The sequence below is a fragment of the Canis lupus genome, chromosome 29 (assembly GCF_011100685.1).
Source record: "Canis lupus familiaris isolate Mischka breed German Shepherd chromosome 29, alternate assembly UU_Cfam_GSD_1.0, whole genome shotgun sequence".
Classification (NCBI taxonomy): domain Eukaryota; kingdom Metazoa; phylum Chordata; class Mammalia; order Carnivora; family Canidae; genus Canis; species Canis lupus.
Window position 1 is genome coordinate 28,929,570 of NC_049250.1, and position 72,089 is coordinate 29,001,658.

The window sequence follows — 72,089 nt, forward strand, 5'->3', positions numbered from 1 at the left end:
AAAGAAGGGACATATACAGGGAAGTGGAAGCTTAGTTTGTCCCTGAAAAGTCTAGGCTGTTAGAAACTGCAGGTGGAGCAGAAAGATCTGGGGTGGAATTCTATCACTGCCAATTTTTTTGAGCTTGACTGTGTCAGTTAACGTCTGAGCAATGTGTCTCTGATTTGATCTGTGCTGAATTGAAAAAAGCGGTAAAAAATATGCAAGTGCTTTGCAAAGCTATTGAGACAATTAAAGGAGATAATGTATGCAAAAGTGTATTTATAAAGTGTGAGGCTCAATACATAAATTTAATATATTAATAATTAAGGGCTTATTTACATCATTGGGGACACACAGTGCAGTGTCTTCCACTTGGTCATTACCCCACAATACTTATTAAATTTATTTGGGGAGGCAGGACATATATTGGTGATAAAGTGATGTTTTGGCAGCTGTCTTCATGAAAAAAAGCCAAGGTTCCCTAGGTATTGCAAAATTAAGATAGTTATCATACTTTACATGGGCACAGAATACTTGATATCATGGAATTTTAGAACTGATAGGGTGCCGTGTGTCCCTTGACTCGAGTTTCTATTGGTGGCTGGTGTGTTCTCATGTATTCTTTCCTAGAGCACCAATTCACTGATTCAGTATGACTAATGAATTCAATTACTCAGCCAGGAAATATTATTTGAGAACTGAACCATGTTTCAGGGATGCTATTAAAAGCTATTGATACAGTAGCAAGGAAAGGTGTTCATGCTCCCTGTCCTTATGGAGGTGACAGCATAATATGTGAGGCAGGTGACTGTTAGGCAATCACACAAACCATTGTAACCATGACAATTGGTTGTAGGGAAAATTTGTAATTCCATAGGGACCTATCATTTCTATGTTTGATTTAGTCAGAAAGTTCAGGAAAGATGTCTGCAGTACCCAGAAGATAAAAATGGGAGAGAATATTCCAGGCAAAAAGAAAGCCTCCCGCAAAAGCCCTGAGACAACATGGAGCATGGTGAGTACACAAAAGAAAGCCGGAGTTGCTGAATCCAAAATTAAAGGCATATGGGGACGATGCAGTTGGAGAGGCTAAGGGAAGCTGAAAACCTCAAAAGACTTGAATGCCAGGTTAAGGAGTTTGCCATGTTTCCAAAAAAGTAGTAGGAAACTAATTAGGGTTGGAAACAGGTGTGTCTTGACCAGATCTGTGTTAGAGGGAGAAAAAAACATCACTCACATTGTGTTTTGAAGAGTAGACCAGAGATGAGCTGAGGTTAGTGCATTTGTTTTCTATTGCTGCCAAAGCAGATGATCACAAATTAAGCAATTTTAAACAGAGGGTTTTCGTGGGTCAGAGGTCTTGGGCACAGCATGGCTTAGCTGGGTTCCCTGTGGATGATCTCAGGAGGTAGAAAACAACATGTTGGCCGGGTCTGAGGTTCTCATCTCAAGCTCATGGGCTATTGGCAGAACTCATTTCCTTCTCCTGCTTTCCATGGAGCCCCTCCCATCTTCCTCCAGCCAGTAACACTCTCCTGTTTCCAATCTCTGCAACTTCCCCGTCTGCTGCCTCTCTCTCTTCCTCTTCTTCTACCTTCTGTCGGCAGACAGTTCTACTCCGGAGGGTTCAGGTAATGACTTTGGGCTCACCTTGATCATCCAGGATCATCTATTTTAAAATCAAATTTATGAATAGTCTTTATTACATTGGCAAAAGCTCTTTTGCCAATGTAATGTAAGTTATTCATAGGTGTGACATCAGGGGCAAAGGTCACGGAGCCAAAATTCTGTCTACTGCTGCACTTGATATGGGGCTACGAATTAGAGAGTTACTCTAATGGTTCAAGTGGGAGAGGTCGGGTCCCTGGACAAGAGTAGTGTTGGTAGAGATGGGAAAAAATTGTACGTGTTAGAGGAAGCTTGGGGAAGGAGGGACAGAAAGGTATAAGGGCACGCTCCCAGATTTCTTGCCTGCACAATTGGGTAAATGGGAAGTTCACTACCTCACAATGCAACTTGTTCCATTTTGGGACTGTTTCCGGCATGATTCTTCTTTCCTAAACCTTTTACTGACAATTTCTGGCCTCTCTCTATCCTGCATTTCTGCATTTCTTCATCTTGCACAGAGACAGCACTCCTGCAGATGCTCCTGGCCGCCTACCATTATTGAAAACATACACCAGAGAAGATCTGTTTCTTTAGTAATTTGTTTCTGCTTGTAAAGAGCCTTTATGTTTGGATTATAGAAATCCATTAATACCACTATTCAAATCTAAGAGAAGAAAAGCCCTAAACCTCAGAACTAACCACTGTTTATAAGTTAGTGTTTGTTCATCCTGATTTTTTCCAATGTATATAAATATTTTTTTTATAGAAAAGGAATAAAAATATGTTCTTCTACAACTGGATTATTTTTCCTAGTGATATGTCTTGGCAATCCTTACATGTCACCATATGTGGTTTTTTCTGGTTCTTTTTAAGAGTGGTATAGTATCTTTTTAAATAGATATGCCATAATTTACATAACCTGTCTCCTATTAGTGGCCTGTTTTCAATCATTGCTGTTATAAGCAATGTTTTCATCAATATCTAGGTGCAGATGTCTTTGACTACTTTTATGATACATCTCTGGGGGATAACTTTTCTAGAATTAGAACTGCGAGATCAAAAATTCATATATTAAAATTTTTAGTTGTTATAGTGTTGTTTAGTTGTTAAGTGTCCTTCAACCAAACTGTGGCAGCATGTTTCTTTCACCTAGCCTGGTGGAGGGAGTTCATTTAGAACTAGAGGAAACTCTCTTTTTTTTTTTTTTTTTTTTTTGATTTTTTAAATTTATTTATTCAGGAGAGACACAGAGAAAGACGCAGAGACACAGGCAGAGGGAGAAGCAGGCTCCATCCAGGAAGCCTGATGTGGGACTCAATCCCGGGACTCCAGGGTCACTCCCTGGGCCAAAGGCAGGCACTAAACCACTGAGCCACCAGGGCTGCCCCAGAGGAAACTCTCTTAATGAAAATCTGAGATAAAGGGCACCTGGGTGGCTCAGTGGTTGAGTGTCTGCCTTTGGTTCAGGTCATGATCCTGGGGTTTTAGGATTGAGTCCCACATCCAGCTCCCCGCCGGAAGCCTGCTTCTCCTTCTGCCTATGTCTCTGCCTCTCTCTGTCTCTCATGAATAAATAAATAAAAATCTTTAAAAAAAAGAAAATTTGAGATAAGACCAAATTAATCTCTTCAAGATGTCTAGGAAATGCAGATTTAATGAAGTTAACACTGTGTTAGGTTCTGGGAATAGTGTCATGGTACTGGGGACTCAAAGAATGGGTATTGAGTCTTTTCCTCAAGGATCCCTTAGGCTAGATAGTAAGCACAAGGCTCCTGGAAAGCATTAAAGAAGCATGAGAGGAACTTGGGAGGTGATGCATTGGGGAGAATTTGAGCAGAGTCATTTTGGTGAGCAGGATTTTGGAGGGAAACATTTTTGTGCCCCTCACAAAATAGCCCTGTGGATGTGCTGAATGTAGATGTTGTAACTCGAGGAATAGGGCACACAGAATGAGGCTGGAAAAGCAAGTGATCTCAGTCTGTTTCAGTTAGGAATGCTTTTTATTATAAGTGACAAGAAGGGAACAACTGTGGCTTAAACAAATATAGGTTTATTTTTTTTCTCAAAGTCAAAATGTAGGAGGCTGAGGAATGGGTTCGGTGACTAAATGGTGTTGGTACCATTTGTCCCATGGTGCCAAAATAGGCTGCCTCAGTTTCTGATCTCACATCTACATTCAGGCCACAAGGAGGAAGGAAAGGGTGGCACCAGCACAGCTGTCCTCTGCCTCAGGAAAGCCAAAGCTTCTTCAGAAGCCCCCGTAACAGATTTCTGTTGCTGTTTTACTGGCTACCACTCACAAGAGAAGCTGAAGTTATGGAGAACAGAATGTCATAATTTGCTTAAGACAACTATGAACACTGCTGAGAAATGGGTACAGAGATTTCCAAGCAGAACTTCAGGCCTAGAAGAAGAGAGAGATTGATGTCAGGAGACAACAGAAGCTGTCCTTGTAGGTTAGATTCTGAAGGGCCTGTGCACTTTGCAGGAATGTGAACTTCATGGTATGCCAAAGGCAACCAACCTTCCAACTTTCCATATGGATTATAAAGGTTTCTAGTAGTGACTGTTCTTGCCCAAACAATTCAAAGAGTCTGAACTTGGTAGAAAATTATTTCAGAGTGACAGCTACTGATCAAATGAACAACTCCCTTTATTTACTTTACAATATGAAAGGACAAGATTGTGCTATCTCTTTCATCGGCCAAGCTTTCCTGACTTCAAACAGAATATTGTAAACAAAAACACTTCACAGGATGTGGAGATGAAAACAAGTTATGAAACCAGTTTACATGGCACAGTTTAGGGAGAATCATAAGACATAAACACCCCTTTTGGGTTAAAAAATCCATATTTACAGACAGATGTATAATTGCTATCATGTTATTATGAATTTTGAAACATCTTTAATGAGCTGGTCAAATAGTCAACTCAAACGTGCCATCATTTTTACAGTTCCACAGTTTTTCTTAAATATAAAACAGTTTCTCTTCTCATCAAACCAGAGTAGCTGTGAACTATTACTAAATGGTCCACATTAGGTTATGTATAAATTCATATTTTTTCACTATGATTGTTGATATGTTTATTTTTAGTAGAGGAAAAAAATGGGAACACAGAGAATGAGACTAGGAAATCCACTATGAATCCCGCAGAAGTTAAATATTAAAAGTAACCTGTTAAAAGCTTAAAGAGAATGCTTGGAAACTATTGAATTGGCCTTATGGATTATACTTACCATTCTCTTGTTAAACACTAAGAGTATTTGGGGATAAGAGAAGAGAATTATTTTCTTAAATAAATTATTGCCCATTTTAGCTAAACACTATTATAAAGCTATAACTTCTTACATGAAAATATTAGTAGGGATCCCTGGGTGGCGCAGCGGTTTGGCGCCTGCCTTTGGCCCAGGGCGCGATTCTGGAGACCCCGGATCGAATCCCACGTCGGGCTCCCGGTGCATGGAGCCTGCTTCTCCCTCTGCCTGTGTCTCTGCCTCTCTCTCTCTCTCTGTGACTATCATAAATAAATAAAAATTAAAAAAAAAAAAAGAAAATATTAGTAGAAAGATTACAAGTCTCACTGTATTCTCCATAGACACTCTTCAGGGTTGTGCCCACAGCGTATGAATAAATGGTTGTAGTATTCTTTAATTAGAAGATTTTGATCATATGAACTGTTATTCCGCTATTGCTATCCAATAAAAGACAAATGTTTCACACTTTCTTTTTTTTTTAAGATTTTATTTATTTATTTATTTATTCATTAATTTATTTATTTATTCATGAGAGCCACACAGAGAGAGGCAGAGACCCAGGCAGAAGGAGAAGCAGGCTCCACGCAGGGACCCCGATGCGGGACTCGATCCCGGGACACGGGGACCATGCCCTGAGCTGAAGGCAGATGCTCAACCGCTGAGCCACCCAGGCATCCTAGTGTTTCAAACTTTCAACAATACGTACTTGACCTGAGTTACTAGGTCAGTCCCACACTATGTTACTATATAAACACAACTAAGAGACCCAAAGCGGAAAATTAAAAAAAAAAAAAAAACCCAGATCAAAACAAAACAAAAAGCCACAGGCAAAGACTCAGCAGTGACAAAAAAAGATCAATATTTATCCCCCCCCATAGGTGAAAAAGACATTGGTGATTGAGAGATTTCAGAGTAGGAAGCACAATCCCCTCTCCCAGAAGGATATTGGAGATGATCTGGAAAAATTTGTTCTGTTTGTCATAGAAAGCATTCCCTTCCCTTCCTCTTCACGTATACTTCCCTTCTGCCCTGCAGGTGCTGGCCTGTCCGTGGGGCTCTGGAGAATACCCCTAACGTGGGTCAGGGCTGCTCATTCTTCTCCCTTCATGACTGTGTCAGTCCAGGTTCTCTGGGGGACTGAGGGTGAGTGTGCAAGAGGCTTCTCTGGGGCATTGTCTGTGGGGAGCACAGAGAGAGGGAGCACAGGAGACAGGGGGAGCCTTCAGACTGCCCCACAGACCTGACACCTGTGAGAGGGGAGGGGAGGAAAGATGAGCACACAGAATGCACCCAGGGTTGAGACAGTCTCAGCCAGGCTAATGGGAAATACCCAAGGCAAAGTTTCCCACTGAAGAGGCAGCCTGCTGGTCAGAAAGGGTGGCGTTGGGGTATGTACCATTGGGGTGAACCCAAGGAGTGACTGCTGGAGGGTGTCAATCATCTCGACTCCCCATGAGGTTTCATTGTCTTGAAGGGAAACCTTGGGAGGGCACTCCCGTGGCATCATCTTTTTTATTCTGGATCAGCTCATGTTGCTCCCCGATCTGAAGGTCTGCAATAGCTCCCTGGTGGCTACAGAATAACGTCCAACATGCATTGGAGGTTTCTGCAACCTTGACATAGGATTCATCTACGCTGTCTACTTTATGTTAAGGGTATCTCCTCCGGATTCTTGTTCTCCAGCCAGACAACTTAACACCACTCCCCAGACCCCTATGTAGTGTGAAGTCTCTGAGCTTTCGCTCCAGCTGGTCCTGCACCTCACACTCTCCTTCTCAGCCTCTTAACATACGACTCGCATTTCCATGTCCATGTAGATTCCTTCTCCTCTGAGGCATCTCTCTTGTGCCGTCAATTCAGGATGCAGCACCCGCCTTTTGTGCTAAACAGCACATTGTGCTGATGTGTGTTTGGCATGGATTTCATTTAACTTTGTCTTATGTGCTTTCTTCAAAGAGGTAGAGGACAGGGACTTGATCTCTAGGACCGTTCCTGGGACTTATGCATAGGAGGGATAATTTGACAAATGTTTCTTGAGAAGAAATTAACCCAAGTGCAGGAAAAGACATTTGTTTGTGAGAAGAGAGGATGGGGGAAGAAAGGCAGCATTATCTAAACAATCCCAAATACATTTCATTCAGCACATACGCTCGCTAGATTCTCTTTGTTTCTCATGGAGAGGTGAAAGATCTCCTTTCCAGGAACCCGAAGCCCATAGTATCTAGAGAAGTTGAGAAATAAAGAGCAAGGAAGCAGATGGAGCTTCCTTAAATGCAGCCCTTAGAGGACCCAGCTCGAAAGAAGAGAAGCAAATCTGTGTTTTCCTGTATAAGTCTTCCCTTTCTTACTTACATGTATCCATGTGGTCTAAGAGTCTCCCACCTAGTTCTTATGTGAAGACCAGTGAGGTTTTTTATGCCTTCTCGTGTTTATCTTTGGGATCCTATCACCCAGCAGAGGACCTGGCAGAGATTTTGTGCAGAATAAGCGACCACAGTGAGCTGCATAAGTGTGGTGTGCAGTAAGCGAGGAAGCAGACACTCTTACAGAAGCAGAGATCTAATCAGCAGAGGGTGGTTGCCAAGAAATCACACAGAGAGAATTATAGAGACTAAAACAGTAGCAGGAGGTGAAAGGACAGATGGCAGCATGAAGAAAAAGAAACAGAGGGGAGACACTTGGTTTTGCAACGGTCAGTTGGATTGGACTATTTCTGGCCCCAATAGAAATAAAAATATTAATTGGATTCAAGTTAATAAGTCTTTGTTATGTGCTCATTTTTGCGAAAGGCCATCCTTATTTCTGCAGTATAGAGCCAAAAAAAGTAGGATATAATTAATTTCTGGGTGCAAAGTAATTATAGTCTTGTTGGGAACACATATACAAACACATATTAAATAGCTTAGTTATGACACGATAGAAAACACATTTGTGTTTTCTTGACTCTTCTACATTCAAGTTACCCGTAAGTCCGGAGTGCTTAACCTGTAAAATGCATCCTAAATCTGTCAGCTTTTCTCCATCTTCACCAGACCATCTTAGTCTAAAACTCATTGTGCCCTCTAACCTGCAACAACCTCCTGTCTGGTCTCCCATGCTCTAATCTGGGTCTCCCTCATGGTCCATTCACTGCCCAGTAGACAAAGATATCTTCCAAAAACTATAAACTATACCCTATCTTCTCTTGCCTAAAACCTTCCCATGGCTCTTGGATGCGCTCTGAGTAAAAGCGGAGGTCCTCACATGATCTAGCACTAGCACTCAGCATCTCTACCAAGCTTCCCCTAGCTTGCTACCTTACATGCATACCACCCTTCTTTCTGTTCCTGGAAACTGTCATACTTGGTCCCTTTTTAAGACATTGGCATCTGTTATTCATTCTACCTGGGACCTTTTGCATTCCATCTCTGCAGGGCTGGCTCCTTTTCATTCAGGTCTCAGCTCAGATGTCATCTCAGTGAAGCCCTCCCTGATCCCTTAATCTAAGCTATCAATCCCTGCCCCCTTCAGGCACTTTCTAATATCACCCTCTTATAGATCTTCATAACACTTAGCAACATCCAAAATAATCTTCTATTTTGTTTGTGTTTATTGCCTGTCCTTCCCCCAGAGGATGTAAGCTTTTCAAGAGCAGAGATTTGGGTTGCTTTTTTTCTTTTTCCATTTCTTTATCTCCATTACCCTAACATGATGCCTTGCACATAGTCAATTCTCATTAAGGAGTTGTTTAATAAATGGATGAAAAGTATGAACTAATGAAAGACAAAGAAAGATGATTGTAGCTCAGAGTAGTTGGGAGGAAGAAGTACTCAGGGCAGTACTCAGAGTAGTTCTTGGAGGAAGAAAGATTATTTTAGCTGTGAAGAGCGGTGGGGGACATGCACATGTTTGTCAAAGGAAGGACTCCAGCCTGGCTGGAGCAGAAGGTACACAGACGCAAAGATGGGGCAGGTATCACATCAGGGCAGTGGAATTCAGAGGCAATCAGAAGGCAAAGGAAAGTCATCACATGGCCAAATAATGTCTATGCATTTTGCCTCAGGTGGCAAGGCATTGGAATTCCACAGGGTATATGAGGGCTAAGACGTTTATCATTTTATTTCCAGTTGCAACAATACGGAACAAATTACAGTCCCTAAATCATGAACATAATGAAAAAGATTTAGTAAGCCCCATATATTTCATATTTATACTAGTGATGGTGATTTTATTTTATTTTTTGGCTCCTCTGTTTCTCATGAAATGGTTCACTATTTTGATAGAGCCACTCCCTGAATTATTCAATCCAGGAATAGTTTTCATTTACTGGACATTTTATTTTCTCTCAGGAATGGCCCTTATAGAATATGCATTTCTTTTCCTGAATGAAATAATATATGGGAAAATACTTTGCAAGCCATCAGGCACCACCGAAATAGAAGGTGGAATGATTATTACTGCTAAAGGTCTTAAGGGACATAAACCACTGAGAGCATCAAGTCTCACTGTCCTGCTTTCCTTGCTTTTTATTGCAGGAGGATGGACTATTTCATTAAACCTGGAGATTATTTTCTGTTATAGTCAGGAGGCAAACATGGTTTCTGTATATCTTTTTGTTATTAGCTCTAAGAAAATTAACAAAACCCAGGTATTTTTCAGAGAAATCTTGGGTGAACAACCAACCCTATAGTATATTGTTGCTCAGAAGAAGAAAGAATTAAAATTCTGCTGATTTGGGTCAGCTGGGTTGCTCAGTGGTTGAGCATCTGCCTTTGGCTGAGGTTGTGATCCTGGGGTCCTGGGATTGCTTTCCGCATTGGGGTCCCCACAGACAGCCTTCTCTCTCTGCCTATGTCTCTGCCTCTCTCATGAATAAGTAAATAAAGTATTAAAAAAACAAAACAAAATTCTGATTTAAAAGAACAGTTATTCCTCACATTCCCACTTGACTCTTCTTTCAGTAGCACCACACGTCTACATGCAGAGTCAAGAAGAATGGCAATTTCTGTGAACACCTAGAGTTGCAAGGGCCTACTGCAGGGAATGGGAAATTTTAGGTTGTGTTTAAAAAAAAAAAAAAAAGGAATGCACTTGAAAGATGAAAATATTTTCCCAAATAGGACCATCTTGGTCTTTGTCCTCCATAAATGGCTCAATCAGTGTTCCTGAGCATATTTCTATGGTCACACTGATGCTTTCTGTGCAATGTTTTGTAAGGTGATCATTTTCTCATTTTATACATATCATAGGGGAAACGAGTTCTCTGAGATCCCAGGCTCCTGGGTCCTTCTCTAATAAAGAGCAAAAGTCAGCTTTCAGTTAGAAAGCAAAGGCCAGTCAGACATAACAAGGGACAGAGTGGTTTGGAGTTCTGACTTGGCTAGAACTCCAAGGAAATGAGCCTCAGTAGATGAGCAGAGGGTGGTGGGGCAGGTCTATCTGAAAAAAAATTTGGAAAATAGGGACCCAGAGAAAAGTTTTTCAGTGAAGAAGCAAGTCAAAAGAAACCACAGTTTTTTGGGTGGAGAAGTCAATGGACTTTAAGAGCAAATGCAAACTTCTAAGAGACCAAGAGTGACAAGGATCCCACCTGGTTTAAGAATTCCTCAGCATCTTAAAAGCCATGTATGAAAAGTCCACAGACAATATCATTCTCAATGGAGAAAAACTGAGAGCCTTTCCCCTAAGATCAGAAACAGGACAGGGATGTCCAGTCTCAGCACTGCTATTCAACATAGTACTGGAAGTCCTAGCCTCAGCAATCAGGCAACAAAAAGAATTAAAAGGCATTCAAATTGGCAAAGAAGAAGTCAAACTCTCCCTCTTCGTAGATGACATGATACCGTACATAGAAAACCCAAAAGACTCCACCCCAAGATTGCTAGAACTCATACAGCAATTTGGCAGTGTGGCAGGATACAAAATCAATGCCCAGAAATCAGTGGCATTTCTATACACTAACAATGAGACTGAAGAAAGAGAAATTAAGGAGTCAATCCTAGTTACAATTGCACCCAAAAGCATAAGATACCTAGGAATAAACATAACCAAAGAGGTAAAGGATCTATACCCTAAAACCTATGGAACACTTCTGAAAGAAATTAAGGAAGACGCAAAGAGATGGAAAAATATTCCATGCTCATGGATTGGCAGAATTAATATTGTGAAAATGTCTATGCTACCCAGGGCAATGTACATGTTCGATGCAGTCCCTATCAAAATACCATGGACTTTCTTCAGAGAGTTGGAATAAATAAGATTTGTGTGGAATCAGAAAAGACCCCGAATAGCCAGGGGAATATTGAAAAAGAAAGCCAGAGTCGGGGCATCACAAAGCCAGATTTCAAGTTGTACTACAAAGCTGTGATCATCAAGACAGCGTGGTACTGGCACAAAAACAGACACATAGATCAATGGAATGGAATAGAGAACCCAGAAATGGACCCTCAACTCTATGGTCAACTAATATTTGACAAAGCAGGAAAGACTATCCACTGGAAAAAGGACAGTCTCTTCAATAAATGGTGCTGAAAAATTGGACAGCCACGTGCAGAAGAATGAAACTAGATCATTCTCTTACACCAGACACAAAGATAAACTCAAAGCGGATGAAAGATCTAAATGTGAGACAAGAATCCATCAAAATCCTAGAGGAGAACACAGGCAACACCCTTTTTGAACTTGGCCACAGCAAACTTTTGCAAGATACATCTATGAAGGCAAGGGAAACAAAAGCAAAAATGAAAAATTATTATTGGGACTTAATCAAGATAAAAAGCTTCTGCGGGATCCCTGGGTGGCGCAGTGGTTTAGCGCCTGCCTTTGGCCCAGGGCGCGATCCTGGACATCCGGGATCGAATCCCACGTCGGGCTCCCGGTGCATGGAGCCTGCTTCTCCCTCTGCCTGTGTCTCTGCCTCTCTCTCTCTCTCACTGTGTGCCTATCATAAAAAAAAAAAAAAAAAAAAAAAAAAAAAAACCTTCTGCACAGCAAAAGAAACAGCCAACAAAACTAAAAGACAACCTACAGAATGGGAGAAGATACTTGCAAATGACGTATCAGATAAAGGGCTAGTTTCCAAGATCTATAAAGAACTTATTAAACTCAACACCCAAGAAACAAACAATCCAATCATGAAGTGGGCGAAAGACATGAAGAGAAATCTCACAGAGGAAGACATAGACATGGCCAACATGCATATGAGAAAATGCTCTGCATCACTTGCCATCAGGGAAATACAAATCAAAACCACAATGAGATACCACCTCACCCCAGTGAGAATGGGGAAAATTAACAGGACAGGAAACAACAAATGGTGGAGAGGATGTGGAGAAAGGGGAACCCTCTTGCACTGTTGGTGGGAATGTGAACTGGTGCAGCCACTCTGGAAAACTGTGTGGAGGTTCCTCAAAGAGTTAAAAATAGACCTGTCCTACGACCCAGCAATTGCACTGCTGGGGATTTACCCCAATGATACAGATGCAGTGAAACTCCGGGACACCTGCACCCCGATGTTTATAGCAGCAATGTCCACAACAGCCAAACCGTGGAAGGAGCCTCAGTGTCCATCAAAAGATGAATGGATAAAGAAGATGTGGTCTATGTATACAATGGAATATTCCTCAGCCATTAGAAATGACAAATACCCACCATTTGCTTCGATGTGGGTGGAACTGGAGGGTATTATGCTGAATGAAGTAAGTCAATCGGAGAAGGACAAACATTATATGGTTTCACTCATATGGGGAATATAAAAAATGGTGAAAGAGATTAAAAGGGAAAGGAGAGAAAATGAGTGGGAAAAATCAGAGAGGGAGACAGAACATGAGAGACTCTTAACTCTGAGAAATGAACAAGGAGTAGTGCAAGGGGAGGTGGGCGGGGTGTTGGGATGACTGGGTGACAGGCACTGAAGGGGGCACTTGACGGGATGAGTACTGGGTGATAGGCTATATGTTGGCAAATCGAACTCCAATAATATATATATATATATATATATATATATATATATATATATATATATAAGAATGGACTGGAATTATATATTTATATATATATATAAATATATATATTAAAAATATATATATTTTAAAAAAGAATGGACTGGAATTAAAATTGGTCTAATAGGGCAGATAAATTTGGACTTCAAATGCAAAATAATAGTAACAACAAAAACAGCAATATCTACTGAGCTTTCTTTTTTACTACAGTATGCATTGTCATGAATCATCCTGCATTATCTCACTAATCTTTCCTACCTCATGACATAACAACTAAGTTTATTCTTATATTAAAGCCGAGGAAATAAAGATTCAAGACATCTAAGGTGCTAAAATGATGAAGCCAGGACCGGAGCTTTGCCTGCCTGACTCCAACACTCATGATCTATAATAGTTCTCAAACACAATATGGTTTGGGATGTATACTCGATTTGAAATATAGAGAAGTATATACAAAGAAGTTAAAATTCACAGTACTTTTACCATGTAAAAACAATGTAATGCAATTCTTCAGATAATCACGATTCCCAAAAATAAGTACTGTTAACACTTTATATGGTTCCTATATATATGCAGATGTTTGTGTAGCGTATATATTTCTTCTCTTAATGTAGATCAGCTTAAAAACAATGCTCCGCAACTTTTTATGTTAAAAATGAATATAGCAATCCTTTAAGAAAGTGATACCCTCCCATATTTGTGCATCTTTTTTCCCTTGAGGAAAATAGCACTACAAAATATGTAGTATTCATGTGTTCACGTATGTATATATGTGTATACATATGATGTATGTGTATATGTATACCACAGTGTACACATAATATTTCCCCATTGATACTGCCAATAGACAGTGGTACCAATTTATATTTTTACCAGTGTATGATATAAGACCTCCCCTCTTCTCACATCTTTGTGAAAACTAGTTGTTACTAATTTAAAAAAATTATTTTTTAATTTTTAAAAATTTTATGATTCTAATGGTGGAGAAATATCTCATGTCTGCTTTTTAAAGTTTTTATTGAAGATGAACATTTTCACATATTTAATTATCTTAACATAAATGTTTCTTTTAAATATGTTAATGTAGATATATTTTTTTCTCTTAGTGACTTAACCGTTTTCTGTGTATCTTTAGTTTTACACGTGAGCATAATACGTAATCTAGGAAGTAGGGTTGGGTAGTACCAGGAAAGAATGAATTTCGGGGTTGGGACAGTGGTAAGAGGACATTGAGACAGTACTTGACTATTTTATATAGCTATCCTAAAAATATTTGATGGAAAGTAATAAAAGAATGTTTCAAAGCACTGTTTCTAATCTTTGATCATTTAACTCTCTTACTATGTTGGTTTTTTCCACTCTGAGATCTAATTTCTAATTTGTAAAATGGGGATAAAATTTATTTTCCTTTTTAAAAAATATTTTGAACATTGGAAAAGAAGACATGAAAACAGTTTGAAATCGGTACTCCATAGCATGATAATTATGTTTATTTTCTTCTGTTTTATCAATGACATCCTCTCAGGTCTGATCAACCCATTTCAAACCCACCCACACACTGTTTTTTTATCCCTCTTATAAAAACACTTGCTTTTAAAATAGTGAAAGTAACACATCTTTGCCATTTCCTTGGATTTCCATTCAATTGTCTTTCAGGCTTAAAGAAGGATGTCTCATTCTAAAGTCGAAATTGAGTTATCTGAGTTGTCCTTTAGTTAAAGATGAAAGTAGGAGAGTTTTACAAAGAAATGTAAGGCTCTGGAATTTTGTTTCTTTTGATTTAGAAAAATCTAAACCTCTTTCCTTTGGGGCATTACACAAAGCACATCTGTTAAACCAGGATTTTCCTGATAAAAACAGACATGGGCTCTCTTGACAATTTGACCTATTTGTATTCTGTTGGGCTGTTATACATATGTCTGGAGGGTCCACCACATAGTGGGCATTATAAATCGAAATAAAGAAGTCCACTTGGCTATATCAGAACCATTATCCATTAGATATGATCCCCCAAATCTTCATCTAATCAAATGCAGTTTTATTAGCAGCTATACATTTTTAATAGCCAGCTCACTCTATTCATTGTAATTCAAGGTTGTGTCTCTGCTGCCGTCGTAAATCACTTGTTATGCTCTCCTGCTTTATAATACCAGTGTAACCTTTTGCTCTATCTTGCTGTCAAAACATTCCAATCTGATTTGATGCAATTTTATTCCACATGCACCCTTTTTTTTAACCTACAGAATAGCAGAAATAATTGAGCACATTTGAGAAATTTTTTTCGCCAAATATCTACAATAATTAAAACTCTAAATGGAAAATTCTTGACAGTAGTGTTTATCATTAAGAACTTCTTTTCATAGGCATAGCAAACAAGATGTGGACTGTGTACAATAGCTAGTCAAAGATGGATGAATAATAGAAGCTTTATTTGCTGAGCATTCCAAAGGATCCCATTTATGAGACAGCTAAAACATGATTCATTGGATCCATTAGTGGTTCCCACAACCGTGGCAGACTGACAAGAAAGACCCACATTTCCAGGCTTTATGATATGGTAGTTCTTATATTGCCTAAAACAAAAATGGTTTCATACTACTTTCCATATAGATTGCAGACTTGCATTGATTTTTCTCTACTTACTTTGCAAAACATAGATCTTCTCCAGATGCTTGGATCACACATGCCAAATAGGTGCTCAATCCAATGGGTCTCTGGCATTCCGCATCAGTAGCTGTTAGGGAGATACACTGATGGGCATAAAAACTGAACGTGTAATAGAGATTTAGCTAATGGTATTGTCTTTTTTTCTCCTACCTCACACTTGAAACACAATATGATATATTTTTGGCTGAGACGTGTTTTCTTCTTGTTTTCTATTTTTATACACATACTATCAGAGAGGGACACAGGAAATCTATGACAGCCCAACCCAAACTGTTCTGAGATGAGACTAGAAATTAAGTTTCTAGCAGGAAACCACATATATTTTGAAATCCGGTATAATATGCAACAAAATCATGTCTTCCTTTGTCTATCCTATAACAGTAGTCATTATATTCTTTTTTTTAAAGATTTTATTTATTTATTTATTTGAGAGAAAGAGTGAGAGAGAGAGAGAGAGCACGAACAGGGGGAGGAGGAGAGGTAGGGAGGGGGGAGGAGGAGAAGGAGAAGCAAACCCCCTTGCTGAGCAGGGAGCCAGATGTGGGGCTTGATCCCAGGACCCTGGGATCACAACCTTGACCAAAGGCAGACACTTAACTAGCTGAGCCACCCAGGCACCCCACATTATATTCTTTAACTGGATAAATTTGCCCTTTGTTTCTTTTTTTGTTCATAGGGGTACCCGGGGTATCTTTAGAATGACAAGAACTGCTTGGCTGGTACTAAAGTATGTGCTGTCTTGATGTACTTTCCCACCATTCAAATTCTTTGAGAAAAACTTAATTTTCTTTTTAATATCCCTTCTATTAATACAGAGTCAGATTTCATTATTTTCCTTATCTACAGTTTCCTTAACCATATCAAAGATGCTACCCAGGAACCAATTCTTTACAAATAAAGAAGGGCTTAAAGCCTTTTATCGCTTCTCATATTGGAAAAAAAACAAAACAAAACAAAACAAAACACTAAGGGCACTGAAAAAGAAAGATGCTTTAGCTTTTGCTTATCTAGGAAAGCAGGGTAAGGTCGTTGAAGAGAAGGACCTTAAATGCATCACAGTATTTCTTTTTTTTTTTTTTTTTTTTTGCATCACAGTATTTCTGCAGGAAAATTGGACTTATCCCTGATGTGTGGCTGGGTGCCAAGGACGCAGATTAGAAATACAAAATACATGATTTCTGGATCCATCAGACAGAGTGAAGAGAAATGTTGCTTACTAGGGAGGCCAGAGAAGGCCTCTCGGAGGTGATATTTGAAGTGATCAAATATCAGCAAGAAGCTGTGTGGAGACAATCCAGGGAAAGAGGACTGCAAGGGCAGGGAAGAGCAGGTCCCAGGCCCTGAGAGCCAGACAGGCCAGTGTGTCCGGAATGAATTGAGAGAGCAAGAGATGAAGAGGGGGGAAGATATCAGCTCACACAGCACCTTGCAGGCCAAGACATGCAAATGTCTGCATTTGATTTCAAACTTGGTTGTAAATTAGTGGGAACACAGATACAGTGCTGCTTTCTATGACCATGAAAAATCTGGGGGAGCCAAGGGAGGAAATATGGATTTCGTCATGGTCTCAAATGGAAGGTACCCGAACATTTTAAGCAGGGAAGTGACATGATCTGACTCAGGTTTTAGAAAGTACATCTGCAGAGTTGTTTGTAGTCACCATGCAGGAGGTGTCCTGGCAGGAAGCTCAGGGAGGCCTGGCCCAGGAGTCTGTTACACAAGATGTGATTGCCCCGTGGGCTAAATTGTAGCAGTGATGTTGGCAAGAAGTGCTTGAAGCTGGGGTATGGCCTGCAGGTAGAATGGGCAGGACTGGCTGAAGGATTTTAGGAGGACATTGAACCACTGAGTTAGTGAGTGGACGCAGAGGGTGACTAACAGGTTGGTTTCCATTAAGCGGAAAACAGAACCAGAGCCTTATAGGAGATGAAGACAGATGCTGAGCTTCCCAATGTCTGTTGGTTGGAAGTTCGAGCCAATGAGCTGGTGAAGAGGACTGATCTGGAGGTCACACACCTACAGGAGACTGGAATTTGATCGTGTGGCTGGGATGGGCAGAGCAGAAGGAGGAGGCGAAACTAGAATGAGAAAGTAGTAGCCTGCCCTGGGGGGTGATAGAAAGTAGCACTGCAAAGAGTGATGGTGAGAAATGTTACAGGAGATTGGTGGCCCAGCAATCATGCCAGCACACATCCAAGACAGCTGCTCCATTTATCAAGGCAGAGAAAAATCTTTTAAACCTATTGGAGCATCATATAGACAGCCGGCCAACAGATTGCATTTCCCACATATTAGCTACTTTTTTAAAAAAGATTTTATTTATTTATTCATGAGAGACACACACACAGAGAGAGGCAGAGACACAGGCAGAGGAAGAAGCAGGTTCCCTGCAGGAAGCCCGATGCGGGACTCGATCCCCAGACCCCAGGATCACGCCCTGAGCCAAAGGCTCAAATGCTGAGCCACCCAGGTGCCTCTAGCTACTTGTTTTTATACTACAGATACAAAACTTTTTTTAAAGGCTTGGATGAAATAGATGAAGCAAGGGAAAAAAATGTCTGCATTTGATTTCAAACTTGGTTGTAAATTAGTGGGAACACAGATACAGTGCTGCCTTCTATGACCACGAAAAATCTGGGGGGGAGCAAACGGAAAGTGAGAGGATGTTATTGCATCTAACAGCTAATGAAAAACCTTTACCTTTGGCTTAGGAAAGACAAGAGGGTGTGGTTTTCTGGAAGTTCATTTAAATATAATAAATAAGTGGAGTGCAAACCAGACGCAGGAGATGCTGGGAAGCTACTTCTTTTCTCAGCATTAGTTTTTCCCTGGGAATAGATCGCTCTCTCAGTTCTTCTGGAAAGATGATCTTTCATAAGCCTTCCCAGGAAGATTATGGGAAGAAGTTATGTGTTGTGTTTAATATCATGAAAAATGAGTTGAGAGGTCATCAAAGCTATAATTAAGCTCATTCATTCATTCATTCATTTGACACATACAAATTACACTCAAATCCAAAAGTATGTGATAAATATTCAAACCTCTTTGAGGTCGGGAATCATACCTGATGTATCTTCATATCTCTTATAGTACCTGGCACCAGTTGGTGAATTAAATGAATTAGATGGCAAAAGGAGAGGTGATTGTGGTTGAAATATTTGGAGAAATCTCACGGTCAAAACAGAATTTTAACTTGGCCTTTAACAGAGGGAGAGTCTATCTAGAAATTAAAAGGAGGTAAGGAGTTATATTAAATAATAAATCTGGAAGGAAGATTTATCTCCTAATCCAAATGTGAGTAACTGACTTAAAACCACTCATTCATTCATTCATTCATTCATTCAACAATTCATTTAGTACCCTCTATGTTTTAGGCATTGTGCTATGTCCTATGCATGCACTATAATATATTCACGGTCTCTGCCTTAATGAAACTTAGAGTCTAGTGGGGGACACAGATGAGAAACAAATTAGTAACCGAATTGAAAAACAAAAATAAACAAACAAGGAAAAGAAACTCAACTTTTTCCTTGCGATGAAGACTTTTAAGATCTACTCTCCTTGCAACTTTCAAGTATGTATTGCAGTTGTAATAACTGTAGTCACCATATACATTACATCACTAGGACTGTTTACTTTCATAACTGGAAATTTGTACCTTTTGTTTAAAAAAATTTGTAACTATATGGGGTGACGAATGTTAACTAGACATTTTGTGGTTAGCGTTTCACAATGTATACAAATATTGAATCATTACACTGGACTCCTGAAGTTAACATGTTATGTGAAAAAAGAGAAGAAAATCTATATTTTTCTGATAGAAAATAATGAGGGATTGTTTGATTGGGGTGATCATCCATGTCCTTTCTGAGGAATGACATTGCCTTTGGGTGAGAAGCAGCCAGCCTTCCTAATGGCAAAGAATTTGGTGGGAGAAGGAGGGAGTTAACTGGTTGATGTTTTAGGCAGAGGGAACAATATGAAAAAGCTGGGAGATAGGAAATATCTTGGCTTCTTTAGAAACTGAAAGGAGGATTTTTAGCTCAATTTTTGAGCTTGGTTTTGAATAAAAATGGGATTTTGAAGTAGAGACCTCCCAGAACAAGAAGGAAATTAACAGCCTAAGAGGGGATGAAAGGTCACTGGTAATAGTCACTCATTTCATAAACATACATTGAGTCAATCTGGGCATTGAGGAGCTAGCAGTAAGAAGCTTTTAGTCTAGAAGGGGTTGGCGAATCAGAAAACAAGCAACTCAAGAAGCAATTTAATTTCAGATCATGATAAGGTGTCAGGAAGATGACACAATGTCATGGGAATGATAACGACTGCTTTAAATAGAGAAGCCAGAGAGGCTTTGGAGGGAAAGACACCAGCTGCCTCGCCTGGAGTGACAGCCTTTCAACAACAGCATGTGAGGAGGTCCTGAGATGTGTGGTTCTGCAAAGCTTTTCCCGGTGTCACGAAGGCCAGGAATATTCTCACAGCTTGCAGGTGCACCTCACTCCGTTGTGCTGAGGCGGCCTACCGCCCCAGGGGAGTGGAGGCTGTCCCGGCCTGCTGCACCTCCTGTCTCTCCTTGACCTTTGTTTCTCTTTCTGTCACCCTGTGCAACTTATGTTTCCCCTCCAGCCCCACTGGCAGCAAGCACCTTCTCCTTCTTGAAGCAGGTGCAGTGGAGTGCTGTGGGCTGCGAGCTGGGAGGAGCCCCATGCGGCCCAGAGCAAGAACCCTGCGTGACCGTGACCGCAGAGCCTGGATCAGGAAACAAGCATGTGTGAATGTAATCGTGGGCATCGCTCTCTGACAAACCCAAGATTCCGCTCGACAACGTGTCACTGAGTTCCTGCTGTGGGGGCTTGTGCTTTTATCTCCCTGACATATGTACGCACGTCTGGCTGAGAATGTGAGGTCTAAATGCGGAAGCAAATGCTTGGGTATCTATGCACAGGATAAGAGTGAGATAGAAAATTATGTTCTTAGAGACACACTGAGACTCCGTTAAGTTGAAGTCATAGATGAACTGATATGTTATCAAGATGCTATTTCATGAGAAGCTATAGAAAATAGACAAATCTATTTTCATTTTTTAAAATTATTTACTTGACAGAGAGAGAGAGAGAGAGAGAGAGAAAGGTTGAGCGCAAGCAGAGGGAGAAGCAGACTCCTATAGCGAGCAAGGAGCCTCACCGGGGCTCGATCCCAGGTCCCTGGGATCATGACCAGAGCTGAAGGCAGACGCCCACCAACTGAGCCAGGTGCCTCTGACAAATCTATTTTCTTGATAGAATTAAGTCACACAAGAGACAGACTCAACACACATGAATTGAGCACCTATTATATACCAAGTACTCTGCTTAGAAAATGGGTTTAATTCTGTTCTTTGCTGTAAGTCTAATTTCCCCATCTTACCAGCCAGGGATGAGGGAACAGCCTGACATACTGGTCATGTACTAAAAAGAGGCAGGACACCTTGTGAGCACAGGTCTCTCGATGCCAGAGCCGGGGGTCATCTTATGAGGTACCAGCTGCCTGCTTGGCATCTTGACAGCAGGTTAGGAGGGAGCCTGGGGAGTATTCGAGAGCAATGATGGGTGTGCCTGAATCAGAACATGAGTCAGAGTCTATGTTCCTTCTTTCTAGCCATGTTAAGACTGGGCCAGTGACTTCACCGTCCTAAGCCTCAATCTCCTTAACCCCAAAAAGGGAATAATGATAAAACCTATCCTGCAGGGTTGTTTTAGGATTAAATGAGCTTCTTATATCAAGTATCCAGCATCATGCCTGGTGCATTTGGCACACAATAAATGACAGCTACCTATCATATGAGAGAGAATTTAGCCCTCAAGGTGTTCTTTTTTTTTCTTTTTAGGTTTTATTTATTTATTCATGAAAGATACACACACACAGAGAGAGAGAGAGAGAGGCAGAGACACAGGTAGAGGGAGAAGCAGGCTCCATGCAGGGAGCCCGATATGGGACTCAATCCCAGGACTCGGATCACGCCCTGAGCCAAAGGCAGGTGCTCAACCACGGAGCCACTCAGGCGTCCCACCTCAAGGTGTTCTTTTTAAACTCAATGACATCCACTAGCTCAGTGTGTCCTCCCAGATTGGAGATGGTGGCTCAAATGGAGCCAGCTGATGGAGGGAGGGGACTCTAAATAACACTGTCCCCAGGACAGGTGCTCTTTGCTCTCCAGCCTTCTTCATGAAGGGTGAGCATCACAGTTGTCCTCTTTAAGGAAAGCATTCACTTCCCACCAGCCAGCCTCGGGGCATATCTACAATCTGAAGTGTCTCCTCCGAGAACACTTGAGGTTTCCAACAACTCCAAGGCCTCATGTTTGAATCCAAGTGCCGCCTTTCTCACATAATCTCTGCTCCCCTGTACCTTCTAGATGTCTGAGTAGGATGATTTACATAAATATCCTGTATACCGTGTCAGAACATTTGAATGTGAGTTTTGAACCAGGCTCTTATTAAGAAGAAATTCATTGCTGATTTAATTTAATTTAATTTTTGCATGTTAACCCTATCAAATAGCCTGCCTAGTAAATTAGATAATAAAAAAGTTAAAAATAAGTGAGTCATGTGACATTTGCAGTTAGAAAATAAATCAGAGGAGAAAAAAAGGAAGTGAATTGTTCTAAGTATACCAGAAAGGCCTCGTGCATTCATAAACTCATTTACTTTTCTCCAAATCAATATGCAGTGCTCAGCACAGAGACTATCAGAGAACTACTGAATATAAAGCACACAAGATAACAGCAGTGATTACAACATGCAATTGTGCAGCTGTGATACTAGCCCCTCCCCCTCAGCGCATCCCCTCCATCAGATTGGTTGCTATGTTAATATTTTAGGCTTAAAGGACCAGAATTAATGCATTCAGTTTTATCTCTGATGTGTTGGTTTTCTGTCAAAAACTCCTGACAGCATTAACAGCCAATGAATCGGGATAATTAGATGGAGCGATGTACCCCATCGTGTAGTCCTTGGAATCAATGGGCGCACCATCATCCCCTGCCTGGTCACAGAGCCTTGGCACAAGATGATATCCCCTCCCCATTTTTCTACAGGGCAACAATTTTCAGCTATAAATAGGCTACCATTTTTTTTTCTCCAAATAATGAATATGGAGGATGATCTTTCTCTGTTTTGATGAACAACAGCAACCACAAAATCAGATGAAATCTGGGGAGGAAACTGGAAGAGGTGTTACAAAGTCCCTAACACTGACTTTAAGAAGAGTCTATATAGTCTGATCTTGTTACCGCCATTTTTTTTTAATGATGATGAAGTAGTTGTCTGTTAAGAGAGAGATCCTGTGTAATAGGCAAAGATCCTCCTGAGAATGTTCCAGCTCATTCAGCCTGACAGTAAAAATAGAGAAGTTTTAGAGGAAGACAACAGAAACACAGGAAGCTGACAGGGGAAGACATTGTGAAACTCTAGCATTTTCACCCCTGAAGACTGGCCTCCACCCCTCCCTACTCGGTCTCCTCCTTTCCTCCCATGCCTTTGCTCTAGAACAGCACTGTGGAAGAAGAAAGGGAAAGGATTATATACGTATCTGGTGGCCAATAAAACAAACGCCTCCTTTAGCGTCAGAAATGATTAATCTTTATGACTTTTCTTTTCACCATTTACTCAAGAATGGTTGAGAATTCAGAATTCTGCTGCTATCAACAGCTCCAATCTTCCTCATCCAGACCTACTTTCAGTTTCTAATCTCCAGTTGGTTGCTCCAGTCTAGATTTCTTCCCTTGTCTCTGTGAAATTTCCTTTCAGAGGGAGAAAGTGCTACCACGGATCATTCTGTGTCTGAACTTATGACCCCTGTGCAGAGGAAGGTGTTTTGGAAGCTCCCGCAAGGGAAGGTCCAATCCTAGGCCGCCTCTGACAAGCACCTCCAAGTGCATGAGGCTTTGCCAGGGACAGTTTGCTGAGGCCGGCTGTGGAAGTCAGCAGTGAGGTGTCAGCAGCAAGCTGTCTTCGAAAAGGAGGTGAGCTGAGGGGAGCAAGGAGGTGTGGAGCTTCTGAAACTGAAGAATAGAGAGGTCTCTCTTGATTGTTTCTTCTTAGCTTGGAAGAGATGGGCTAGTAACAAAGGAGGGACATAGTATGTTTGGAACAAAGTTGGCATAATACATTCTAAAAATTAAAAAAAATAATAAAAATTAAAAAAAAACTGGCCATAGCAAAAGTCTAATGAAATATACCATCCACCCTTAAAAAGATGGTTTCCCTTTGCCCTGGGATGTTGCTTATGATAAGAGGTTGGGTAATACCCATGGTTTAAAGTGACCCATCATTACGGATTTCTAAATGCCAAGTCACTGTCACAAAGCACCAGGCCCTATCTAGTCTGATTTATAGCTCTAGGAGGAGCGACGGACTTGAATAATTAAATAATCAAGTATCCACATAAATCCTTTCTCCAATCCCTCCTCTAAAATTTTTACTTTCCTAAAGAGTAGAGATTAATTTTTAATGTTATTAAATTAGAATAAAACCTAAGAATAGACACATTTGAACATTTGATAGAATGTACTTTCTTCCTCTTATTAGGAGAGTAGCATCTAAGGCCCCATCCTCGTTCAGCTTCTGCAAAAACTTGAAAGGGAAAATAATCCATTAAATGAAAAAGGCTAAGCACTGGAGAGTATTACTCGAATTATCCTTTAATACGACTACATAATGTTAATCAGAAATATGGTCAAAAATAGAATACGCCTCCAACTTGTGTTATCCACAAAAAGCAAAGCAAAGCTGATATGTGAATCCCACTGTAATGACTACCTGATTCTAAAAGTTTTCATTTGGTTTTTAAATATATTTATATAAATTTTCATTGCAGGAATAGAAAGTATGTTGTTGCATCATGTTTGGGGTAAATCATACGTGACCTGGAAGATCTCATGTCAATCTTTCATATTTCCCAAGATTACTTTCAATTGTAGGACCACAAGACTACTACAGGTTCTTAGGCTCTGGAAAAAAATCATGGGTGGAGTGTGTGTGTGTATGTGTGTGTATGAGATCACTCAGAATCACTTTTTAAAAATATATTTATTTGTTCATGAGAGACACACAGAGAGAGGCAGAGACACAAGCAGAGGGAGAAGCAGGCTCCATGCAGGGAGCCCGATGTGGGACTCGATCCCAGGACCCCAGGATCATGCCCTGGGCTGAAGACAGATGCTCAACCACTGAGCCACCCAGGCGTCCCAGAATTATTTTGAAATATAATTTTCCCCATACCATTTCCTATGGTCGAAACAATATAACATCTATGTATTTAAATATTTTTGAGTGAATTTATTTTATTAAATATGGTTTAAAGTATTTTAAATGACAACAATAATAAAAAGGTAATAGGTTTCCAATTCTGGTCATTCTTAATCCCCATCTTAAAGAGTATTTTGGGAACTGTAGCACCACTATCAATACACTAGTGAGTCCTTTGATTTTCTTTTTGTTTGTTTGTTTGTTTATTTAAAAAATGTAAAAGAAAGTAAAACTGGTGAGAATGAAAACAGATATTTTCAAGTATACCTTACTAAAGCAATATTGTGACCCAAATTTCTGAATAAAGAAATTTAAGTGTTTAAAAATAGACCTCTCATTTTATAAAATAGTTAATTCTACAAAGTTTTGTCAGGAGAATTTGATTAACCCACTAAATTTCATTCAAATTGAATTTTACTAGATCCTACTCAGAAAAACTGATCTCTACTGAGACAAAATTGCTGCAAACTGCATCATAATGTGTTCAAAGTATAGAATCTCCCAGATGGGACTCAGAGTAGCAACATAGGCATCTAAAAGCAATTTATGAAGTGATGAAAGCCCAAGGACACAGTGAAAACAACAATAACAAATAATGAAGCAATGGCTGAGTAGGATGTGTTATTCTTAAGTCCATCAAAGGTAATTATAAAAAGCATCTTTGATTTGGAGTTAATGATCTCTTCTTAAGATCAAATGCTTTAATTAAAACATCTTTAAATTACCTGTTTTTCATAAATGTTTTAATATAGATCAATTGGGATGTGCTCATTTTTTTAACTAATGGGAGACAAAATATGACAAAGTCTCCGAAGGAATTTAATATTAAAATTATTTGGGATCCCTGGGTGGCGCAGCGGTTTGGCGCCTGCCTTTGGCCCAGGGCACGATCCTGGAGACCCGGGATCGAATCCCACGTCGGGCTCCCGGTGCATGGAGCCTGCTTCTCCCTCTGCCTGTGTCTCTGCCTCTCTCTCTCTCTCTGTGACTATCATAAATAAATAAAAATTAAAAAAAATAAAAAAAAAAATATTAAAATTATTTAATCTGATAAGACATCTAAAAGCACACCTTTTCTTTTCAGAGCACCAAACTCTGAAAGGAAAAAAAAAAAAAACCAACAATTCTTAAATAACGAATAAGAATGTTAAAGCGAAAAATATCATTGACAATTTGGTTTATAATGTCATTCACTACAGTCTTATGACTCCTGGAGACTATTTTAAAAATGCATGAATGTTTATGTATTTTATTTTTTTAAATTTATATCAGTTTTACATATCATTTTTAAACTATTAGGGCTGGGGAAAAAGGATTAAGTCTACCAGGAAAAAAATTATTTTGCAGGTCATTTAGCTTAATACAATAAAATCATTTTATTTTATATCCCGAGTCTGACTCAAAGGAAGTCTGTGCATTCTTTTCAAGGTCCAAGAATAGAATTCCAAGTAATCAAGAGTACCCTAGCTACAGTTTTAACTACCGGTACTCAAAAGTCCACAGTGATCTTGATTTGCTTTCCTTTCATTATTTTTTTTCCTGTTCTATGTTTTCTATGGTAAATTCCCTTACTGCAGGTAGACTAATTCCATCTTCCTTTGACTTAAACAGTTCCAGAGGTGATGCTTCCCAGTAGTCTCTGTGAAATCCAATCCCAGCAGGGAGAGATCTAGTTTCAAGACAGAAATCTAGTCACCGGAAATAGATAAGCTTCCAACAATTTAAAAAGGAAAATCAGGTTAAAAAATTTAATGAGGTTTCATTCTTGAAATTAGTCACGTTCTTTTATTAAAAGAAAAAAAAAAAAACTCCAATGAGCCTTCTGTACCATAATAATAACTCAGATTTGCATGGTGTGTTGCAGCTTAACAAAGCTTTTTCACAGATTATTTTATTTAATTTATATGGTGCCTGTTTATTTTTCTATTAGATCTTAGAACTCTGCCATGATCTGTAATAATCTGGAGTTCGTGACTGGCTACAAACATGACGAGGGCAACAGCGGTTGAGTTGTCTTGGATAAAATATAACCCAGACCGATAATGGGAGCCCCGGAAGGCACTCGTCCATATATTGTTCCATCTCTAGCATGATCTCAGAGCCAGGACTTCAGAGATAACATCATCGTGAGACTTTAGTGCACTCAATTTGATTTTTTTATGATTCAAAATCATTTCCTGGGAGACCTTAGTTTTTAAAACCATTTCATCTTCATCACTATTTCTTTTAAGTTTTCCAGATTGAATTCTTACAGGAAAGCCTCTTTGCGAATCAACAGTAAGAGAGATACTTTTGACATATTCATAAGTGAAGGTAAAACCAAATGCTTCACATTGTGAAAATAGCTAACATTCTCATTTGTAAAATTCAAACAGGCATTTCCTAATCATTTGTGTAGATCCAGTTTCGATTCATAATTTCCAGACTGCCACCTGGATGCATTCAAGCTGCTCTGTGACACACAGTTGAGCTAATTTTGAAGGTTCCTCCTTTGTCTCTGGGCTCCTTCTCTTTTATCCCCCTAGGACTCTCTGCCTCAAGTTATTTTATCTGAAGCTATGTCTGAACATGAATAGACAAATGGAGAAGTGAGGCAATTATACTATTAATTCAAGCAGAAAAAGGAACACACTTTGCCTGAGTTATCTGGAAATTTCTGGCAAGTGTCTTTTTCTGTTTCATTGATCTGGAAGATTGACTACCTTCTTTTTTTTGGGGGGGGAGTGTGGATCTGGTCTATGTCACATAGCTTGAGCATTCGGTGTCTACACATGATTGCCTCATTTCCTGCTGCCTTGGACCGCATCTATTCTAGGAAGGCTAAGCCATAATAGAAAGGTTCAGGGTTCTGAGGTACAGCTCTTGTGAAGATATCCCTGTGAACGCTCAGACTGCTATTTTAAGTTCTTAATTGATCTTAAGGGTCTGTTACACCAGTCATGGTGAACTGGACCAAGCGACATTCGTCTTCAGTCATTCACTCATTCATCATTTATGAGCGCTCTGCACCATGTCCCGAGGATACAAAAATGATGATGTCTTGCCACAAACACGTGAAACTGCCCAAAGACCCATTAAAAAGGAGATATGCTACGATGGAATAGATTTGAACAGTGAGTCTACTGTGGGTGAAAGCACACACCCTGTAAAAGTTTCAAAGAGGCAGAAGCAGAAGCTGCAAAAGCAACTTCCCATGAATATACTTTTCATGCTCATCTTGTTTTATTTTTCTCCTATAAGCCCTTAAGAATGAGATAAATCAGTCTCATTGGAGATTCGTTTGCTGCTTCTCAATACTCAGTCTCTGAGAGTTCTGGGGTAGACATTCTCCACACATGAGGGCTTGGCAGAGGTTTGTCAAGCATCTCTGCCAAGGGCTCTCCCTGGCAGATGGCAACAGCTGTTTGTGATCGAGTCAAAGAACGTACAGGAGGAACTCCTGCAAAATGTCCTTTTTATTACACTAATGACTTTTTCCCTGAGAGCGGCTCTTCATTGTATCAGTGCATAATTGTTTTTGCTAATGCATTTGCTCCGATCACCCAAAAATCTAATAACTCTGTGTAATGAATCATTAACAATTTCCTTAAATTCATTTCAGTGTTTGCATGCTGGTGGTATTCAGTGTATGCTAATAAACCTAAAATATTCATGCCTTTGAGTCTGAGATTGCAGACTTGTGTTAAAAAAATTTGTTTTAGTAAGTGTACATCTTAAATCTGCATTTGGTAGAATAATGAAGTGTAAACTCTGCGGGATTATTCTTGAATACAATACTCTAATTTTCTATTCACTTTCTAAGCTGAGTTCTTTTATCTCCTTCACACGCCGTGATCACTTAGCTCCAACAAAATGACACATGGTCATGTTTAACTTAAAAGCATTAATTGGTGTTTGGTAATGGAAGATGATCAAAAGTGATTGATGCTGACCTTTTCCACTTTGATTTATTCACACTGAGATTCAGCCTCTGATTCACCTGCTGAAACAGATATTAGGGATAAGTATCTTATTATCATTATTTTTAATCAGAGAAGGGGAAAATAAACTGAGTTCTAGTCATAAAAAGACACCACTCTGCAGTACAGAAGTTTCCTACATTATTATTATTATTATTATTATTATTATTATTATTAAACATAAACAATGTGCCAGGTACTCTGCTCAGTGCTTAAGGTTTCCCATCTCATTTCACCCTCCCCCAAAGCCCATGGGGCTGGTACTATATTATTTTACAGATAAGAGACTGAGATTTAGAGAAGTGAAGCAACTTGCCCAAGTTGGCAGTGTTGCGTAGCGGTTCTCAATTGAAGACGATGGCGCCTTCCTGAGGACATGTGACAATGTCTATAGATGCTTTTTATGGTCACAACTGGGCAGGAGGCAACTGTCATTTTGTGAGAAAAAGCCAGGGATACTACAGAACATTCTACAGTGCATAAGAAAGCCTCCGTAACAATCGTCTGGTTCAAAATGTCCATAGCGCTGTGGCTGAGAAACCCTGGTGCAGCAGGTGTGTGCGATGCCCACGTCACAGTTCCCTAAGCTGCTGACTTCAGAGCAGCTGTGCCCGACAGCTGGGGTGGACCCTGGGCTGCAACTGCCTGCATCTCACCACCACAGGACCTAGTGCCTCCTTGCTTTTCTGCCTCGGGGCCTTCTTTGAAACACCTGTGTAGGTGCAGGGGATTGTTCAAGCGTTAACACCTGGAGGCAACTCTCCCTATTCCAGATGGCAGAAATCTGGGGGCCTTCTCTACGGTTCCTCTGCATGTCCCCCCCATGGACTCCATCTTAGTTGCCTACAGCGGTGACCCACTGGCACAGCAGGCACTTACTGACCTAGTGCCATCTCCCGCTGGTGGAGGGTTGCCCCAGGATGGTCACACACCTCTGCAATTCCAGAGAAAGCTTTGGAGCACTGGGGCAAAGCCACTCCCACCTGAGCTGGGGGTGGAAGGCTGGTAACTCTACTGCCCTGTTGTGGTATCTGGCTGAAATCAGGAACATAGGCCTTATGGGTTTTATCACTACCTGTCTTACCTCCAATGCTCTTCGTCCTAGACTTACCTCCCAAATCAACTACCCACACCCCAAGTCCTTATTTTAAGTGCTGTTTTCAAGGGAACTCAAACTAAGGCACAAAGCTAGCAAGTCTGCTATGTTATATTGCAAATCCGATGAAAACAGAACTGCAAGCTGGCTGTGTCACCTGATAAGTGAGGGAAATCAGTCTATTAGCACCCTTTGGCTTACGAGTCCCCCTCCACTTTAAATTTCATAGTCAACCACTGGATATAGTCAACTAGGACTCTAAATTCTGTCAATACTTTGTCTTCTCCCAAGCCCAGTAACACATTCTCAATGCTGGGATCAACCTTTCTGTAGTTGTTATCTGTGCAGAAGTCACATTAACTTGTGAGAGGAAGCCAGTTGACTTGACCTATCGCAGATTTATGCTGAGAACTTGAAATTGGCCTTTGGTACTGTTTGGAAATATTTTATGAATCTTTTCATGATTTTGTTACAAACTTCTTATTCCTTTTTAGCCCGTGACCTGACTTTGTTAGCTCTTTTCTCCATGATCTCCTTGTACCATTTGACACCTTCTTCATGAAATTTTTTTCTTCAACTGCTATTATTATACTATATTTACTACTCCTTTGATCTCTCCCTGACAACTCTTTGTTTTTGTAATCTGCTAGGTTCTCTTTTTACTCCTTCCCCCAATCTGAGCACAAGATTTATCATCTGCCCCTTTTCTACACTCACTCTCTGGGCAGCTCATTCACCTCTAGACGAGTGACATGTAAATATCTGTTTCCAACTCTGATATTTCCCCTTGGTCCCAGGGTCATTTCTCACTGTCCATTTGATTAACTTGTCAGCCAATCTTCTCCTAGGTAGCCCATATGGCTCAGAAGAAGTTAAATCCTCTCCCAAGTCCAGAAATGTACCAAAATGGTCTAAGCAGAATCTCCTCTCTTGCCCAATTGGTTCAGCAATTGTCATGCAAACCAGTGCAGTTCCCTGAGATTCAAGGATATATTTGTTGGGGGTTCTGGGAGCTCTTTTTTCTTTCTTTTTAAAAAATATTTTATTTCTTTATTCATGAGATACATGGAGAGAGGCAGAGACATAGGCAGAGAGAGAAACAGGCTCCCTGCGAGGAGGCTGATGCGTGACTCGATCCCCAGACCCCGGGATCATGACCTGAGCCAAAGGCAGATGCTCAACCACTGAGCCACCCAGGTGCCCCTTCTTTTATCTTCTGAGAGAGCTTTTAGAAGCAATTCTTTTTCCCTTGCTTTTTCTCAGGATATATTCCCGGGTGGATGTGACATCTGGAAGGAAGATCCTTATATTAATACCACATTGGGGATGACACCAACAAATGGAGGAGTGCAGAGTCAAAAAAAAAAAAAAATCTCAAGAGAATGGAACTCAGAAAACTGGATTAAGTCTGTCCCAACAGGTGCACTACTTTTGGACATCCAGCAATGGGAGTCATGTCATTACTTGTTGTTTAAATCACTTTCTGTTACTTACAGCCAGAACCTCTTAGTGAGAAAATGCCCTGCCAAGTTTTCTTCAGAAGTACCCTCGACTCTTTCCATTCTTCCCCATTATAATTGTCATCTCTTCAATGCACATCTACTACTGGCACTGTCCTAGTAAATTTATATACCTTCATTCTCTCCTCTTTCTGATTCATCTTTCATACTGCTGCCAGGCATTTTCCTAAAAAAAAAAAAAAAAAAAAAAATTCTCACTACGTTTCTTCATTCTGTAAATTCCTGTAATGGTTTCTTTTTGTTTCAGCGTTTAATCCAAACCCCCAAGATTTGTTCTTAAGACTTTTCATAACCAAATTTCACTTTATATATACTCAATATGGTTTTTCGGGTTCCCCAATATTTCATGACAATCTTTTTCCGTAATATCTCTCCCCTGAGAAGCGTTTCCCCAGTGAAATTCAATATGTACTTTGAGTCTCTATTCAAGTTCTAGATTTATGATAAACTCCTCTTGAATAGAGATAGCCTCTATTTATTCAAATAGTCTTTATTAGGTACATACTGTATGTTCTAGGCCCTCAATAAGGCAGTGGAGCTACAAAGACAAATGTCTGAAAAAATGTCTGAAAAAAATCTTCCTAGGAGAGCAACAGTGAAAAAAAAGTTGAGAAGCCCTGTACCGGATACTGGGTGAATAGCAGTGAACAACAAGGAAAACAAACTCTCGTTCTTGTGGAGCTTATATATGGGAGGAGGACCCACAGGAAACAACATAAATAAGCAAAATACATAATGTGGCAAAAAGGAAGCAATAAATAAAAAAAGAAAAAAGTAAAGGAAGGCCATAGGAAGTGGTTATATGGAAGGAAAGGACATTGACCCTTGAGCTAAGGGTGGTCAAGAACATTTGAGTCAAGGCCTTCTTGAGTGAGGGAGTGAGAATGTCCCATCACAAATGAAACAGATTTTGCAAAGGCCCCGAGGCACAAACAAACTTAGCACGGGGAGAAGTTAGGAAAGGATATCAAAAGCCATTTCAAAGTGTCCCCAGGACCCAAGTCATGAAGGGCCAAGTAAGGATCTTGTTTTTAACTTTAACAACAAAGGAAGTCACTACAGTGCTCTGAGGAGGAAATGGTACTGATAATAATAATAACTGATTGGTACTTTTCCTGGGCTCGCTGTCATTGCTGTGCTGAGAATGACGTGGACAAGGCAAGCAGGGCACCAGGGAGATTAGTTGGGAGGTCTACTGGCTAGCCTGCTAGGGCTGCTGTGACAAAATACTATAGACTGGGAGGCTCAATAATAGAAATGTATTTTTCACAGTTCTGGAGACTGGAATTACAAGATCAAAGTGCTGGCAAGGTTTTTATTCTGAGACCTCTTCCCTAGGCTTGTAGGTGACTACCGTCTTGTTGTGTGCACACATGGCCTTTTCCTCAGTGTGTGTGCACATAGAGAGAGTGCACACAGGTACTTCCTTGTGCCTTCCTCTAAGGGCACGATTCATTCCAGGGCTCTAACCTCATGACTTTATCAAATCCTAATCACCTCCCAAAAGCCCCAGCACTGAATATCATCACAACGGGGTCAGGGATTCAAACTAAGAATTTTGGAGGGACACAAACATTCAGTCCCTAACAGGAGGTTACTGCAATAACTCAGGTGAGAGACGGTGGGGGGCTTGTATGACGTGGTGTGGTAGTGAAAGATAGAAGTGAAGATAGTTTTAAAGGCAGAGCAGACTCAATGTGTTGATTGATCTCATGTGGGAGGTGAGAAAAAGAGGAGTTTTCAGCAAAGATGCCGCAGGGTTTTGGAGAGTCATGGTATTATTTCTTTTTTAAGATTTTATTTATTTATTTGAATCAGAGAGAGAGAGAGAGAGAGAGAGAGAGAGAGAAAGCACCAGCAGGGGGTGGGGCAGTGGGAGAGGGAGAAACAGACTCCTCTCTGAGCAGGGAACCTGGTGCGGGGCTCAATCCCAGGACCCTGAGATCATGATCTGAGCGGAGCAGACCCCCAACTGACTGAGCTTGCCAGGCACCCCTCATGGCATTATTTTTTTACTGAAGTTTTCAATATGGATAAGTAGAAGAACACAAACAAAAACAACTAAGATTCTTTGGAACACTGAAATTTGAAAACATTTGATCTAAGGATCTCAATTTATAAGTAGATGTGTAGGATATTTTCAATTCAATTCAATTCAATTCTGTTTGACACAATAGTTGGGTAAAACTGGCCGGGGATTGAAACCATCTAGCAATGCCTGTGGCAGTCTTGCAAAACTGAAGAACTATCCTGCACGGATTCCAATACTGGTCAGAAACACTGGTGCAGTTTCTTTTTTGTAGTATTTATTTTTTCAAATCTCATCTTGCACTTCAAGGCAATAGAAAACAGAGTATTTTACTGCCAATTCTTTAGGGCCTTCCCTCCCCTCCCCATTCAGTGAGGCTCTCAATGCCTTGAGGGCAGATGTGATCTCTTGGATTTCTTTCACATCCTCCTTGAGAGAATAGCATAAAATCCTTTATTTTGGTGTCTCTCTCTTGTCTCTTCCCTCTTCCTCTCTCTCTCTCTCTGTCATTCTCTTTTTCTCTCCCCATATGCAGTATATACTCTCATTTTATCCATTTCTTACTGGAGTTCAAGGAGTGATATATGCAAAGCTGATCCTAACCATGGTTAAGGACTGACTTTTGCTTTAAGGACTTAGCATACAGGACCTGATAAATAAATATTAGCTCTTAATAATGATAATAACAGGAGGCATCTAAAATGCTCGACTGAAGCAAACAAATGCCTTAGTTAAAAGGTCTTCTAGCTGCCATCCCTTTGCCTATTCTCTTAAATTCAATCTTAATAATAGGATTTAAAAATTACTGTCAAGGGGCACCTGGGTGGCTCAGTGGTTGAGCCTCTGCCTTCCACTCAGGTCATTATCTTGGTGTCCTGGGATCAAGCCCCGCATCAGGCTCCCTGCAAGGAGCCTGCTTCTCCCTCTACCTGTGCCTCTGCCTGTCTCCCTGTGTCTCTTGTGAATAAATAAATACAATCTTTAAAAAGAAAAAAATAAAAATTACTGTCAAGTTAATAAAGTTTATTTTCTTAATCTTAACATAATCTCAACTCTTTAATATTTATTTCTTTATATTCTCTCACAAATCTTGTCCACATGGAGTTGATTTTTTATTAGAAATAATAATACCAAACATGCCTTATTCACTTAGAATCATTTTGTAAATACAGTTTCAATGTTTCTGATTATCACAGTGATCATTTTAACAGCTGCATTACAGCCCATCACATTTACTGATAGCTCCTTCCTTTTGTGCTGGATAATTTGTTTCTCATCTTTAATTAGTTATGTCTGATATTTCTGCCTTGTCTTTCTGTCATCGATTCTTTTTATCCTCTATTATATACAACTCCTCCTCCATGGATTATTGTCTATTTGCTTGGTTTCTGACTATTGTGATTTATATATGCGTGCATCAATTCACCTATCCACTTTAGCTCTGATCAATGATAGTAGCTTGATCCTTCTAGCTTTTCTTCGATATTTATATACCTGGTTCCCAATAGGTGGTGCTTCAGATCTCTGTGGCTCAGGAAGGATTTGTTATAGCTTGAGGCATATGTGGGAAATCGGTGGGATGTTTCATGGTAGGAGAGAACACATATACCAGAATAATTGAAACGTTTTAAATATAAAAGCCACATATTTTTTCTTTCAATATTATGAAATATATCTTTACTAAATATTTATGTATTCACTAAATTATAGTAAATATGCTCCCAGGGTACCTGTGGATTACTTGGTGATAATAAAAAATGACAACTAAATAGTGTCCTCAATATTCTTCTCAAGAAAAGTAAACAGATCCACAGCAATCATAATATTACTTCATATGCCTAAATTAGGATGGAGTAATGCTTTTTTTAAAAAAAGATTTTATTTATTTATTCATTCATGAGAGACACAGAGAGAGAGAGAGAGAGAGAGAGAGAGGCAGAGACACAGGCAGAGGGAGAGGCAGGCTCCATGCAGGGAGCCCGACATGGGACTCAATCCCGGGTCTCCAGGATCACACCCTGGGCTGAAGGCCACACTAAACCTCTGAGCCACCCGGGCTGCCCTGGAGTAATGCTTTTATAGACGATGTGGTCTGGGTTCAAATAACATTTATTAAATGCAAAGAATTTGCTTTTGACTTCAAGGCAAAAAATAAATCTATCAAAGTTAAGACTCAATATAGACACAGGTCAGATTCCATTATGAAAACTCAAAGAATCCAAGCAAACTAAGCTAATTTAGTTAAGGTTGTAATTAAACAGTCTGCAGAAGTAAATTTTATATATTTGATAAAAAGGAGGAAAAAAATCTATTCAACAAGCAAGATGAAATGTTTAGGAATTAAGTGTTAAGATTTATTTAAGGATCTACACAAAGAACATTTTAAAATGCTACTGAAACATGCAGAAGAAGACGAATATATAGAAAGGTATTTCACTTCTTTAATAGGAAAAAACTGCATCATAAAGCTGAGCTTCAATAAAAACAGCAGAAGCATTTGGGAATTATTTTGGAATCAGACAAGCTGGTACTAAAGGTCACATGGAAAAACAAAAAACAAGAATAGTCAAGAAAAATCTGGAGCAGTCACCGGGAAGACTAGCTCTTCCTCATATTCAAACGTATTTTAAATCTTCAGTAATAAAAACAGTGTGGTACCTGAATAGAAGGACAGATCACTGGAATTGAATAGAAAAAAAATAAAAGGAAATTTAACATACAAAGAAGGTGGCACCCCAAATCAGTAAGACAAAGGTAGATTTTTCAGTTGACCTGATATTGGGTCAATTAATGAGGTCTTAAGCAATGTGTAAATTGATAGCACATCTTGATATGGACCCTCTGTCCAGCTTCACTTCTCCCAAACCACCCCCCACTCATCCTCTAGACACTACTCTCCAGTAACATACTTGCACAAAAGCCTTTGTCACAAGTTCTGCTTTCTAGGAAACATAGACAAAGGCACTTATTTTATCTCTAACCTCCTCTTCTCCTGCCCATCTACACTCTTTTTTTAAAAAAAGATTTTATTTATTTATTCACAAGAGACATATAGAGAAAGACAGGCACATAGGCTAGTGTGTACAATTCCCCCACTAATCTCATGTTCTCTGCCTCTTGGATCCAAGGAAGGCCCAGGAAACCTGTGCTGCCATTTGGTTGCCCCTATTCTCCTTACAGCAAAAGGTTTACATTTAGTGTCTCTTCACCTTCAGGACATTTCTTTTTCTGGCTCTTTGTGGGATCTGCTGCTACCGTGCTCCTCCTGCACAGTATTCTAGATCTGCTCCTTCCTCCAGTGTCTACCACTCTGGGCAGGCTTCTCATTTTTATACAGCCTGGAGTTTTAACTCCTCTCCTGGTTTTACTAAAAATGGCACCAGAAATAAAATTTTAGGTGCTTTGCTTTCCTACTCCTGTATTTCTTGTTGCTTTTTGGATTATTTTCAGCAAGAGAAGAGATAAATGCTGACCTAATGTCATCACTACATTCCAAAAGGAAACCCTACATTTCTTGATAAACAATGGTGAATTTCCTCATTAATACCATTAACAAACATTTGATTCTACCTAAACAAAAATAGGCTTTTGGTTCAAGTACCAAAAGGGTTTCCTTATCAACATTACATTAGGAAACTCTTTTATGCCCACATGCTTATTACATGAGCACTATGTGCATAGACTATGTGATCTAGTCATGACAGATTAACTCAGGTGATCCACTCATGCACCACAGCCTATGGTCTCTCCTGTTCTTTTGCTTCCATACTCCAACCACAAGTATTCTTGCATCTAACTGATACTCTTTTCTCTTCAAACTTAATTTTCTCCCAATGTATCACATGTTCTTGGTTTACTTTCCTTCAGTATCCAACCTAGGCCCTCATATAACATTCATTTTAACAATTTCTTGGTAGTAGGTGATTTCCATAACCATCTGCTATATTTGCCCAAGAAAAGCCCAATCCCAGGTCAATCTAAATGTCTATTTTCTCTTCTCTGATACTGAGTACTGATAGAAAACTTATAGCACGTAATGAGGGAGACGTGTTACCAGCAGATAATTGGCTCCTAATCTCAGTCAAGCAATGGTTATGGTAATAATAACAATTGCTAACATCATTTATTCATTTATTTAAAGCTTTCTTATAGCAAGGAGAGACTTTGGAGTCATTTTGTTCATATTTGATATCCAGCTCCCTAATTTACTAGCTATATGACTTTAGATAAGTTATTCTACCTCTTGATTTCAGTTTTCTCATCTATAAAATGGAGAAAATAAGAGTACCTACCTCTTAGTTCTATTGGGAGTGTAGAATGAGATAATATGATTAAGGGATAAGACTGGTGTCACACACATAGTTTACACTCACTAAGCGGTAGCTAATGTCAGTGTAATTGCTACATATTTTTAAGACACATTTTTCAGACAGAAAACTAAGTCACAGAATATATTCCAAGGACTATAAATTCCATAAAGGCAGTGTCTTTGTTTGGGCTGCTATAACAAAATATCACAGACTGGGTGGCTCCTAAACAGTAGAAATTTATTTCTCACAGTTCTGGAGGCTGGAAGTCCAAAAATGGGTGCCAGCAGGGACAAATTCTGATGAAAGACCCCTTCGGGCTTATAGACTGTTGACTTCTTATGTGCCCTCACATGGCAGAAGGGGTTGGGGAGCTCCATGGGGTTCTTCCATAATAGCACTAATTCCACTCATGAGAGTTCCGTCTTTATGACCTAAGCACCTCCCCACCCAAGCCCTACTTCCTTGTTCTATCACATTGGGCATTAGAATTTCAACATATGAGTTTTAGGGAGGCATAAACATTCAAACCATAGTGGGCAGTGGCTCTATTGCTACGTTTTGCCTCTTGTTGTTGAATATCTAATATTTTGCATAATCCCTGGCACATATGAGAGTCTGTTATTCAACAAATAGGTGCTAAATGAAAGAATGAATGAATGAATGAGCAAAGACACTTTCCATAGGTCACACAGCTAAATAAGTGGCAGAGCCAGTATTTGAACTCAGATTGCTTAGACTTGCCAGTCACATTTACTTCACTTTGCCTTCTATTACTCAAAGCAAGTCATAAGACAACTGGATTTCAAGGATTAGGGAAACAGACTACAGTTCTTACAAGAAGAGCTACAAAGATTATGTGGCCATAAGCAAAAAACCACAGACATCCTCTCCCATTTCCTACTCACATCTTTACCATTCTCCTTGAGTCTCCTAGTCTCTTCATATATGCCCACTTTTGGAAAATAAGTGATTTCTAACTTTGCAGAGAAAGTGGAGAATCTCAGGCAGAAATTACTTATGCTTCCTGCTTCTACCTGCACTTAATTGACTGTAGATTGTGCCTCCCCTACCCCTATCCCCCTATCTCCCATATCCTTAGTGGTTTTGATACTTATATCTTTATTTTTAATTCCAGGATCAGAGATGTACAGGTCTTTCTCCTGAAAAAGACTTGTCTCTACCATTATACCTGTTCCCTCTTCTACTTTTTCCTCAAGAAACTCCCATCATCACTAAAATCTTTGAATAATTTATATTTCTGTTTTAAGTTTCATGCCATTTTATAAACATGCAGATATCTTTTCCATCTTTTTGGGGGAAAACCCTTTATCTTTTGTTTTTAGTCACATGAATATATTTGCAAAGAGATGTCTCCACTTACTATCTCTTTTTCTTTACTTTCTCTTGATGTCTCAACCCATCACCAATTTACACCAACATTTTAAAAAACACAAATTGTTTTCACCAAAGTTACCCATGACTTCCTAGTTGTTTAATGGATTTGCTTGAATCGTTACTGTATGGTTCATAATTCTTTCACTAATTTCTTTTCTCTACTCGTGTTTTAAATGTTGGCTTAAATTAACACCTTTAACAACTTTGCCCATGACTGAAACAATATGACTGCATGCTGGATGATCTCATGCAGTCCTTGCTGTTAACCGTCATCATAAAGGCTGTATTATCTCTCCCATGTGCTCTTAGGGTCATATTCAACTCCCAAATGGACATTTGCTCCTAGATATTCTACTATCAATATATTAGTTCTCCATTGCTGTATAACAAACCATCTTAAAATATAGTATCTTTAAAAAACAATAATTAAAAAAAACAATAATTTATTCACTCATGATTCGGTAATTTGGGGCTTAGCTGGCTGGTTGTTCTGCTGGCCTGGCCTGGGGTCATGAAGGTGTCTGCAGGCAGCTAATGGACTGGCTGGAGACTGGTTTGTGTTGAATGGCCCATTCATGTATTTGGGGACTTAGCTCAAAATGCTGGAATGGCTGGAACTCTCTCGCTTCATGTTCTCTCTGGTTCTCAGAAGCTACTTTCTTCACAAGGTGATGACAGCATTCCGAAAAGCTGAGAATAGAAACTGTAAGACCACTTGTGGTTGAGACTTGCCAAACACATGTTACTTCAGCCACATTCTCTTGGTCAAAGCAAATCATATGACCAGCTGTATTTCAAGAAGTGGGAAAATAGACTCCATGTCTTGTTAAGAAAACCTGCAAAGAATTTATATTTAAATGATTACATACACCTTATACTTAACATTCCCCTAACTGGTATTTATCATCATCCTTGAATTTTCTGATACTCCAGAATTTTCTGTTTTAATTCATGCAGTCCCCAGGTGAGAAATCTAAGAACAATGATCAACAATCCTTTGTTTTTCAAGTCCAGTCTCCAGGTTCTGTCAAATTTATCATCTCACTTTCTCTCACATTCTTATCTCCTTAGCTTCAAGCCTATGCATCTTCAAACGGAAAGTCCAATTCTGCCTTTATAATCTACTCTTACTATTCCTGCTAGGGTGATCTATCGGAGGTGCAAAATGATCAGCATGCATCAAAGTAGATGTATATCCTTTTTAAATAAAGTTATTTTTGTTGTCTGGTACCTGAATCTCATTCCTATGATTGGTTGGTTTTATATCTTCCTACTGCAGCTAGAAAGAATTATCATTGTTTACCCAGCCCTTGGTTGTTGGGCTGCATAACCATAACCTGGCCAGCCCCATCAGACATGCCTACTGCAGACTTTGAATCCAAAGCAAAAAGTGGCAGCCACATCCAGTCTCCCAGGAAATAGTGCCAGGAGTGGCCTCCAGAGTCCAATGCCAAGGCGCAGTGGTAGGAGTTCCAGTGTCCAGTCATCAGATATAGGGCATCAATATTTTTGCCCAGTTTTATGTCATGGCACTGCTGTCTTTTATTCCTGCCTATTTTCTGAGCCTGTTTCCAGTCTTCTATGTAATTCTGTGTAACACTCAATGGTTTTTGGATATATTGGGCTTTTTGTTTCTCTTAAAATTGGCCAGAGTTGATTTCTGTTGCTTACAAATCAGAACTTTGTATGCTTCCAACGTTGTTGCTTCACATATTTTAGTGAATCATTCATGAACTAATTTTGAGTAAACATTTATTGAATGAATTATTGAACCTGGTTTCTGACTTCCAGGGGCAGGCCATCTATGAAGGGAGAAGAGACTCAAAAGCATGAAAAAGTTCCATGATATTGTTGTCAGTATTTTGGAGTTAGATAAATTATAACTGACTTTATGACGTGCTCTCTGGGCTTTGGTAGATGTTCTATGTTGGTGCTGTTAGAGAAAAACCATTATATGGGCTTGGCCCTTAGGGCAAGCAGTTAGGAGATTTCAAGGACAAATAAAATTAATTTAATTTTTTAAAGATTTTATTTATTTATTCATGAGAGACACAGAAAGAGAGGCAGAGACGCAGGCAGAGGGAGAAGCAGGCTCCCTGCAGGGAGCCCGATGCAGATCTATCCCTGGACCCCAGGATCACACCCTGAGCCAAAGGCAGATGCCCAAACACTGAGCCATCCAGGCATCCCTAAAATTATTTTAATTTTAAGAGAAAGACAGTAGTGCTCTGTTTTATTAATAAAATGTTGTGTAGGAAGTATAATTTAATCAACTAAGCGTTACACTATTGCACAATGGCAAGAAAAATAAGTGACTACACATTGTGCCACTCTTTCTCTTTTAAATTGTAACAAATTTACTCTGATCCAATCGTCTTGGCACAATCTAGTTAAAATCCAAAAATTAATAACCAACATTCATTAGTAATTCTAGATGGCATTATGAAATGTCCAGAGGTTTGAAGTAATCTCATTCTATGTCAGTTGATTCCTGCTGAGCTAGATCTTCATTGGTAGAAAAAAATGAAGATACATGGTACTTGTTGCTAAATGAATGCAACAAGCAGTAAGTTTAATAGTGTTCAGAGAACTTTTGCAAATAGTGCCATTCCTTTTTCATTCCAGACTAATATTGCCTTTCTATTCATTATGCTTTTGTTTTTTGTTTTTAAAGATTTTATTTATTTATTCATGAGAGACTCACGCACACAGAGAGAGAGAGAGAGAGAGAGAGAGGTAGAGACACAGGCAGAGAGAGAAGCAGGCTCCATGCACCAGGAGCCCGACATGGGACTAGATCCGGGGTCTCCAGGATCAGGCCCTGGGCCGAAGGCAGGCGCTAAACCGCTGAGCCACCCAGGGATCCCCCTATGCTTTTGAATATATATATATGCTGGTAACATTTTATGAACTGGAGAGATCAGAGAAAATTTATTAGAAATTTATTAGAAATTCAAGAAATTCGAGCTGGGTTGTGACACATTACAAAGATTTAGATATGGATATGCAGAGAGACAAAGGAGGTCGTTAGTGAGTAGGGAATGGACTGGGTAAGATATATGGATGAGAAACTGTATTTGGCATGGTAGAGTGGAAATAAAATTCCAGCTCAGTTGAAGAGTATTAAAATCATGCAGTAATTAGAGAAGGCATTGGGGAAGGTAAAATTAAGGATAAGGAATTGCCGTTGACAATTTGTAAGTGGAGAAGGAATGGATGTCGTGTCTAGAACGATCAGGTCAACAGTCCTGTGCATGACGGATGGAAGTGAAGAGATACTGGAGTCAAAAATGGTAGGTAAGGTGGTTAATGCAATTATTACCTCATACGGTTATTGAATTATCAGCTCACAAGGATTTGGCAGTGAATCAGGTAATAGGAAGGAAAAAAGCAGAGAATTTTAAAGATATCATGAAGCATAAATTTGCAGAACTTAAACATAGGACATGGAAGTCAGGAGACAAATGAATGAGAGTTAGAAAGTTAGTAGTTTGATGGTTTATCAATATAGAGAGGCATGGCCTCACTAACACAGGTGAAGTCAGAAGAGGATAATTTTAAAGAAAAAAAAAGACAAATCTGGTTTGTCTTTGGCAGATACATTGACTTTGAACATCCAAGTGGAAATGTTCAAGTTTCATTTGTATGTTATAGCCTAAAAGAGACACTCAAGGCTATAAACTATCCTCAGAGTGAAGATGGTTTGGTGTGGGATGAATGAACTAATGAGAAAAGTAGATCTCTGGAAATGGCCTTGCAGTGGAGCTAGGAGGAGAAAGAAGAAAGCGAAGAGGACTGAGAATGAACTCTCCAAGAAACAAACAAATAAACAAACAAACAATGGAGAAGTAAAAATGGGCCCTGGATTTGGAGAGTTAAGCAAGAATAGATACATTAATAGTACCAAATGCTAGTTCAGCATTTTCCAAATATCCTTGAGTTTGTTGCATTTATGCCATAATAATTATCTATGGCTAAAGAAAACCTTCCTAATTAAATATTTGCTATATGAAAAAATTTCTGTGGGTTAGGAATTCAGGAGTAACTTAGATGCAATGTTTTAGCTTGGTGTCTCTCATGGGGTTGCAAACAAGATGGCAGCTGAGGTTGTAGTTATCTGAAAGCCTGACCGGGGCTGGGGGCTTTGCTTCTAAGATGGCTCAGTCACATGAGTAGAAAGTTGGCACTGGCTGTTGGCAAAAGACCCTAGTTCTCCACAAGGATCTTTCCACAGGGTACTTAACTGTCCCTGAAGCATGGCAGTAGACCTCCTCCAGAGTAAGTGATCCCGAAGAGAAAACAGGAGGAAAATCACAATGTTATTGGTGATCTAAGCTCAGAAGTCCCACTCCAACATTTTTTACAATACCCTACTGATAAGACATGTCAGCACTATTCAACATCAGAGAGGACTAGACACAGGTAGTGAATAGCAAGAAGGGAGAATCATTGAGGGGATTTTAGAGGGTATCTTAGCAGGAGGTAAGGATCATTGAGGGTATCTTAGAGGTTGGCTACCACAACGTGCCTCGTCTTGTCACTGATCAGAAACTTAGAAGTATTTGGTCTTTCCTATAAAACTAGTGACTGCTAACAAATCAAGTTGATGGAAAAGTTCCTAAAATAATGAACATACCATATCTTTTGTAATTAATTCTTTTCTTCTTCCTGGTCCATTAGATTTCTCCATCAATATATGCTCTGAACTTGTAACTTGGAATGCAGTATTATGAAATAATTGGTGAAATCCATGGGGTCAGTAACCATTCGTGAACATTATCCCCCTTAATGAGATACTTAATGTAAAGCAGATGGATTAATGATGTTTCCTGGATCATTTGTTGATTATTAATTCTTGCTTTCCTTGTCTTCCCAAGGGATGCATTCTGCTTTAAAGGCAAATTGATTTTTTACATTTTTATTGTAATTCTATGTGTATTCCTTTATCATTTTAAATGCTCTTCCAGTATGATAAATAAGCAAGGTCTACATTAATTAATTAATTAATCAATTAAATTAATATTTAGTGAAAACACAGATGGCATTTTCACAATAGGCCATTCTTCTCAGATTTGAATGTGTAGAAGAATCACCCAAGAAACTTGTTTATAGATGCAATTTTCAGAGCCCTACTCACAAAAATTAACTCTTTAGGTTTGGAATAGGGCCCTGGAAAGAGAATTCTGAATGAGTAGCCAAGATAATTATGAAATAGGTGGATCCATGGAATTATAAAGACCTTCTTCTTAGGAAAAACTTTCATTAGCTTATAATGCTTATATCCAGCATTTGGCAGAATAAATTGGAGAGAATAAAAAGTTTCTGAGAAAAGTAGCTACCAAACAGTTCTTAAAAGAATATACTTTCAGCAAATACATAAAGGAAGAACAGAACTTTCTATAGTTACTAGACAAGGCCTGAAGAAAGAGGTACCATGCAAAGCAGCCAGGTATGGAAAATACTAGCATTTCTAATTATAAGGGTTAAATTATTTAGCATGAAGTGCTTAATACAGTAACAGTCGCCCAGTAAAACTTTCATAAAATGTTCTTGATGATGATGATGATACTATAAATTGGATCATTCAGACTGGACCAGACTGGACCAGAATGTATGTTATTTTCTTGGAAATAGTGGTTAAAGATGACCACCCATTAATCAGCGAGTAGAACTAAACATTGAAATCAGACCCTATTGTGTATATAGTCTTAATAGTTCACAATATATAGGTATGAAGAGTGAAGTGTATATAGTTCTTAACTCCATGAGTTCAGACTTCTTCAAAAAATACCTAGCTGCTTCAAGAAAAAAAACACAAACAAGAAAAACAAAGGACGTCTGTATCAGTTTCCTAGGGCTGCTGTAACAAAGTCCCATAGACAGAATGGTTTAAAGAACAGAACTTTAAGCACCTCACAGTTCTGGAGCTAGAAGCCTGAGATCAGGGTGTCAGTAGTGTTAGATCTTCCTGAGGACCAAGAGGAAAGAAACTGTTGCAGGCCTCTCTCCTTGGCTTGTAGGTGGCCATCTTCTCCCTATATGTGTCTGTGTGCAAGTCTCCTTTTCGTATAGGACACCAGTCCTATGGGATTAGGGTCCACTTTAGTGATCTCATTTTATTATTTTTTTAATTTTTTTTTTATTTATGATAGTCACAGAGAGAGAGAGAGAGAGAGAGAGGCAGAGACATAGGCAGAGGGAGAAGCAGGCTCCATGCACCGGGAGCCCGACGTGGGACTTGATCCCGGGTCTCCAGGATCGCGCCCTGGGCCAAAGGCAGGCTCTAAACCGCTGCGCCACCCAGGGATCCCTAGTGACCTCATTTTAACTTGATTACCTCTGTAGAAGTACCAGGGGTTAGGATTTCAACATATGAATATTGGGAAGGACACAATTCAAGCCATGACAACCTCTCTCCACTCTCCTTGCAGGGTCTTGTTTTCTTTATAAGCTTTCAGATTGGGATTGAGTGTCCCTAATGAGTAGGCTTAGCATGGAACACACACACACACACACACACACACACACACACACACGACAAAGATGTCAAAGCCTGCTTTTCCCACATAGTGCTTTTGTAATAAAGCTTTTTTTTTTTCTTTTGGCATGGGTGGGAATGGTGAAATTGGTAATGAGAGCAATATAAAGGAGTAAAGTCCTTACCATAAAAAGGATTATGCTCACATGGCACACAAGGAATAAATGTACGGGGGAAAATGAGATAATGGTACAGAAATGTCCACTAACTGAATTGAATTCAGCTTAGGATGTGACCAAATTTAATGAGCGATGTTTTGAGTGTAGTACAGAGGAGGTGCTCATGAACCATACTCATTACTACTTCACAACTACTAACCTGGCGTTCCTCTAGAAAGACTTCATTTGAAGGGGTACCTGGGTGGTTCAGTGGTTGAGCATCAGCCTTTGGCTCAGGGCGTGATCCCAGGGTCCTGGGATTGAGTCCCACATCAGGCTTCTGGTGAGGAGCCTGCTTCTCCCTCTGCCTGTGTCTCTGCCTTTCTCTCTGTGTCTCTCATGAATAAATTAATACAAACTTAAAAAAAAGACTTCATATGAAATAAGTAAGAATAGGGCCACAAGCAGAAGGAAATGACCAGTAAAATAGAACTAGTAGGACCTATTTGTCTGGAGTCAGTGCTTTTGTTTATAATCTTAAATAATAGGTACAAAGTGGTCAGTCATCTTCACTTTTATAAAGTCTTCCCTTTTGTTATTCTTATTTTCTTTGGCTCTGACTTTTTGTCTCTTTAAATATTTTCATATTACTATACATCATTTTGTAAGTCCTTTGAAATAGCATTTGGAATAAGATGAGAAATAAATACAATAAAATGTTCTGAAGGAATTGTCTTGCTTTATTTTGTTCGCCATAAGGAAAATACTTTTATAACTCAAGCCAGCTTTCAAAAGCTTAAACTATAAACAAGAAATATGAGCTAAGGAAAGGTCAAATAATGGATAAAACAAAATCATGTAATTTGGATAAGATGTGTTTTTCTTTTTTTATGAGAGAGTAGAATTGCGTCAATTTAGTCGATTGTAGGTTTAACAGGAGAAAAGGTCACAGATCCATAGCTGCATGCACTTCATGCAATAAACTAAGAAAGAGAAGTGAATAATAGTGATTTATGGAATTCCTCTTGATTCTGACACTTCATTATTTTTATACAGAAATAGCATTTCTAGTGTATGCTTTTGGCATTATGTTTCCTCATCTTGCTCTGAAATAATATATATACTGCAATGAGCCATCTCATTTTATAGTTTTCTAGCAAGAAAATAGTATAGTATTTTCAGCTGTATTTCTGAAAGTATGGAAAAGAATGGCATAAATATGAAATCCAAAATTCAAAACTTACTTCTTACAAATTTTTACACACACACACACAGACACACACACACACTTACACACAAACCATTTCACTAACTGGCATATACAGTTTTAAAAGAAATAACAAAATTAAAATGATAAGGCTTTATTGTTCCTTTTTAGCTGAGTTTTTACATCAAAAATTTAATTATACTTTTGAACCAGTACAATTGCTTAAAAACTAGAGAACAGACCTTTATTTGTAGCAAGATATTAATATGGTTCTCCTCACTGCCTATCAGTTTTTTGTTGAATATGGAACTTTCTCATAAGTGACACAAGGCACAGAATTTTAAGAAGGATGGAGAAGGTTTGATGTGTGTGGCAAAAATCTGTGGCCTGTATATTATGATTTGGCTACAAACTCATCATATGATTATGACTCTGACTCTGGTCTACCACTAGATAGTAGTGGTGTCGTCAGGTTGGACCTGAGATTAAATCTTTACTTTGACACTCAGTTGGAAGAGGAGTTTAAATTTTCTAAGCTTCAGTTTCCCCATCTGTAAAATGAAGATGTTGATGGCCATTTTGTAAGAACTTAAAGAGAATAAAATGAGATAATATATGTGATGTTAGGCATTACCTCTCATAGCACTTTCTAAGAATAGTCCAAAGGTTAATTGGATGACATGAGAATGTTTAAAAATAAGAATTCTTGAAAATTCGACTGGAGGGAAAAGTGGTGATTAGATTGGCCAATGCCTTCTCCAAGTAAACATCTTTGACTTTATAGCTTCTGCTCAAAGATTCAGTAAAGAAGTGTTCGCCATCTGCCAGCGTAGTTGGCTCTATGCTGAACTGTTTTAATTACTACCACATTTGCTATGTCACTTTATGAATAAAATATTGACATGCTGCCTCTAAACTCACATTGGAAAAGGAGATCACGTTATTGCAATACAAGGCTGTGGACTTTACACTTGCAATGACTATGGTTCACGTGGCAAGGAAAATATGGCAACACCATGATGTCTAAATGAAATATTGCATGCCTGGGAGTACATCCTTGATGAAACAGATGGTTCTTTGTTGAAAACAAAATATGATTATGGTGTTTGCATGCAAGAGATTTTATATTGTCTAATTATAAGAATCAAACTAGTTGTTACTGTTTTGGAGTGGAAAGCTTCTTCAAATCTTAGGGAGATTTCCTACTCTTGCCTCTATACAATTAAGAAAAATGAGATAGAGGTAAAATATCACTTTCATGAAGACTATTATGATGCCCACATCTACAAAACAAGACTATGTGCAGATTCAGACACAAGATCCATTGTTAGTGTATCATGTTGATCTGGCTTCAATATATACTGTTGAGCCAACAAGTTCGCATAACCATGCTATGTTTACTAGGCCCTTTCTATTTAAGAGTTCATCTTGATTAATATTGCCTTGACATTTATCATTGCGCTGTAACTGACCTCAATGCAGTGGAGCACTTCTTTAAACTTTAACAGATATGAAGAAAGAATGACTATCTTTGGTCTTAGAGTATGAGGCCAGGGAGATTAGCAAAATCAAGAGAGAGGAAAAGGAAAGTGGAGAAGTTTCTGAATGAGGAATCTTTAGTCAATAAATGAAAATAAATATCCTCTGTATAGGTGACTTTCAACTGAGGTAATTTTGCCCAGGGGCATTTGGAAATGTCTAGAGATATTTTTTGTTGACAGCCCAGGGACAGGTGCTATTGGCATCGAGGGAGTAGAGACCAGGGATGCTGCTATACATCCTATAGTGCACAGGACAACCTCTCACAGCAAAGAATTACCTGGCCCCAAATGTCAATAGTATGGAAACCGGGCATCCTGCCACTTGAAAGTCTGAATTACATTCCCTTATATACATTTTAGGACTAGATATATCTATAAAAGTTGGACTTGTAATAAAGCAATTTTTATATTTTATCCGCTTCGTTCATATGGGATTCTACTCAGATTGTATAGTTTAAAAAAAAGAGTTACTTTCTGATTGTTATATGAAAATAAGATTTTCCTGGTGGTAAAACCTCTCCTGAACAAATAGCAACCTCAGAATGGTGTTTCTCTAAATATAGCAGAGGAGCAAAAATATGCAGTCACGAAATTTGTAAATACCTTAAGCTGATTCACATCCCTGGGGATTCTATGCACTGCCCTGGGCAATAGCAGAAAAACCCAATCAACCTGGGACACAGAGGGAATGGTAATTTAAGTTGTAAATATTGGGACAGTAGCAAAGATAGCCCCAAGCTGAGCACAAAATTGGAGAAATGGCTGGGAGCTAGAGCACATCAGTCTAGACTGGGGGAATTAAGGCTCTCAAGTTAAAAATTGGAAAAGTAACTCTGGAAATAGAGCTGAAAGACAATCAACCCTCTTCAGGCCTGTAGACTGTAGACCCCATAATTCTCATGTTTGGCCAGTTATTACTATGCAACCATAAAAATCTCAGTGCCATTCAACAATAAGTGCTTATTTTCCATGGTTCAGCTTGTTGACGGGAGTTGGGTGATCTAGACTCAGCTGGATGGTTCTGCTTTAAGCTTCGGGCTTGGCTATGGTTGCTTCCACTTGTCTTTATTCTGGGGCAAACAGGTAGGCAGAAGAATTTCTTTTTATGGCAATGGCAGAGACACAGGAAGATAATTGCACAAGCACACTTCAAGCTCTTACTGATGGCACATCTGCCAACCGCCCATTGGTCAGAGCAAGTTGTATGGGCAAGCCCAAATTCTAAAGACAGGAAAGAAGACTCCTATGGAGGTAGAAAGGGAATGATATTTTTTTTTTTTTTTTTTTTTTAGGGAATGATATTTTTAAACAACAGTATAGCTTTCTACTTCATCTATAATTGAGCCCATTTTTTTTTAAAGCGATACAGCTTTTATTTATTCAGGTGCAATATCCTACGTTTAATACTTAGAATGGACCGTCCAAGTAGCGAGTAATGTAGTTGGATTTCCAGGTCTGAATATTATTCCCCCTCTCTACTACCGATTGAGAAGCTGAGCGTAACGGTTTTCCTGGAGTCTCATCTCCACCATCTGCTACATGTAGATAACATTTGCTGTTGACTTACTATCGTATGTCTTCCAAGAAGCAAGATAACTCCAATTTACTAGAAAACCCTCAGTGGAAGGCAGTAATGAAGGACTCATCATTATTTGTTTAGCCTCAATAATTTTTCTGCATTTCCTTTGATGTTATTTAGAATATTTTTAGAATGGAGAAAAAATTTGTCCAGACAAGCATTGGATGCTTTTCCTCATCTCTCTCTCTCCAAAGGATACTATTTTGAATTTGTTTGGCATTTTAGTAAATCCATTAACCTTTCCCCCTTAGACTTAGCAAATGGGTCTGACAGCTTAATTCTGTTTCCTGCGGAATCTAAAACCACATCATACACTGCATCATGTTAGACATTAATTATAATGTATTTTCACACCAAATTCAGAGTTAGGATAATGAAAGTAGGGAAAATAGGTACTGGAGAAAGCTGAAGAAATTTGTCAGTCTTGACTCTTGCTAATTTTGCCATAGCTAGGTTAACTCCTGTTGATGGAAATGGCATGTACTACCAAAGGGGCTAAAACGATTACTGAATTTTTAAAAATATCCATTTAAAATAAGCTTGTTCTCTTTGCTACGTGAGATTGCCACCCATATCCTTTATTTAATCTGTGACAAGTCTTAAGTACTCCTGGTTTCTCCATATGCTATGATGTTCACAGTACGGAATTAAAAGGAGTACCTTGGAAAGAAAGATCTCAGTTTCTAAAAAGAAAGGCTAGTTATAAAAGTCAATCTGCTTTTCTGTTGCCTTGTTTCATTTCCTGAATCAATCCTGAAGAGTAAGGAAAAATCAATGGCCTCAGCAGGTTACTCTGAGGGGACAAAGAAAGAGTTAGACTTTGTTTCCTTTACTCCCCACACAGGGCTGATTACTACTAGGAATGGACATTACAAGAGAACAAGAGCTGGCTTGTGCCTGACTTGCTGTCTACACCTGGATAGCATGCCTCACCTCCACTCTTCCCACTACACACATCGAAGCAGGGGTGGTGCCTACCTTGCACCTTACCTCACATGCTTCCTGCTACCTAAACCTGAACATCAAAGTTTTCCCATGGGATTTCATCATTGTGGATATCTATATCTCATTAGAGACCCTAGTCCCTTTGTCCTGCTACCTAACTGAGCTTACAAAAGTTTATTTATAACCTGGTTGATTTCTTCCATTTTCTTATATTTGATCAAGGATTTCTTTCTGGTCCGATTTCCAATATTGTTGAGGTAGCAGAGGGCCTTATCTGGTTAAGGCATTAAAGTTCCTGATGAGCAATAACTTTACGAGAAAAAAAAATGTGGATGCAAATTCCGACATTTCCCACAGTAGTTATTTGATGAAAACATCATTTTATTAGAAGTCTTAAATTTATCGACGGCTAAGTAAGCCTTTATGATTCTGTGAGATGGAAGTGGGTGAGGAGGGAACAGATAATGGCTGGTGATAATATGACATCCACTCTGGTGAATCATAGTGGCCTGTCATCAAAAGATATTATTTGGTATTTCTTGTCTACTAAATAGGAGATGGGAAAAAGGTTGAGCAAAGCTATTACATTAAAAAAAAAATCTAAGTTTCTGGTTTTCTCTTTGAACTGGAGTAATAGTTTATTTTACTAAATAATATTCACCAATAATATGTTATATATAGTACTCTCTCGCTTTTCTAATTCTTTTAGGTATCTGTGGTTTTATTTTACCTTTCATTTATAATGAGATTTACTTCTGTTCGCTGTCTACTTTTTCTTGATTTGACTTACTGAGGGTTTCTCTTTTCATTCACTTTATGAATATTTTAGCACCGTATTAAATGATTGATTCTAAATTTTGTTCGTTTTCTAACTCATTAGTTTTTGCCTTTATCTTTCTTCATTCTGTTTGCTGCTTTACTTGAAATTCCTCTTATTAATGTATTTTGCTTTATATTACTTTGTTTTATTGTGTATCCTTTTATGCTTCTTTAAAGTGTTAATTTCTGTATTTCGTCTTTTTAAAACAATCATAGCAGTTAATGTTATATATTTATGTCTGAATGTGTTTAGAGATGTAATTGATATAATGCTCCCTTTATGACATATTCCTCTTTTCTAATAGCCTGCACAACCTTTAATGAGTTGGAACTTGGGACTCTACAGTCCCAACTGATTAGACAAGGGCAGGCATCTTATTCGACTGGACCAATCACATTTTTCTCACCTTGAATATCGGATCTGGAAAAGTGACTCCAGTCAGTGTCTGCTAGACTCCAACTGGGATTTAAGAAAAAGTTAACCCATGATTAACTGAAACAAAAAAAGCTAGGCTGCAAGTAAGCCTATGTACAAGAGAGGAAGAACCAGGAGACTATGCAAGATGAGACAGAAAGATAGTGAAAGTAGTCACTTTGATTCTTATAAGAGTTCCTATCCCTTCTGTAGTTTGGCTTCTCTTCTAGACTTTCGTTTCCATTTTACTTCAGTTAGCCAATTAGCTTATTTTCTTGCAACAATATGATTTCTAACACAGTAGTTCTTTCATTTTATTTTAAAACAATGTAGTCACTTTTTAAAAAAATATTTTAAACTGAAAAAATATTTTATTTATTTATTTTTAAAAATATTTTATTTATTTATTCATGACAGATACAGAGAGAGAGAGAGGCAGAGACACAGGCAGAGGGAGAAGCAGGCTCCACACAGGGAGCCCGATGTGGGACTCCATCCCGGGTCTCCAGGATCACGCCCTGTGCCGAAGGTGTGCCAAACCACTGGGCCATTGGGACTGCCCTGAAAAAATATTTTAAATAGTGAGTTTGGTTCTCATGTTAGCCTGTGGGGAAATTGCCAATTAGTTTGTCTATCTGTGTTACAGTTTATCTGGTAACAGTAACTTGAATTTTCAGTAAAGTTCTAGATTTCTCTGTTTCTTTCAATAACATTCATGATTATTTTAATGAAATGAAGTAAGGTGTTTAAAAGGAAAGAGCATGTGTTAGTTTCTTATTGCTGCTATAACAAATTAATGTAACCCTCATGGCTGAAAACAACACAAATTTATTATATTACACTTTTGTAGGTTAGAAATCTGAAATGGGTTTAGTAGACCAAAATTAAGGTGTGACAAGGCCGCATTTCTTATGGAGGATCTAGGGGATAGTTGCTTCCTTGCCTTTCCTAGCTTATCAAGTCTGCTTCTATTCTTTGGCTGAGGTCCTTTCTTTCATCTTCAAAGCACATCAGTCTGAGCTTTGTTTTTATCATCATCACATCCCTTTTCTGCTCCTGAGCTTCTATCTTTCTCTTACAAGGACTCTTGTGATTGCATTAGACCCACGCAGATAAGCCAGGATAATTTCCTCATTTTATAATCCTTAATTTAATCACATCTGCAGTCTCTTTTATCATTTAAGGTAACATATTCACAGGTTCTGGAGATTATAATGTGAACATCTTTGAATGGCCATTACTCAGCCTAAGAGCATTAGATTAGGGGCTATTTATTCATGTCAATTCTGTAACTTATTAATCTTAAGCAAGTTACTTAAATTCACTGTGCTTCAGTTTCTATATCTGTAGTAAGGGACTTATATTAATCACTTTTTAAAAACTCTCTTCTTAGGCTAAAATTCTTTTTCTAGGCTACCATGAATAACACACAAAATAACACTAAATTGCCAGCATAATTTTGAAGATGGTTATTTTTTCTCAAGAATATACTACTAATTTTAACTACTAGGTTTCTTAATTTCAGGCAAGCATTTAACAAGAACAGCCTTCTTCTTCACTCTATATAATCATTTTGTACTTTCTTAATGACAGTGTTTCTCATTCTTATTCAATACTTCCTTTCCTTTCTAATGCTTCTCCTATTCCTTCCCACTCATGCTACCCTACTTCCTAATTCTCTTGGAAAAAAAAAAAAAGCTTATAAGACCAACTAATAGACAGTGTCTTCTAAGGAAGCTTATTTTGAATAAATATCCATTATGTTTTCCCATCATTACTACCTCTTATCTATTCCTACCCACCCATGAGTCAGATAACAATTTAAAAAAATTTTTTTAAGTAATTAAGAAAACCACTGAGTGAAGGCATGGATAGCAATGGTTAAAATGTAACATTAAGGAGTTATCATACTAAGTTATTATTAATAATTATAAGATTTTCTTATAGTAAGTCTATTAGATTAGCAAGTCTACCATCCAGTACCAAGGGAAAGAGGAAATAAAGCATGCACATTTCAGAGGAGGTAGGTTATAAAATATTCAGACAAGCATGATTAGGAAAGGACATTATAGTGGAAAAATTTAAAAGGAAGCTTTAGAATCAGAAGAATGTCTGACTACCAAGAGGTTGGCTTTGGTCTCTGAATATATCTCCTTTACTGCCTCATTTTGCTTAGAGTTGTTGGGAACATTACATTGTCCTATTTTCCCTTTTCATGGTTTCTCAGGGAATATCTGTGGAGGAAGAACAGTCATGTAAACCTTTGATTTTCTATTTAAATTTCAGATGTGAACTAGATAATCACAACCAACAAATTAGACAGCCTAGAAAAAAATGGATAAAATTCTAGAAACACAGAACCTACTGAAACTGAATCAGGAAGAAATAGAAAATCTGAGCAGACAAATTTATTAGTAAGGAGATTGAGTTAGTAATCAAAAACCTCCCAACAAATAAGGATCCAAAACCAAATACTTTCACCGGTTAATTCTACCAAACACTTAAAAAAGAATTAATACCAATCCTTTTGAAACTTCACAAAAATTGAAGAGAAAGGAGCACTTCTAAACTAATTTTCCAAGGCTGGCATTACCCTGGGCACTAAAAGCAGACAAGGACATTACAAGAAAAAAAATTACAGGCCAATACTCCTGATGAAAAAGAATGCAAAAATCTCCAACAAAATATTAGCAAATTTAATTCAACCATACATTAAAAGAATCACACATCATAATCAGGTGGGATTTCAGGAATGCAAGGATGGTTTAACATCCTCAAATTAATGTGATCCATCACATTACCAAAATGAAGGATAAAAATTATCTGATCATCTAAATAGTTGCAGAAAAAGCATTTGGCAAAATTCAACATCCATTCACGTTAAAAACTCTCAACAAATTGCATATAAAGAGTGTGTACTTCAACATAATAAAATCTATATATGACAAACCCACAGCTAACATCATATTCAATATTAAAAAGCTGAAAACCTTTCCTCTAAGATCAGCAATGAGACAAGGTTGCCAATTCTCAAAACTTTTATTTAACTTACTACAGGAAGTCCTAACCAGAGCAGTTAGGTAAGATAAGGAAATAAAAGTCATCTAAACTGTTTTTATTTGCAGATGATGTGATATTGTATATATATATAAAAAAAAAAACCCTAAATACTCCACCAAGGAGCTTTTAGAATAATAAGCTCATACTAGCAAATTCAGTAAGTTGCAGGATACAAGATCAACATATAAAAAATAAATCAGTTGCACTTTTATATGCTAAAAACAAGTTATCAGAACTAGAAAATAAGGAAAGAATCCTATTTACAATTGTATCACAAAAAATAAATATCTAGGAATAAATTTACCCAAGGAGGTGAAAGATCTGTACACTAAAAACTACAAGGCACTGATAAAATAAATTGAAGAAGACACAAATAGATAGAAAGGTACTCTATACCCATGGACTGGAAGAACCAATGTGAAAATGTATTTACTACCTAAAGCAATCTATAGATTCAATTCAATTCCTGAGAAAATTCCAATGGCATTGTTCATAGAAATAGAACAAACAATCCTAAAATTTGGAACCACAAAAGGCCATGAACAGTCAAAGCAGTCTTGGAAAGAAGAACAAAGATGGAGGCATCACACTTCCTGATTTTAAACTATATATAGTAAGTTATAGCAATCAAAACAGCTTGGTATTGGCAAAAAAGCAGATAAACATCATTGGAACAGAAGAAAATCCAGAAATAAATCCATGCATATATGGTCGATTAATTCACAACAAAATAGCCAAGAATATAAAATGGGGAAGGGTATTCTCTTCAATAAATGATGTTGGGAAAACCAAACAGCCAATGCAAAAGAATGAACCATAATACCTTACACCACACACAAAAATAAACTCAAAATGGATTGAAGACTTGATCATAAGACCTGGGACTATAAAATGCCTAAAGAAAAAGGGAGGATAAGCTCCCTGACATTTATCTTAGGAATAATTTCTTTTTATTTGATGCCAAAACAAAGGCAACAAAAGCAAAATAAAAGAGTAGTACTACATGAAACTAAAAAGCTTCTGCATTGCATAGGAAAACACCATCAAAATTTAAAGACAATTTATGGAATGGGAAATTTGCAAACTGTTATATCTGATAAGAGCTTAATATCCAAAATATGTAAAGAACTTATACAACTCAATAGTAAAGTGGAACAAAACAAAATCTGATTTAAAAATGGCCAGAGAAACTGAATAGACATTTTCCCAAAGAAGACATACAAACAGTCATCAGGTACATGAAAAGATGCTCCACATCACTAATTATCAGGAAAGTGCATATTAGAACAACAATATCACCTCATTCCAGTTAGAATAGCTATTATCAAAACTCAGGAGATGACAAGGATTAGCAAGGATGTGAACAAAAGGGAACTCTAGTGCACTGTTGGTGGGAATGTAAGTTGGCATTGCCACTATGGAAAACACTCTGAAGGTTCCTCAAAAAATTAACAAAATAGGCACCGCATGTTTTATCACCACATGATATAACAATCCCACTTCAGGATAATATATCTAAAGAAAATGAAGATAGGTATTGAAGAAATATCTATACTCCCATGTTCATCGCAGCAGTATTTATAAGAGCCAAGAAATGGAAACAACCTAAGTGCCCATCAATGGATGAATGAACAAAGAAGATGGCATATATACACATACATATATTTAAAAAGGAGGAAGAGAAGGAAAAAAGAAGGAAAGCCTGCCGTTTGCTGCAACCTGGATGAACTTTTATGGCATAATGTGAAGGAGAATAAGCCAGACAAAGACAAATACGGTGTCACTTACATGTGGAATCCAAAAAAATAAATAAAAGCAGCAAAAAAAGAAGTCAAACTCATAGACACGGATTATAGAAAACTGGTTTCCAGGGTGGAATGGAAATAGGGAGAGGTCTGTGAAAGTGTACAAACATTTAGCTATAAAATAAATAACGTCTGAGGATTTAATGTAAAACATGGTGACAGTAGTTGATAACACTGTGCTGTATAATTGAAATTTGCTAACAGAGTAGAACTTTAATGTTCCTAATGGAAAAAAAATAAATAAATAAATGAGGGGATGGGTGTGTCAATTAACTTGACTGGGTAATCCTTCCATAATGTGTATATATATCAAATCACTACAAAATACACTTTAAATATCTGACAAGTTTATGTGTCAATTATTTCTGAACAAAGCTAAAATTAAAAAAATTATCAAGTTAGCAAGAGTAGTTTGAACATTTATATATTTACTATTTTTGCTTCTAAGGGATCTCTTACTTAGTTTAGCAGTTTCCCAGCTTTGTCAGAGTGGAATGGCCTTCATCAAAAGATATTACTTGGTAGAGCCAATATGTTTGGACCAGTTATACTCCCTCATCCTTCCTTTAGATTAGTTTTTTTCCCTCACAAATCCTTATTGAAAGTGATTTTCTTCAGCTGCTTGAACGTGTTGCCATCATGAACATGCTAACATAGAATACATCATCTGGACTATGAACCAGGAAGAAATCCAGGCTATATTTGCTGTAGTTACTCAATATGGGTAACTGTTCACTGCTCTTTTTATTCCAAAAGAGCAGGGACAATATTCATCCTAAACATCAAGAATTTATGGTCCAATAAAAGGAAGGTATAAGTAAGAAACTTAAGCATCAACATTCTGAATACAAGCTAAAAAGTTTAAGGTAAATAGGCATAGGTATTTCAGCTGCTATTTCTCCAGAAACGTGTCATGTCTTTTCTTGAAAAGTTTCTGTAGCCACTGAGAGACTGAAATGTCTGATCCTCATTGCCCAACTGCAAACTCACATGTGGCCTCTTTTTTTTTTAAGAAACTCAAGCAATTCTCCAGCATGAGAAAACTATTCCCACAACTATCAAGATGCTTCTTCACAGCTCTAATGGCCACACTAATTCTTCCAAGGAAATTATGTCTTTATGGAGAAATTAAGGCAATTTTTTTTTTACAGAAAATACTGAAGAACTTGACAGGATTTATGTAGCCAGTTAATACTGAAATGTAATTACAACCAGGTTCATTGTTTTCTCTTGACTACCTTTATGACCAGTAGTTTCTACTGAATCTAATTTTTAAGGCATGCAAATTACAGGAGGCTTCAGAATGCCAATAATAGCATGCTGGGGTTAATTATTGACTCAGAAGGGAGAATGTCAACTACTGAATCATCAACATAGCTCTTGCCACACCTGGGGTTTTCTCTGGATGACTTCCATCCAAGTGTTGACAAAACTTGACCTTGGATAGTTGCTAAGATTTGTCGGGACTATGGCCAAAGGTGTTTACGTGCCAGTAGGACAGGCTCCGTATTCATTAGCCAGGTTATTCTGCTTCACATATGGCAAGAAAAGTACTTTTTGAGTTTTCCACATTAATGCTGATTGAAAGCTTCCAGACAAAAAGGCTCTTATTACTGTAATCCCATGCAGTGCTCTGGATTCTATCCTGATGTAAACCTTAGTGTGTAGCAAAGCCGAAAGACCAAGGCTCAATAATGGGTCACCTAGGAAGGATAAGCATGCCCATTTATTAAAGCTAGAATATGGGCCCATAACCAGAATGCTACATTTATACCTTCTGAATGGTCTTGGCAGCAATCCTAGTGGGGTGGGGAGTGCGAGTGCGTTTTTTTCCAATTGAATTAACTGGAGCCAAAAGTACTGTTCTGACCCCAGCTGTGCTTCTGATTTGTCTGGGGGAAAGCACTTAACCTAGAGTTTCCCAATTCTCTTTGGAACATAAAATCATTAAGTAACTGACCTTGAAGGTTATTGTGAGGAATGATGACAGTTTAAGAAGGCTTGTCTTTGGGATAAAGAGTGCTGCTTCACAGCAGCCTCAAAGGCCTTGGTGCTTCCACAAGGGGTAGTAAATAGAATAAAGAGAGTGGAATAACAGTCCTAAGAAGGGCATTATAGAAAAAGACTAAATAATGTTGTCTAGCCTGTTAAAACCTTTTCTTGCTGCTATTATCTATAATTTCTAGGTCAATTATGCTAATGTCAACCCAGGGTCTAACTGAGTTAAGGAAAGAATACAGGAAGATTTGTATTGACATGATGTCAAGAGAAGGGTGGCATGGGGTATGGAAATGGCTCATCATGCCTCCATTTGAATATAATAGCCTGCTTTGGTGCAAGCTACTAATAGGGCCTGATGGTTAATCATATCCCTGTGGAGCGAAACTTGTGTCTTGCTAGATCACAGATCCAGAGATAACCAGTTTCACAAAATGTAAGGTTGAGAGCAAACTTTAACAACTCTCTAGAAAGTGTCCTTTGAAGGAGTCAACAATATTTCTCCTTTGAAAGAGTTTAGAAAATTGGTCAATGATAAGACAAAATTTATGCTTTCTGCAAAAGGTCAGGAATAGGCTCTTTAGACTTAATTATAAATTATTGTCAGGTCATAAAGCAAATTCAATAAGATGAACAGAAAATTTCTAATATAAAAAATGATACATGCTAATTTTAAAACTTAAAATATGAATAAATTATCTTGCCCCATTTTTCCTCCAGGATGTCTTCACAAACAAGGAAAAAAGATTTACTCCTTAATTTCCACACCCCTTATTCCCCATGTACATGATGACACATACTCTTAAACTCAGATATGTGGGTCTCTGTCCTGAGGTCAGCTCCCCAGAACAAATAAATTTCCCTCCATACAGAAAACTATCTGGAGAGAGTACAGAATTTTCCCCTAGTACCTGGAAGTATGAAACTGGGCATAGGACAATTAGGCCATTCCTTTTTTTTTTTTTTTTTTTTTTTTATTTATTTATTCATGATAGTCACAGAGAGAGAGAGAGGGGCGGAGACACAGGCAGAGGGAGAAGCAGGCTCCATGCACCGGGAGCCCGACGTGGGATTTGATCCCGGGTCTCCAGGATCGCGCCCTGGGCCAAAGGCAGGCGCCAAACCGCTGCGCCACCCAGGGATCCCTGATCAATACAAAATTTTATTCTTGGAATTGATAATGTGAAGAATTTGGTTAAATATGTTCTTAAAATTTTAAAGTAGCCAATGGCATAACATAGAATTAGGCTAAAAAGGAACATGAAAGCTATTAGTTGTCATAATCAATTTAAAGATTAAATGGCCCTATTAAAAGAGATTTTCAAATAGAGTCAATTAAACTATTCTGTTGTGAAGGAATAGACCTAAAACAAAGCACAAGATGAGTAAGAACATAGTAGATAAATACAAACACAAAGAAACTAGATCAGCATTTAAATGGGCAGAGAGTATTTTTTATTTGACATACAGTGTAACTGATTTACTAATTCCAACATTTATTGAGTGCACACTATGTGCCATATACTCTTATAGATGTTCGAGGGCACAGTGGTGAGCCAAACAGATGAAAGTATAAAGGAAAATAAAACAGGGCAAGGTGATAGAGAATGACATAGAGGTTAGGGTGGAGGGGATAAAGATATAGTAAAGAATTATTTTGCCTAAAATACGTAAAGAAAGCCACTGATAGAAATAGGAGAAACAGAAATACAGTTACCGTACATCTTCTTTAATACAATTCACTCACTTTTTCACAGACCAACAAGTAGCTATAAAAGAAGATATAGAGAACTTTAACAATGTGCCATTAAAATGTCGAGTTATTGATATATATGTATATAATGTGCACCACCTCTGCACTTTACAAAGAGAAGACATTTTCCTCAGGATTTGTGAGTATTCTAAAAAATATACCACTTACTATGTCATGAAAAAACACAGTAAGTTCTTCAGAGCAAAAATTACACAGGCTATGTGTGTAATAAAGTTAGTCTTTATTAAAAAAGTATAATCCTTGGGATGCCTGGTGGCTCAATGTTTGAGCATCTGCCTTCGGCTCAGGGCATGATCCTGGGATCCAGGATCAAGGCTCACATTGGGATCCTTGCAGGGATCCTGCTTCTCCCTCTGCCTGTGTCTCTGCCTCTCTCTCTCTCTCTGTCTCTCATGAATAAATAAATAAAATCTTAAAAAAAAAGTATAACCCAAAGACATTAAAAACTCCCTTATATAATTCTTGAATCAAAGAATTTAAGAAAATGACAATGGAAAGCATTACATATTAAAACATACGAGATGTAGTCAAAGAAGTACCCAGAGACAAATTCATATCATTTAATGCTTTCATTTATAAGCAAACCAAAAGGAATACAAATGACCTGAAGCCAGAATTTCCAGAACTGGTGTCCTGCACAATATCATGTCACAAAATGTTAGTAGTATCCTAAAAAAAGTAAACTATGTTAGTAGTATACCACAGAAAATATACTATACTATTCTATACAAAGTATATAAATTATATACTTTACTATTCAGTACTATGTTGAAGTATACTATACACTAGAAGGTGGCCTGGGGTAGAAAAACAATTTAGAAGATGCTATTTTCAAAAGCTATATATTTTTGGGACACCTGGGTGGCTCAGTCAGTTGAACAGCTGCCTTTGGCTCAGCTCAGGATCCTGGGATCAAGCTCCTAGTTGGGCTCCCTGCTGAGCAGGGAGCCTGCTTCTCCCTCCTTCTGTAGCATCCCTTGCTTGTGTTCCCTCTCTTCAAATAAATAAATAAAATATTTTTTAAAAAATAAGAAGCTATACATTTTTTAATTTGAGAATTCTTTAGTATCTTTGATATGATAATGAGCATTGTACAGCACTAAGAAGAAATAGTATTCACAGTTTAATATTCACAGTTTCCCAAACTATTTGATCATAGAAATTTTTTTTCATAGTGTACATATTAACGTCTCTGAGAAAAGCTCTTCTTGTTAGGAGTTAGTTGGACAGTTAGTCAGGGCCAGAGTCCCCAACAAGAGAATATGAAGTCAGAACACTAAAATCAAACAGCACCGACACCCTATTTTACAAAAATGACTTCTGCAAAATGTCCTAAAATAGGGCAATTAACCACAAAGCATTTATCTCTATCACGGGCAAGGGGCAATTAAGACATAAGCTCCCAGATGTCAGTAAAAAAAAGGCCATCAGCACATGGACATTAACCTACTGGATAGACCATATATGACCAAAGCCCTGATTGGCACAACTCAGCACACTCTAATTCCTTAAGATACTTCCACGAAAAAAACTAATAAAACCACCTAAACTTAGAAACTCAGAGGGCAGCCCACTCGGGTCCCCCTCCCTCTCCAGGAGCTTTCTTCAATCCCTTGGGAAGTTTGCTTTGCTGCCCACTGCTCTTCCTCTGGTCTCCCTTTTCATTCTTCTAGGCAGCTTGACCAACAACCCCGGACACTAAAGGCAAAGTTCCTGCAACATGCTGAGTAGTTTGGGAAATATAGAAATGAGCATTCAATTTAAGAAGCATTAAGAAAGAAGGAATAATAAAAGTGAAAGTAATGAATCAAAACCACAAACTGTTCAAATTAATAAATCAATCCATAATCTGGTTCTCTAAGAATAAAATGGGCCGTGCTTGACAAGCTTAAATGTAGAAAAATAACAAACTATTTAGTAGTAATAAAGTTGAAATACCAATGAAGCATTTTTTAGTAAACTAGATCATAGATTGCTTTAATTAGCTTAAAAGAACAGGAAAATAAATATTGTGATAGAATTGGAGAGGGAATCACTTAAGTGTCTTTAATAAAAACTCACAAATCATGATTAGTTATTTCAGAACTTCAACAGTTAATTCACATGTTATATAAATGATTCCAGAGAATAGAACATCATGGAAAACCTATCAGTTCATTTCAAGTATCTAGTGTAATATTTGAAAAGCAAACATGATTGTACAAAATAAAAAGAAAGGTAATTATTTGGGCAAATAGAAAAAATATCTAAAAAAAGGACACCGGAGAGGCTCAATCAGTTGCGTCTAACTCTTGATTTTGGCTTAGGTCATGATCTCAGGGCTATGAGATCAGACTTGGTGCTAGATGTGGAGCCTGCTTTAGATTCTTTCTCTCCCTCTGCCTACCCCCTTTTCTCCCTCTATTAGGGATCCCTGGGTGGCGCAGCGGTTTAGCGCCTGCCTTTGGCCCAGGGCGAGATCCTGGAGATCCGGGATCGAATCCCACGTCAGACTCCCGGTGCATGGAGCCTGCTTCTCCCTCTGCCTGTGTCTCTGCCTCTCTCTCTCTCACTGTGTGCCTATCATAAATAAATAAAAAATTAAAAAAAATAAATAAATAAAATAAAAAAATAAATCTTAATAAATTACTTTTAACTGAAACTCTCATTTGAGATATATATATAAAGATATATAATATTTATATATGTATTTAAGTATTTATATTATCAAAATATCTATATACATGTTTATTAATGAATGCAAGCCTTATTGACAACTAAGAGATTATTAACATGTTCCATCTATATCAAAGATGAAAACGGTGATAAACTTGATAGATGTTGAAAAGCCATTTGAAAGCCATTCATAATCAATTTCTGACCAATAGCATTGAGTTATTTTAAGACAGAAGAATTCTTTCCTAACATGACAATGATTATCTCAAGCTCAGTGCAGAATTTTCTGAGAGGCCAACTAGATACTCATGTAGAGAACCAAAGCATTTGATCCTTAACATTTGCAAAACACCCACTGACGTAGCCACCTTTAGAAAACTGAATTTCTTGGCAGCATTTTACAAATGAATGCTGGTTCTGTTTTGAATTGCATATCCTAATCTTTTCTATGTGCCATATGTCTTTAAAAGTTGCTTAATGTTTAAACAATTGGCATTCCTATTAAGGTAAATAACGAAACAATGATAGCCATCAGCATTTGTATTTGAATAGGTCTGCCCACGTAGCAGAACAAGAATGAGAAGAGATACAATTATGAGATTCTAGGAGGCAAGATTATCATTTTATGCTAACGATCTGGCTGTTTACTTTGACAGTGCAAAAGAGCAATAACAAAAAATTGTTAGATATCGTAAAAGACTTCATTAAGGTGATTGATTATAAAATAGATATACCAAGTCATTCATTCTTCTATTTACCCATAATAGCAAGTTTGGAAACATAAAGGAAACAAATCTCAATTATAATAACAAAATTATAAAATCATCTTGGCATAAGCCTAATCAAAAACAGGGGCTTATGTTATTAAAATTATATATCTCTTTCCTTATAGATGTAAAAGAAGATTGAATACATGAGGGCATATACCTTAATTCCAGAGGAAAGCCTCAAAATTTTATATATTGTCAATTACAACAAACTTTTGGTACAAATTTCATGCTCATCCAATTTGAATATGGCTAATTCTTAGATATATCTGGAAGAATTAAATCTGTTTGGATTAAATATATAAAACAATAAAAAAATTAAAATTGGGAGAAAATGAGAAGAGATCTTTTAAATAAGGTAGGAAATTGAGAAAAATTAAAAGGAAATTAAACAGTTTGACTACACAAAACATTTTTAATTGTCTTATGGCAAATGATATACTAAAAACAAAATGAAAGTCATAGAGTGAATATTTACACATTATTGATAAAGGGTTAAATGTCATATACAAAAGGTTTCTATGCATTTATAAGGAAAAAATCCCAAGCAATATGAATAGATAAAACAAGTTATAAATGGACTATTCATACAATTGTATTGTATTAGTATTTAGCCATGAAATACTAATTCTTATCCATCATATGAGTAAAATTAAAGAAATGATAATATCTAGTGCCTGCAAAGATTTGGACAAACAGCATTCCCCTAGACTTCTGGCAGAAATGTGAATTGTAACACCCTTTTTTGGAGGAAGCAATCTAGTAATATCTATTTCCAGATGTTACCCTTCAATCCCAGAAATTCTATCCCTATGAACTTATCACATACAAACAAAGCTTTGATACCTTAGAATATATGCTCAAAAAAGACTTTTCTTATAGGATTGTTTGTAGAAGAAAAAGGTTATCAAGGTCAGTGATTGTCCATCAATGGGAAAAATAATTGAAATATTTTGGCACATCCATGCATGGATTTTAAGCAATCACAAGAAAGAATAACTTAAATCTATACCTCTTGAATGAAATTTCTATTATTCAGTGAGAAAATCAAGAAGCAGAAAAATGCTTACTGGCTCTATTGTATGGGACAGAAGTTAATAAAAAGCTCTGTATATGAGATTGTGGGTACATACATATTTGCAAATGTTGCAGGACCATGGTTAAGAGGAGGAAGGACACTCACAGGCTGCTGGGGATCATGTTCAAGGTATGAGAGGAAAGAAGGAGAATGGAAAGGAGGGTTTTAAAGAGTCTACACTATACTAGAAAACAGTTCTTTTAGAGAGCATAAAACTCAACCTACATTATTGGTTCACATTGTAAAAATTAAATCTATGCATGAACTAAAAGATAATATGACTGGATTAAAATATTGATTTTCCCAGGACTGTTACTTCAAAATATTGAATTTTTGAATAAAGGAAGAAAAAAAATTCAGTGAAAACAGAAATAAAATCAAGAAGGGAGGGATCTGGGCAGCCCTGGTGGTGCAGAGGTTTAGCGCCGCCTGCAGCCCAGGGCGTGATCCCGGAGACCCTGAATCGAGTCCCATGTCAGGCTCTCTGTATGATGCCCTCTGCCTGTGTCTATGCTTCTCTCTCTGCCTCTATGAATAAATAATAAAAATCTTAAAAAAAAAAAAAAAAAAAAGAAGGGAGGGATCCCTGGTGGCTCAGTGGCTTAGCGCCTGCCTTCAGCCCAGGCGCAATCCTGGAGTCCCCGGATCGAGTCCCACATCAGGCTCCCTGAGTAGAGCCTGCTTCTCCCTCTGCCTGTGTCTCTGCCTCTCTCTCTCTCTCTCTCTCTCTGGGTGTCTCTCATGAATAAATAAATAAAATCTTTAATAAACAATCAAGAAGGGGAAAACTGTCACAGCCTGTGAATTAAAATATGCTTGTGCTGGTTGAGCTTCTTCAGATGTTATCTCCACTGATAGGGAAATACAGCTGAGGCTGAGTAAAGAAGTAAAGGAAATGATCTGAAGGCCTCATGGAGATCTAACATGTGGCTTATTGCTCTTCAGGATAGAAAAGTGGTTTTAGCCCATGGAGAGAATAGAATTCCAGTGTCTCCCATGCTCAGCTACATCTCTTCTTTCTTCTCCTTCTCCTTCTCCTTCTCCTTCTCCTTCTCCTTCTCCTTCTTCTTCTTCTTCTTCTAAGATTTTATTTATTTATTTATTCATGAGAGACACACAGAGAAAGGCAGAGACACGGACAGAGGGAGAAGCAAGCTCCCATGGGGAGCCCAATGAGGGACTCGATCCCAGGACCCCGAGATCATGACCTGAGTTGAAGGCAGACGATCATCCATTGAGCCACCCAGGTGCCCCACATCTCTACTTTTTCCGTTTCAGAAAACTGAGGTCTCATTTTCAGAAGTGGATCCATCATGTTTAAAGTACAGGTAGGAGTGAGCCAGAGTAAGAACAAAATTCTTCTCGTAGAGGTAAAGATACACCCCACTGAAAGCTGCCAGGGACCAGCTGCTGCAGTGCCAATGCTTTCACAGAAGTGTCTTCTAGATTCCAATTCATATGGTAACATAGATGTTCTTGCACCCAGAGGAAGGCCACCATGAGACTGCCTCTCCTGGAAGAATCCTTTATATCCTTTTCTGTGTCCAGACTCTTCCACCTTCATCCCCTAAGAGCGCCCATTCATTGTACCACAGAAATCGAGCTGTGCCCTGTAGCTGGTTTTAAGGCATATTCCCTCATATTGTTTATAGGTTGTTTTCATTTGTTGCCCAGACAATGCAGTGACAGGCACGGGCTTCCCACATCAGCTAGGTCTTGAACTTCAGAGGGCTCTGTAGATCATTAGGAGTCACTGGTCACCAATGGCCATGAAGTTCTAGCACTGGATGTTCAGGATTTGGGGAGAAAAAAGAGGTAGGTGATGGTTATCTTTCTTTAGCTTAAACTTGAACCTGACCCACTAAATGGATGACTTGATAGATAGGCTGATAACATGTCTTCAAAAAATTCTTGTTCCTCTAATTTATTATAGGAAAGTCTTCTCATGAATAAAGCAATATGGGGACGCCTGAGTGGCTCAGTGGTTGAGCGTCTGCCTTCAGCTCAGGGCCTGATCCTGGAGTCCCGGGATTGAGTCCCGCATTGGGCTCCCTGCATGGAGCCTGCTTCTCTCTCTGCCTATGTCTCAGCCTCTCTCTGTGTCTCTCATGAATAAATAAAAAATCTTAAAAAAAAAAAAGCACTATGTCTCAAATTTATCTTCTTTTTGGAATTTACTAAATGTTTTTACATATTTCATGCTTTGTGATATGCAGCTATGTCTTACAGGCAAATTTTATGCATTCCACACTTTATACTCTTCATAAATATTTTAATTCAAATAAAGTAAATTTCAGAGTGTTATTTTTTTTCTGAGACCAAAAATACAACTATTAATAACTTCTGACTTTATTAGTGTTCTCTAAATATCACAAAATTAATATTATAAATCTTGGTTTAGGTTGTTAATTCTTAAAATGGCTTGTAGTTTATATGTGAGGAACTTTCAAAATTTTAAAAAATATTGGGAAAAATAGTTCATTTTCTCTGAAAATTGCTTCTCCAGTTATGTATCTCTCACTGTTGTGTTCTATCTACCTGATATTTCTTCTCTATTCTAACTGCCTAATTTATCTTCTATGGCTTGTCACAACTGATTACTTCAAATATCACTCTTTGGTTCCACCAATTAGAAATGCTTGTTTTGATTCTGAAGCCAACAATCCCCTGTAGAGAAATGTACAAACAAGAGAATCATGAAATTAAATTTTTTTCCCCTTTTTTTCCACTATGGCTGAGAGATGTGTATACTTAATAAGGTTCATAAATTTTGGTTTCCCTAAGAAGGACCAAATCTAGAAGGGAACTTGAACACTAATAAATTCACTTTTACATGAAATACTCCAAATTTTGCAGGTCATCCTAAATTTATTCTCATTAGCAAGCAAATGAATAAGAAAACCCATCTATAGACAATTTTAATTTCCCTGAAGAGGGTGTGTTTTATTTTTGGGGTTGTTTTGTTTGTTTGTTTGTTTGTTTGTGATGATGCGACTGAAAATCCTTTGGTAAATCAGAGATACTGTTGACATAACGCTGCTCTGGTTCATTCACTCAGAGATTTTAGAAACTGAATAGAGAGAGGATTTCTCTTTCTTCTACATTCTCCCACTTCGGTCATTTAGAACTTAGTTTTTGTTTTGAACTTAGTTTGGTTTTTTTTTTAAGATTTTATTTATTTATTCATGAGAGACATGGAGAGAGGCAGAGACATAGGCAGATAGAGAAGCAGGCTCCCTGCAAGGAGCCTGATGTGGGACTGGATCCCCAGTCCCCAGGATCAGGCCCTGAGCCAAAGGCAGATGCTCAAATGCTGAGCCACCCAGGTGTCCTGAACTTAGTTTTGAAAAGAAATATTAAGACACTGTGCTGGATCCTAAAGTTACAATTATTTTCTGAGTTCCACTCTAAGTTTTTTTTTTTTAACCAAAAAAACAGTTTTAGAAACTTGGTATGGTTTAGGGAAATATAAAAAATAAATTGAAACCACTTGAATTAATTCTCAGTTGTTTGTTCTTTAGGAAATGTATTTGCTCTTCAGACAAACGTCTTCAGACCTCTAAATACTGTTGAATACAAAGCTATGAAATACTTCAGTATTGGGGTTCCATAGTGTAATGGTTAGCACTCTGGACTCTGAAATACTTCAGTATATGCCACATTGTCACATCCATTGGTACCTTAAGGACACTAATTGGCATCTTTGATTGGATGTCTTGTTCCTGCCCAAAGAGCCAGTTCAGTTTGGAAGCAATCTTCTCAAGACTGTGTACCTCTCAGTACTGCTGGCTTTTGGTTCCATAAGCTTATTTTGTCCACAGATGACAATAATTCCTTTTCTCTTTCTCCAGCTTTTCCTCAGAATGAGGTCTTAGAGCTCAGGGCACCTCAGTGACTCAACACACCCACTTTTTCTTCTTGTTTGAATCACTCATTATTTTTACAAGTATTAATTGGACACCCACTATTGGGTACCACTGTGTAGGGGATTTAAGAGTTCTAAGGACACAAAGGTAGTTTCTTTGTGAGTTTTTTCCCAAAAAGAGTTAAAGATTAATAAAGTATGTAAAAGCCATGTCTATGACTATTATACAAAAAGAAAATGACAGGGACATGAGAAAGGGACAGGTGAAATCTTAGGAGTCAGAGGAAGGAGCATCTACTGTCAGTAGAAGGGTTAGTTAGGGACAGTTTTCTGGAGAGGGTGAAGGTCAAGTGTTCCCTCTCCTGCAACAGACTACACATGCACATAGATTCACACACAAGTCACAGTGCTGCATTAATTTTTAGTTCCTACCCTAAATGCTCTCTTCTCCATACCCAAGCTACCTCATTTAAATCATGAACCCATTGCATCCACTGTAGACTGGTTTGCCCTTCCCACTGAATGAATGGCTCTATCCAAGTACCAAGTACCCTAATCGTAACTACCACTAGATTCTTTTCAAGTCTCATTTCATTTGATCTTTTTCTCCCTTGCATCTAACACTCTTGACTACTTCTTTCTCCCTTTTGACTTCCTAAATAGCACTCTCTTTTGATTCTGTTCGCCCTCCGAGCATTGTTCCTCAGGATTCTTTCCAGCTTTTCTTCTCCTAACAACTTATTTAAGTATTGGTATACCTCAAATTTTTCTGACCTCCTAGCCACTCACTGGGTATGCCCTCCCTGAATGAGCTCATTCAGTCCAATGGTCCCAGTTAATATCTTCACCTAAACTCAGTCATATGTTTGGGCTCAAAAGCGCTATAGGACATTTCCACTGCAGTCCACCTTAAGTCCTGTTCTGCGTGGGAGTCCCTGAAAAAGCACATTGAGAATTGGAGTGCAGCATATTTGTTAAGGAGTAGAGTACTCTTGGGAACATCTTTAGAAGGGGAAAGAAAGAAGTATCTTGGACGAAAGGAGAAGTTAGGATGTAATGCATTCAGAAAGCCTTAGGTAACTTCACGAGGAGCCTGGAGCTGAGATATCCTGCAATATTGTCCCTCATTGGGGCAAAGGGGCTGGGTCTTTGTAGTCCTGCCCTGATCAGTAATGGATGCTGGATGCCCCCAAAAAGGGGCTTGACATGGGCAAGAAGCCTCATATTCCCAGTAGCACAGAGAGTATGTCCTTTAACCCTGAAGGGGTATCTGGACAGCCCAGCACAATGTTTACTACAGGCACCTAAAATGTCTGTAACCCTGTATCCATTATTTTTTCCACAAATGTGTTACTTCTCTTGCATTTCTGTGTTTGTTGAATTGCCCTCCTGTCTGCCCACAATTCAGCCATTCAGAAACGCTTGCAGTCTTACAAGTACATCAGGCCATTTCATATCTCCCTGCCTTTGATCATGATGTTCCTTCTGCCTGGAAGATTCTTTCATCCCACTCCCTTCCTACTTGAGAATGCCTATTCATCTTTCAAGTCTTATTTCAAGCAGTAACCCTCTGTGAAACCTTTCCTGGCTTGCTTCCTCCCCCTTGAATCATCCCATTCTTTATTTATGACTCCACTATGTCCCAACACACTGCGATCTTTAAATCTATAATTTGTAATTGCCCTCTTTGTACCCATGACTATCTGTCATATTTGTATTCTCCTAGAAGGCAGAAATTATGTCTGATTTATTTCTGAAGAGCATGGAAGAAAGCACATTAATTAATGATGAATGAAAAGATGTTAAGTAGAGGGGAGGGGCCAGTTGCTAACAGGATGAATCTGAAAAACAAACAAAAAAACCCCAAAACAAACAAGCTTGGTTTTGTGGCTTTCTCCAATTATGCGCCAAAGTCTCACGATAGGAAGGGGAAAGATAATGTGAAGTGCTCAGGGTAAGACCTGAGAAATTGGATCCATTGGAAGGACACAGTATGGAAGAGACCAAGGCTTCCAGTGAGAGCTATATGGAAATGACTACCCAGAGGGAGTGGCTTGTGTCGGAGACAAATGAGCCTGCAGTCTGCTGGATGGGCTGTGTGCAAAAGTGGTCCAGAAGCTGGAGGATGGAAATGATAGAATCAGTACCAGTGAGGCTGTGGGAAGGGAAGGAGGAAAGGAAAATTTTGGAGCTCAAAATTTTGGAGATGAAGCAGTTTGGGGTGATGACAAGGTTCAAGAGTCAGTCTTAAATTTAGGTTGCTTAAGGGGAGAATAATGAAGATAAACATTGTTATCACTAAAGAAACTGAAAAATCTTTGAAATCAGGAACCTGTGCAGGTTTTTATTAGTTACCATATATCTTGGTCCTTTGGTCCCTTGCTGCATTATGCCTACTGTTCCAGTGTAATTATTAATAGTATTTCTCTCACTCTCAAAAGAATCCTTGTTTGGATGATAAATTATAGTCACTCTAGTTATTATTAACTTCCCCAAACACCGCGATAGTACTTAGTGTAGCTGAGATAGCTTTCTGGACTTTCAGAGAAAAGTTGGGCTTTCAAAATTAGAATATTCACAATTAGAATTAAAATAGAGTAGGAGACTTAAAGAATAGTTATTGCAATTTATTACAGGAAGATAATAATAATAAATGTACTTCTAATGAAAACATATATCACAATTAGAATTTTTTAAACTTGTATTTACACACAAAATCTTAAGTTTTCCGTAGTATGGGTCCTACTTTTTTTTTTTTTTAAGATTTTATTTATTTATTCATGAGAGACAGAGAGAGAGAGAGAGAGAGAGAGAGGCAGAGACACAGGCAGAGGGAGAAGCAGGCTCCATG

The 72,089-nt window shown here is 38.3% G+C and overlaps 3 long non-coding RNA genes across 4 annotated transcripts; 1 reads left to right on the forward strand and 2 right to left on the reverse strand.

Annotated features, from left to right (window-relative positions):
* The first annotated feature begins 1,557 nt into the window (after positions 1-1,557).
* On the forward strand, positions 1,558-31,504 carry LOC119866724. The gene is made up of 3 exons (XR_005381151.1): positions 1,558-1,613; positions 5,882-5,989; positions 31,104-31,504. It is a non-coding gene; the product is annotated as an uncharacterized LOC119866724 (long non-coding RNA).
* On the reverse strand, positions 3,625-4,995 carry LOC119866725. Its single transcript, XR_005381152.1, has 2 exons — positions 4,941-4,995; positions 3,625-3,994 (listed from the first exon to the last, which is right to left on the reverse strand). It is a non-coding gene; the product is annotated as an uncharacterized LOC119866725 (long non-coding RNA).
* On the reverse strand, positions 5,067-37,940 carry LOC111093190. 2 transcript variants are annotated; one of them, XR_005381150.1, is made up of 7 exons: positions 37,682-37,940; positions 31,474-31,526; positions 28,718-28,767; positions 23,213-23,594; positions 18,557-18,712; positions 15,469-15,559; positions 5,067-5,106 (listed from the first exon to the last, which is right to left on the reverse strand). It is a non-coding gene; the product is annotated as an uncharacterized LOC111093190 (long non-coding RNA). The 2 variants fall into 2 exon arrangements; XR_005381149.1 differs by lacking the exons at positions 5,067-5,106; positions 15,469-15,559; positions 18,557-18,712 and having other exon boundaries at positions 22,828-23,594.
* Positions 37,941-72,089: the final 34,149 nt, after the last annotated feature.